Source organism: Bos grunniens, chromosome 8 (assembly GCF_055505025.1).
Source record: "Bos grunniens cultivar Pamir isolate PY7600 chromosome 8, Bosgru_T2T1.0, whole genome shotgun sequence".
NCBI classification, from domain to species: domain Eukaryota; kingdom Metazoa; phylum Chordata; class Mammalia; order Artiodactyla; family Bovidae; genus Bos; species Bos grunniens.
The window spans coordinates 94021159-94093247 of record NC_141172.1 but is presented as its reverse complement, the minus strand read 5'-3'; the positions used below and the strand labels follow the sequence as shown (position 1 = coordinate 94093247).

Below are 72089 nucleotides of genomic sequence, written 5' to 3'. Positions count from 1 at the left end.
CTAATCTTTACTATTGTTTCTTTCATTTATTTCTGCTCAGATCTTTATGATTTCTTTCCTTTTACTAATTTTGAGGTTTTTTCGTTCTTCTTTTTCCAGGTGTTTTAGGTGTGCTGCTGGTAAGTCGCGTCAGTTGTATCCGACTCTGTGCGACCCCATAGACGGCAGCCCACCAGGCTCCCCTATCCCTGGGATTCTCCAGGCAAGAACACCGGGGTGGGTTGCCATTTCCTTCTCCAATGCATGAAAGTGAAAAGTGAAAGTGAAGTCGCTCAGTCATGTCTGACTCTTCACGACCCCATGGACTGTAGCCCACTAGGCTCCTCCATCCATGGGATTTTCCAGGCAAGAGTACTGGAGTGGGGTGCCATTAGATGTAAAGTTAGGCTATTTGATGTTTTTCTTGTTTCTTGAGGTAGGATTGTATTGCTATAAACTTCCCTCTTAGAACTGCTTTCACTGCATCCCATAGGTTTTAAGTTGTCGTGTTTTCATCGTCATTTGTTTCCAGAAATCTTTTTATTTCCCTTTTGATTTCTTCAGAAAGCTGTTGGTTATTTAGAAACATGCTGTTTAGTCTCCATGTGTTTCTGTTTCTTACAGTTTTTTTCTTGTAATGGGTATCTAGTCTCATAGCATTGTGGTTGGAGAAGATGCTTGGCATGATTTCAATTTTCTTAAATTTACTGAGGTTTTATTTGTGACCCAAGATGTGGTCTATCCTGGAAAATGTTTCATGTGCACTTGAGTGAAGGTGTATTCTGCATTTGGATGCAATGTCCTGAAGATATCAATGAGGCCCATCTGATCTAATGTATCATTTAAGACTTGTGTTTCCTTATTCATTTTCTGTTTTGATGAAATGTCCATTGGTGTGAGTGGGGTGTTAAAGTCTCCTACTATTATGGTGTTACTGTCAATTTCTCCTTATATATATGTTAGTGTTTGTGTTATGTATTGAGGTGCTCCTATGTTGGGTACATAGATATTTACAATTGTTATGTCTTCCTCTTGGATTGATCCCTTGATCATTATGTAGTGTCCTTCCTTATCTCTTGTAATCTTCTTTATTTTAAGGTCTAATTTATCTGATATGAGGATTGCTATTCCAGCTTTCTTTTGCTTCCCATTTGCATGGAATATATTTTTCCGTTGTCTCACTTTCAATCTGTATGTGTTTTGAGGTCTGATGTGGGTTTCATGTAGACAGCATATATCTGAGTCTTGCTTTTGTATCCATTCAGCCAGTCTGTGTCTTTTGGCTGGAGCACTTAATCCATTTACATTTAAAGTAAATATTGTTATATATGTTCCTATTGCCATTTCCTGAATCATCTGGGGTTGATTTTGTAGATCCTCTTTCTTCTGTTGTATTTCTTGACAATATGCTGCTGCTGCTGCTAAGTCACTTCAGTTGTGTCTGACTCTGTGTGACGCCATAGACAGCAGCCAACCAGGCTCCTCCGTCCATGGGATTTTCCAGACGAGAGTACTGGAGTGGGTTGCCATTGCCTTCTCCATCTTGACAATAAAAGTCCCTTTAAATTTGTTTTAAAACTGGTTTGGTGGTACTGAATTCTCTTAACTTTTGCTTGCCTGAAAAGCTTTTTATTTCTCCATCAATTTTGAATGGGATTCTTGTTAGGCACAGTAATCTTGGTTGTAGATTTTTCCCTTTCAGTACTTTAAATATATCCTGCCATTCCCTTCTGGCCTGAAGAGTCTCTGCTGAAAGGTCAGCTGTTAAGCATATGGGGTTTCCCTTGTATGTTACTTGTTGCTTTTCTCTTGCTGCTTTTAATATTCTTTCTTTGTGTTTAGTCTTTGTTAGTTTGATTAGTCGGAGAAGGCAATGGCAACCCACTCCAGTACTTCTGCCTGGAAAATCCCATGGATGGACGCACCTGGTAGCCTGTAGTCCATGGGGTCGCTAAGAGTCGGATATGACTGAGTGACTTTACTTTTAGTTTTCACTTTCATGCATTGGAGAGGGAAATGGCAACCCACTCCAGTGTTCTTGTCTGGTGAATCCCAGGGATGGCAGAGCCTGGTGGGCTGCCGTCTATGGGGTCACACAGAGTCGGACACGACTGAAGCGATTTAGCAGCAGCAGCAGAAGCAGTTTGATTAGTATGTGTCTTGACATGTTTCTCCTTGGGTTTATCCTGTATGGGATCCTTTTTTCCTCTTGGACTTGATTGACTATTTCCTTTTCCATGCTGGGGAAATTTTCAACTATCATCTCTTCAAAATTTTTCTCATACTCTTTCTTTTTCTCTTCTTCTTCTGGGACCCCTATTATTCGAATGTTGGTGCATTTGATATTGTCCCAGAACTCTCTGAGACTGTCCTCAACTCTTTTCATTCTTTTTACTTTATTCTGCTCTTTAGAAGTTATTTCCATCATTTTATCCTCCTGCTCACTGATTTGTTCTTCCGCTTCAGATATTCTGCTATTGATTCCTTCTAGAGTATTTTCAATTTCAGTAATAGTGTTGTTTGTCTATGTATGTTTATTCTTTAATTCTTCTGGGTCTTTGTTAATTGATTCTTCATTTTCTCCATTTTGTTTTCAAGGTTTTTTTTTTTTTTTTAAATCATCTTTACTATCGTTATTCTGAATTCTTTTTCTGGTAGTTTGCCTATTTTCTCTTCATTTATTTGGACTTCTGTGTTTCTAGTTTGTTCCTTCATTTGTGCAGTATTTCTCTGCCTTTAAGTATTTTTTTTTTTTGTTTTAAGTGATTGTGTTTGAGGATTCAAGAAAGTTGAATTCTTTCCTTGAAGCAGGTTGAATTCTTTCTTCCTTTTGGTTTCTGCCCTCTAAGTTTGGTCCAGTGGTTTGTGTAAACTTCTTATAGGGTGAGATTTGTGTTGAGTTTTTGTTTGTTTGTTTGCTTTTCTTCTGATGAGCAATGCTGAGTGAGGTGGTAATCCTGTCTGCTGATGATTGGGTTTGTATTTTTGTTTTGTTTGTTGTTTAGTTGAAGCATCCTGTCCAGGGTGCTATTGGTGGTTGGGTGATGCCAGGTGTTGTATTCAAGTGGTTTCCTTTGTGTGAGTTCTCACTATTCGATAACCCCCTAGGGTTAGTTCTCTGGTAGTCTAGGGTCTTGAAGTTAGTGCTCCCACTCTAAAGGCTCAGGGCTTGTTCTCTGGTCAGGAACAAAGATTCCACAAGTGGTTTGTGGCATTAAGTGAGATTAAACAAATATCCAAAAAATGAGAAACCAAAGATGAACCCCAGACAAATGGAAGTTACAAAATCAGACAAATAATAATTAAAGTAATGGAATATACACGTATATATGTATACCCATCAGCAAAGTCAAAATAGTCCAACAAAAATAAAGTACAGTAGATTGACCTGGCAAACAAAGGAAATAAAAAATTATAATTAGCAGTTAAGAACAAAACTAACTTAAGCACAAACTGGAAAACAAAACTAAAGCAAGATACCAAGGGGGGAATAAAGCAATGAAAACAAAACTAACAAATATGTTGAGAAGAAAGAAAAGAAAGAAAGAATATATATGCAAAGTTAAACAGAGGTAGATAAAGAAGACTTACATACATTAAAGATTAACTGCAAGAGGAAAAGAATAGTAGGAAAGGCAAACAAAGCAGCCCACCAGGCTCCTCCATCCATGGGTTTTCCAGGCAAGAGTACTGGAGTGGGGTGCCATTGCCTTCTCCGAAGAAAAAGTATAATAGGTTTAAAAACTTAAAGTTACAAAAAAGAGGGGGAAAAAAAAAACCCCAAATCGGAAGAATTTTAAAAGAAGGAAAACTCCACAGAACTGCAAAAGACCAACATAGAGGCAGAGGTTTATAACAACAATGGAAAGTGTGACTGAATATATACCCATAGGCAAAATCAAAACAGTCCAACAAAAATAAAGTATGATAGATTGACCTGGCGAAGAAAAGAAACCAAATATTATATCTACCAGAACAAAACTAATTAAAGCACAAGCTGGAAATCAAAACTAAAGCAAGGCGCCATTTGGGGAATAAAGCAATGAAAATAAAACTAACAAATATGTTGAGAGGAAAGGAGAGTAAGAAAAGAAAGAAAGGATAGCTATGCAAAGTTAAATAGAGGTAGAAAAAGAAGAATTATATATGTTAAAGATTAACTGCAAGGGGAAAAGAACAGTAGGAAAAGCGAACAAAGGAATAAATGTAGAAAAAAATAATAATAGGTTTAAAAATTAAAAATTAAAATTTAAAAAAGAGAAAATAAAAAAAAGAGGAAAACTCCACAGAACTGCAAATACCCAATGTAGAGGCAGAGGTTTGTGACAACAATAAAAAATGTGACAGAGGAAAAAAAAAAAGCTCAAAAGCTTAACTGGATTTATTAGTGCCTATAAAGTTGACAAGTACAACAGAGGGTAGAAAAAAGGGAAATAAAGGAAAAAAATCCAGAAGAATCTACTGAACAAGTCAAAAAATAAGAATAATAAGTGTTTTTCTTGAGGCACTGCTGTCAGAGTCCTTTCCCTCACTGGGAGTCACAGTCCACCTCACCTCACCTCCCTAGGATGCCCTCCAACACTGTGCTGATCTTCGGCTTTGCTGGGGGGGCTCTCAGATTCTAATCTGGTCCTACTCCTCTGTGTTCCTGCCTCCAGTGTCTGCAGCTATCAGAAATAGTGCATTTTCTTTCGTGATAGCTCTCAATGGCCTTTTATATATTCCATAGACACAGAATCTGCTTAGTTGATCATTTGGATTTAATCTGCAGCTTGTACAGCTGGTGGGAAGGTTTTGGGTCTTCTTCCTTAGCCACACTACCCTTGGGTTTCAATAGTGGTTTTATTTCCACCTCTACATGTGAGTCGTCCACTGGGGTTTGTTCCTGAGGCTGCCCTGGAGGACTTGGATTTACCCCTGTGAGGGCCAGGTGTGGAGGTGGTGCAGCTGCTTGGGTCGCAGGGGTTCTGGCAGCAGCAAGTACTCAGGGGAGTTGGCGGCTAGGGCAGCAGGAAATATAGTGCTCTAGAAGTGTATGGCAACCAGTATTGGCCAATATGCTCCAGTATTCTTGCCTGGAGAGCCCTCCTCTCTGACAGAGAAGCCTGACAGGCCACAGTCTACAGGGTCGTAAAGACTCAGACATGACCGAAGCAACCCTGCGTGCATAGACACAAGACTATTTTTGCCTGTGGCAGCTCTGTCCCAGTGAGAGTTGAGCATGAAGGTGGAGCAACTGCTTGGCTTGCAGGGACCCTGGAGGTGCCAAAAGTACAGGGACACAGACTGCCTATGCCACAGGAGTTATGGCCCTATCAGAATCTTTTTTCAAGCTTCTTGTAGTTGGCAATCAGAAGGCCTCTTTAGCCAGTCTTTCTCCGAACCCTACTTTTTTAAAAAAAAAATTTTAATTGGGAGATAATTGCTTTCCAATTCTGTATTGATTTTTACCATGCGTGCATGCATCCTAAGTCTCTTCAGTCGTGTCTGACTCTTTGTGACCCCATGAACTGTAAGGCACCAGGCTCTTCTGTCCATGGGATTTCCCAGGCGAGAATACTGGAGTGGGTTGCCATGCCCTCCTCCACGGGATCTTCCCTACCCAGGGATCAAACCCAAGTTCTCTTAAGTCTCCTGCTTTGGCAGGCAGATTCTTTACCACTGTGTCACTTGGGAAGCCTCAGCCATAGTTTACATGTTTCCTTTCCCTCTTAAGCCTCCCTCCCACCACCGCCCCCACCCCATCCAACCCCTCTAGGTTGTCACAGAGCACTGGGTAGGACTCCCTGTGTTATACAACAGCTTCCCAGTAGCTATCTGTTTTACATATGGTAATGTAATGTGTATGTTTCAATGCTACTCTCTCAATTCATTCACCCTCTCATTCCTCTTACTGTGTCTACAACTCTCTTCTCTTTGTTTCTGTCTCTATTCCTGCCCTGCAAATAGGTTCATCATACCATTTTTCTAGATTTCATATATATGTGTTAATATACAATATTTGTTTTCCTCTTTCCGATTTAACTTCACTGTGTATAACAAGCTCTAGTTTAATCCACTTCACTAGAATTGACTCAAATGTATTCTTTTTTATGGCCGAGTAGTTTTCTATTGTATATATGTATTCTGCAACTTTTTTATCCATTCATATGTTAATGGACATCTATATTCTTTCCATGTCCTGGCTATTGTAAATAGTGATGCAATGAACCCTGGTGTACATTTGTCTTTTTGAATTATCGTTTTCTCAGGATATATGCCCAGCAGCTATGATTGCTGGGTCATATGGTAGTTTTGGGACTTCCCTGGTGGCTCAGACGGTAAAGTGTCTGGCTACAATGCAGGAGATCCGGGTTTGATCCCTGGGTCGGGAAGATCTTCTGGAGAAGGAAATGGCAACCACTCCAGTACTCTTGCCTGGAAAATCCCATGGATGGAGGAGCATGGTAAGCTACAGTCCATGGAGTCGCAAAGAGTCAGACATGACTGAGCGACTTCACTTTCTTTCTTTTCTATGGTAGTTTTATTCCTAGTTTTTTAAGGACTCTCCATATTGTTCTCCACATTGGCTGTATCAATTTACATTCCCACCAACAGTGCAAGAAGGTTCCTTTTTCTCCACATTCTCTCCAGCATTTATTGTTTGTATATTTTTTGATGATGGCCATTCTGACCGGTGTGAGGTGATAACCTCATTGTAGTTTTGATTTGCATTTCTCTAATAATGAGTGATGTTGAGCATTTTTTTTTTTCATGCATTTATTGGCCATCGGTTTGTCTTCTTTGGAAAAGTGTCTGTTTAGGTTTTTTGTCCACTTTTTGATTGGGTTATTTTTTATTCTGATACTGAACTGCATGTGCTGCTTGTATATTTTGGAGATTAATCCTTTGTCAGTTGCTTTATTTGCAATTATTTTCTCCTGTTTTGAGGATTGCCTTTTCATCTTGTTTATAGTTTCCTTTGCTGTGCAAAAGCTTTTAAGTTTAATTAGGCCCCATTTGTTTATTTTTGTTTTTATTTCCATCACTCTAGGAGGCGGGTCAAAGAGGATCTTGCTGAAATTTATGTCAAAGAGTGTTCTGTGTTTTCCTCTAAGAGTTTTATAGTTTCTGGCGTTGCATTAGGTCTTTAATCCCTTTTGAAGTTTTTCATATGTATGGTATTAGGAAGTGTTTTATTTTCATTCTTTTATACATAGCTGTTCTGTTTTCCTAGCACCACTTATTGAAGAGGTTATCTTTCCTCCATTGTATATTCTTGCCTCCGTTGTCAAAGATAAGGTACCCATAGGTACATGGGTTAATCTCTGGGCTTTCTATCTTGTTTTGTTGATCTGTATTTCTGTTTTGTTCCAGTACCATACTGTTTTGATTAGTCTTACAATTTTATGAGGTTACAGATGTTTTCAGAACATGATATAATTAGACTTGTGATCATGACATTTCTAACTCTGAAATTCTATGATTCTACATATGACTTTCTTTTGTTCTGCTTATATTAGAATTCTTGCCTCAAAATACATAAGCTTGTTTTGTTCATAAACTCAAATATGTCAGTGTCTTATCATTTTCTCCATAACCAGGGTTTACTCACTATTTTTCTCATAGGGCCTCCTTGTTCTCAGGCTATAGATGATAGGAATGACTATGGGGTGACTACCTCATGAAAGAGGAGAGTGAAAAAGTTGGCTTAAAGCTCAACATTCAGAAAACGAAGATCATGGCATCTGGTCCCACCACTTCATGGGAAACAGATGCAGAAACAGTGGAAACAGTGTCAGACTTTATTTTTCTGGGCTCCAAAATCACTGCAGATGGTGATTGCAGCCATGAAATTAAAAGACACTTACTCCTTGGAAGGAAAGTTATGACCAACCTAGATACCATGTTCAAAAGCAGAGACATTACTTTGCCAACAAAGATTCATCTAGTCAAGGCTATGGTTTTTCCTGTGGTCATGTATGGATGTGAGAGTTGGACTGTGAAGAAGGCTGAGTGCCGAAGAATTGATGCTTTTGAACTGTGGTATTGGAGAAGACTCTTGAGAGTCCCTTGGACTGCAAGGAGATCCAACCAGTCCATTCTGAAGGAGGTCAGCCCTGGGATTTCTTTGGAAGGAATGATGCTAAAGCTGAAACTCCAGTACTTTGGCCACCTCATGCGAAGAGTTGACTCATTGGAAAAGACTCTGATGCTGGGAGGGATTGGGGGCAGGAGGAGAAGGGGACGACAGAGGATGAGATGACTGGATGGCATCACTGACTCGATGGACGTGAGTCTCAGTGAACTCCGGAGTTGGTGATGGACAGGGAGGCCTGGAGTGCTGCAGTTCATGGGGTTGCAAAGAGGCGGACATGACTGAGCAACTGATCTGATCTGACCTCATGGAACAGGGTAATCAGTTTGTTCAAAATCATTCTTTGGACTTTAGCTTCATGTCCACGAAGAGGATTGTTTCATAAAACACAATCACCACTTCTCAGTACAGCATGTATGATGAAAATATAGGCAAAAAATGAGCTGTAATGGAGTAAATGAAAATATTACATTGCCCAATATTATTATACTCATTAAAAATATTTATGCAGACAGCTTTATTAAAGGCACTATTTCACAAAAAATTATTAATTATATTTTTTCCACAAAAGAACACTCATAATGTGAGTACATTTTGTGCCAATCCATTGAGAAAGTTTAATCCCCAGATAGCTACCATCTAAACACTAAGTGTCTTATTTACAATGATGAATTAGCTCAGAAATTTGTTTATGGCCATGTAGAAATCTCATGCCATCACTGCTAGGAATACACACTCTGTGGACTGCATTACATATAGAGATAGGCATTTTTAAAGTTATGAATGAGATAGGTTTTTTTAATAATAGGAAGGAGGGCAAGAGAGATGTGTGCCAGATATCCAGGAAGGACAGGTTACCAAAAAAGAAGTCCATGGTATTCATGGCATGTGGAGGAAGGATTCTTAGAGGGTGAAGATAGCTAAGGTACTGTTTTCAGGGTTTATCAGGCACATCACTAAAGACATGACAAAAATGAATTTTTGTCAGTTCCTTGGTACTCAGAAAGGTCTTTCAGAATGAATTCAATTTCAGTTGTCCAGATGATTCTTTGCATTTTCTTCTTCTTTCTTGAAATGATCCAGAAAAAGAAACTGCACATAAGTTAAACGAGTTGTCCTATGTTACATAAAGTAAGAGGTAAAAACTATGTGAGCGCTATCTGGAGTATTGGTAATATCAGTGAGATCAGCTCATGGGATTTCTCTTCTAGAGCATAAAACAGCTGAGCAACATAGGTAACTTATTAAAAATACAGGCTGCTATATTCCATTTCCTGGGACTGTGATACACAAAATCTGAAGCAGGGAAGAATGATTTGTATTTTTTAAAAATATCTGTTATAAGATATGTTAAAAAATAGAAACTAAAATTTATCTGTCAAAAAATATAAAAGAATAATTTCATTTGCTTGAAACATTGTTCTGATGTTACTTATTCGGGTGCTTCACTTAAGTAATGTTGGACATAGGATTTTGAGGACCCCTTGTGACTTGGGGTGAAGAAAGGAAGAAATGGTTGAAGAGCTCTGTTCTTGGAGAGAAGCTTAATCATATGGTGACAGACCAGGACCTAATATGACATTCAGAAACCAATTCCTTGTAGTCAGGTCAATAAACTTTAGAAACAATGATGTTGGATACCCAATTTTAACTACTTCCCTGTTCAATTGCTGTTTCCCCCCATTATCTTCAGACTTTTAGTAAAAATTTGTTTTACCTATGTTAGTGGTTTGTGGTAAACAAACTGTTTTCACTATTTGGGTGATGCAGTTCAAGGAAAGGTGAGTTCTGCCTGCAAAAGTTAAAAAAAAAAAAAAAAACAAAAACAGCTCAGGGCACTTGGAATATATATGTATTCACCATTACCTCCTAATTATGTAAATTAGATAGATAGTGACTATATGTCAGTTAGTTTGGGTGTATCTCTTTGGGTAAATTCTTTGAAGATGCTTATATAATGCAATGGGATTGAGTTAGAAGTTAGGTTGTGGAGTTACAACAGAAAACTGAATAGCACGATGGCTTATAGGTTTAAATTACATGATTTCAAACTTTTGAATTTGTTGTGAATTTCAAAATGCCACTCATTCACATAGCACATGTAAATTCTGAGTTTCAGAGCCAGATGAAATAATTATTTTGTACAATAAAACCCTTTTCTCTTTACTCACTAATTGATTAACAAATTAGAATTAAATGATATATATAAAATTCTTACAACAATGCCTAGAAATTTGTCTTTTTATTATTATTTTTAATAACCAAGAGTTAATGTACCTAAACGAGATGTTTCTGCAATATTGTGAATAAGACAGTAGGATGAACAAAGGTGTGGATAAAAACATTAAAATATGTTTGGATTAAGGATTCCAGCCGTATATCATAAGATTGAGAATGAGATAAGATGAATTCTCAGTACTTCTGATTGGTTATTTGAAATACAGTAATGAATATAATTAAGTCTTTAGGGCATTATTCTTGAAGTTTTCAAGAATTTTAAACATTTTCCCCCTGAGCAATTTAAACTTATGGTTTAGAAAATTTCATGAATCCCTGGAAGCAAGAAATATTTAAATTGCCTTCCTGAGTCTGGAGAAGATTCTTTAGAGAAATTCCTGGGTCTTCACAATGGGGCAGTGTTTCTACTTGGTTTTGAAGAGCAGATAAAATCTTCCATATTCTCAAATATTAACTTCCCTCTTACTTTTGTACTAGAAGAATCAAAATATACTCCCTTTGTAAACAATCTTATTTGGCTCCAATGTATAGGAGCTTTTAAAACAATTTGGAATAATGCCTTTGCTATTAATGTTTTCCAGAGAAGTCCTGTGATATTATGGCTCCTCAGTGGTAATACCTTCAGAAATTTATCAACCTTGTGTAAAATTTTGTGCAATAAGCTACAAATAGAAGACCAGTGCAGAGCAATCTGCTATGTGTTGCAACCTAGGAAGCAAGTTGACCTTCCATTTAAGGTAATAACTGAGAAATACTAAAAACATATTTCCAAGGGGATATTGAACTGAGTCAAAGTAAGCCATGTGTTTTGGAGATAGAATATATTTTTATCATGAATTGTCTATAAAAAATAGGAATTTAAAAATTCTAAGATGATATTTTCATCAATATACTGAAGAGAAAAATGAAAAATAGAACCAAAACAGTAATTTGAAATCTGAAGTGATTTGAATATCCTAAAAAGCTGTATATTTAGGTCAAGAATCCATCATTTAATCAGAATATAGTTTCCTGGTCTTTGGTTTGGTGTAAGTGAGTACATGTCTACTGGTGTCGTTTCTTACTGGTCCAGTGAGGTTGCTTTGAATAGGCAGCAGATTTGCAGTCTTATCTAGATCATAATTTAGGCTAGTGTCACTAGAGTTCTGATTCTATAACAGTTTACCTCATGAGAACAATTCAGTTTTCTTTGGTTTGGTTTGCAAACATTTTTTACAGTGCTGATCATGAACAGACATTCCCTACCCTGCAGTCTCTCTATTTTGAAAATTTTTTCACTTGTTCTTGAATACATTTTCTGATTTGTGTGAGGATGAAATGGAACAATGAGTCCTTGGCTAACAAAATAATTTTGACTTTCATAGTTATTATATGTGCATGAGTATTTTTGGAATTGTTTTGAGAAATTTTAATTTTTTGTTGTTGTTGTTGTTGTTGCTGGTGATGTGTTCCCGTGAAAACTTTAGACCCAGAGATCAAACCCATGAGACCATAATATTTGTGACACACTCTCATTTAACATTTAACAGAATGAGTTGAAATAGCCTTTAAAAAAATCAACCTGTAAGTTCCGTGTTTTCAATGGTGCTGGCTTTTGCTACAGTGGTACACACTCTTCACCACCAAGTGAAGAAAGTTTGCTCTAACATGCATCAATATTATACCATGTATGATGAAAGTTATACATGATTAGTTGGGTAAGAAGAGAACATATGCCTGAACAGGTCTGATTGATAAAAATTTAGTGATACCTTTGTAGGTATGTGAAACTGGGGACAGAAACATGAAAGAATTTGAAAAAATGAACAATTGAAGATGAAGGAAACCAAAATAGTGTTTACCATATGCCAGATGCATTATGCGTTTAAACTCTCTCTCTAAAGAACACCACAATGACACTGTTAAAATCTCCATGGTAACATTCAACAGGGCAATATAATACTCAAAATTGAATATTCCAAAATATATTTACAATTCGTATTATTCTTTATCTGGGTTGCTGCTGCTGGTGCTGCTAAGTCGTTTCAGTTGTGTCCGACTCTGTGCGACCCCATAGATGGCAGCCACCTGGAAATAGTTGCTCTGAAAATTGTTCAGTCGCAAATCATCTTAACTTTGCATGATAAAATTTAGGGGATTGAAGAAATCAATAAATTATGTGTTAAAGAAAAAAAAAATCCCCATGTGTAGGTGAGAATATTGAGATAAAAGTTATTTGTTCAAAGTCACATATCTAGTAACTGGTCCTGTTAGCAGAAAGGATATGGATGAAGGATCCTAGTCCTGTGGTCACTGCTGGCCAGAGACAGGCTTAATCCATAGGGAAATCATGTATAGTGTGTGTTCATATGTTCTTCACAAAGATAGAGGCCTGTTATCCACCCAGTCCACATATAAGATCTTTTTCTTTTGAGCACTGTGCCAGATTAATAAGAAAGTCTGTGCTGAAGATCAACTTTAACTCTAAATATTGAAGCACACATCAGCCAGAAGGGAAGATGCTTATTCCATGTGCTGAGGTAAATGGGAGAAGGATGTTAGCCATCTCTTTCTGTAATCTCAGATTTACAAAATTTATTAATGGGTCTCAACTAGGCCAGTAAACCAGAATAAAGATATTTATTTAAAAAAAGAAGTAATTAGTTGGTAAGGAAAACGAGTTGAAGACATGAGTCCTGAATACAGGATAAAACTTTTGGCTATATATTCCAAACATTTACCTCAGACAAATCCTAACCAAACATCTCTCAATTTTAAAAAGGCAAGTTGGATTAGAAGTTCTCTAAGTCTATTCTGGCTTTGACATTTAGAAAGAAAGAGAGGAGTTAGTTGGGAAATATTTAATTGTCTTAGCATTGGAATCAGAAATCATTTTAGAGAAAGATAAAATGTAAAATGTCTTGGAGTACTGAAGACTCTGACAAAGATCTAAGATAAGGATGAAGAAATGAGTGGGACTCAATCTGGATGAGAAAAGGGAAAGACTTCATTGGTTTGCTTCTGAAAGTGGACAAAAGAGTGGTGAAGTGAGACAGAAAGGAGAGATTGGGCATGAAGGGCCAGAGCCAGAGCACTGAAAAGAAAAGAAAACTGAGTGCTGGGTGGGGAAAGCCCAACAGAGAAACCCTCAGTGGAAGTGATGGTATATACTGACCAAAGTGGATATTAGAGACCAGGCATGCCTAACTTTTGCCTTTCTGGAAATAATAAGTAAAGTGTTTTATTTTCACACATGGATTAGTGCCGGGGTCCAGCCTCGGCTGATCCAGGGAGTTCGAAGCGGGGACGGCGTCGGCGAGGATCAGGATACGATAGCTTCAATTAGATATTAATTAGAGATATAAAGAGTAATAGAATAAGGATAGCTCAGTAGGAAAATTCAGTGGAGAAAAGAGGCTGAGTAGCTTGGTTTACGCGGGGGACCAATAAAACTTCAAGACAAGAAGCTTGCACCACTTACGTAGGCCGCAGGCGTCCTTCCGTTCTCCCGAAGGAGAGGAGACACTGAGGCCTCCCCGGTCGGATCTTAGAAGCCCAGGCAAAATTAGTAAGCTTGGTGGGTTCCGCGCTCCAGATGGAGACTCAGCCAGAGTGAGAGAGAGACATGGGGAGACCAGTGTTTCGAGAAACTGATCCCAATTCTTTATTTTCCATGGTCTACTTTTATACACTGAGATGTTATGCAAAAGTCACGCGGGGTCAGCAGTCCTGACTTTTATCAAAGTCAGGTGCTTCATACAAATGTATACAGAGGTCTTAGGGGTGTTACATCATCTTCTGGCCAGGGGGGCCTGCTGACAATTTATGACCCTCTCCTTGTGACAACAGTCAACCAGGACACTTATTTCTCCAGGGGTGATTATTCTTAAAACAGACACCACCCAAATAAAGTTACATTCCTATAGGGTGAGGGTGTAGTGGGTTTTAGTTAAGGAAAGAATTTACTTAGCCTAAGGTATAACGTGATTAATATCAAAGGTTAATGCTTATTTCTTCTATATATTCATTAATGTGTGTAAGGGCAGGGGATGTGGAGACTTAGCAACAAACATTGGCTCAACAAATGAAAAACCCTTCACCAATACAATTTCTAATCAGCCCATTATACTTATACTAATAGTTTTCTAACTTTTCTAAGGAACCTGTTTTTAGAAGGTTTAAAGCATCTCGTGCCTCTCACGGTTGGGAGGCTGTGAGCAATCACATGTGGCCGGACAAGCCTGTCAGGCAGGCTAGAGAACCTTCAGAGGAGTTTGTAGGTTAAAACACTCTTATCACGCCCAGGAATTATTATTAACTGGAGCTCTAGGTTAACTCCTTCTCCGAAAGAGGTGGTGGGGGACAGCCCCCCGTAAAGTCAGAGATGTAGGTGAGAGCACAAAGTAGTAAAGTAGGCAGGCTCTGGTTATGGGGGTAGATGCTCAAGGAGTTCCAGGGGGACTCCTGAGGCTCAATCCCGCCTTTGTGTATGTCGAGCCTCCTTCCTCATGACCTTTGTCATGGGCGGAGTACCTCACTCTGGCCCCCAACAGATTAAGGGTTGAAATTTTAACAGGTTGTGAAAAATGTGATAAATTTTAAAAGTTTGACTCACTATGGGCCGGCACAGGAGCAGCATTCAGGCAATTGCTGTTCTGGAAAACAGGGTGTCCTTGAAATCATAAACATATTACTGTGATTCTCTGAAATATTAGAGAGACCATGAAATTGGGATTATGGAGTAAGAATTTCAAGCAAGTTAATCTAGATCTTTCATATCTGTACTAGATAGGAATTAACTTCTTTGTGTAGATTAGGAAAGCAAGTTTCAAAAAGTTCAAGTGATGATTTGCCTAATTTTATGTACTGGTAAGAATCATGGTTTGATTTAGAGCCCAAATTTCACTCTCTGAGGATAGCATTCTAATTTTCTACAGAGGATGACTGGAACCTCTTCTTTTAGTAAGTGTGGTCTTCATCCTCTTTCCTTTCAGATTCTACATCAAATAAGGTTTAAAAACTAATTCAACTACATTCTTTAATGTCACATGTAAGAAAGCAGATGTAAACTAATTGAGAAATCTTCAGGTTTTTATTTTGGCTTAGAGATATATGGTAAAATTGTATGCATTTTACATGTATCAGAAATTAACATATTTAAGGAAGCAATGTGTTATTAAAAATCTTTAGTGCAAGTTATCATTTTGCTGGACTGTGGGGAACAAGCTCTTGAAGCTCACAGTGTAAGGTGGGAAGGATAGAGACATGCACATCTGAGTATAATTCATTGTGATATACTTCAATAACATAGGTACAAAGAATGAAACTGATGACTGAGCAATGTTATTAAGAGAAATATTATGAAAGACAAGATTGCAGATGGGAAACAAAGATGCTCCAAGGAGGTAAAATATATATTAAAGACATAGAAATGTTAAATTCATGATGAGTATAGGAATGACAAGTCTGTTGCTATTTCAGAGCAGAAAGTGTGCATGGAAATAGAGTATTGGGAGATGAGGATAGAGACATAGATAAAAAAGAACACAAGGCCTATGTATGTGAAGGCTCATCTGAGCCTGCTCTTTAGAAAGTGATTTTTAAACATATATCTCAATATGTGGTTGCTTGTAAGATATGGTGTAAGAAATTTTATTTGAATAATAAAATGCTAAAACTTGGAAAGTGATTTTGTTTCTAAGAAAGGAAGGGGTTCAATATTATTTTCATATTCAAATTGCCTTCTTGAGAGAAATTGGGTGACATTATAGTTGGACATGACTGAAGCAACTTAGCACGCACACACTCATAGTCATTGGACTCCAGCCAATCTTCTCAGTCTTATCTCCTAATGTTCCTTGTGTCAGTGTGTCTGTCTATTCATAAGATAACTTTCAGCTTTATGAAGGGCAAGCGAACTCTCTCTCATTATAACTTTGTAAAAAATTGCTCCTCACTTGGAACATCTCCCGTGGTCCTTGACCTGATTAAATTCAGTGCTACTTTTGATTGATCATCTGCTCCCATCAAAGAGATAGGGTTCTTATTCTATTTGCCTATTGCCCTGGGGCATGCATATTATGGTATTGACTGTGCCCTATATTTGATTATGAACTGCCTGAAAGAAGGACTTGTGTTAACTCAGCTCTAGATTCTCAGTGTATTTAGTAAATGTGGCATGAATGAGTGAATAATTAATGTGATATTGCTAGTAGTATTGGAGGGCAATGCTCTTTTTAAAGTTCTCCTAACAAAAACCCCTTGAAAGTTGCTAGAATGTAAAATTTAAATATAGGCCACATATACTTTTATTCACTACTACTGATGGACTAGGAAGGTTAAAATGGGCAAGACAAACTCAACAGTCATTTCTAATTTTTTTCTTTCTGGGATTTACTCACTATCCCAAAGTTGAAATCACCATATTTGTGCTGTGCTTGCTGATATACTTGATCACCTTACTGGGTAATAGTCTTCTGATTTCTTTTAGTGTCCTGGATTCTCACCAACACACATACATGTACTTCTTCAGCAATCTGTCATGTCTGGACATCTGGTATACTTCTGTCCTGACTCCAATCCTGGCAAACTTTGTTTCAGGGAAAAACACCATCTCATTCTCAGGGAGTGCTGCCCAGATGTACTTTTCTTTGGCCATGGGCTCCACTGAGTGTGTGCTCTTGTCCGTGCTGGCATATGACTGATGTGTGGCCATCCGCAATCCTCTGAGATACCTCATCATCATGAACAAGAAGGTTTATGTACCGATTGAAGCTGGCTACTGGGTGACAGGCTCCTTCACTGCCCTGGTGGAAATGGTTTCTGTGTTGCAGCTGTCTTTGAGTGGAAGTAGATGTCATTTCATTTGTGAGATTCTGGCTGTCCTAAAATTGGCATGTGTAGACACTTCCAAGTTTCAGTTAATCATGTTGGTGATCAGTGTACTTCTTTCTTGTGCTGATTATGCTCATTTTTATTTCTTGCGTGTCCATTCTCTCCAGCATCCTAAGAATCAGCTCAGTGAATGGTCGAAGCAAAGCCTTTTCAACATGTGCAGCCCACCTGAGTATAGCGGATTTGTTCTATGGGACAGCTCTCTCCATGTATCTGAAGCCCTCAGCTGTAGATTCACAGGAAAAAGATAAATTTATGGCTCTACTCTATGTGGTTTTAACCCTCAAATTGAATCCAATCATCTACAGTCTAAGCAACAAAGAGATGAAAACAACTGTGAAAAAGATGCTGATTAAAAACCCCTTTTGTACTTTCTTAGTCCCCAGTGGCAAATAACATTGATAAGCACATGTGAAAACACATAAATTTAAGGCATGTTTAGTGGTCAAGGTATATCAGAACATTGGAATTGGGGAATACACTCATTTCAAATGTGACATGTGGTTTTCTAAATCTGTTTCTTGATCTATAACTGAAGTTGTTAGATAATATAAAAATATATAAGTATATCTCAAACTCTTACACAGATCTTAATTATGAGAAATTTTATTTCAGGGAGTTAGAATATAAAATTAACTAATGTCACTGTAGCCAATTATTAAGCATTCAGTATTATAAATATGTACTATATAAGCATAGTAACTAGTAGATTTTTGAGCTAATTTATGATTAACATTTTTCTGAATAGTGACATTTGATGATAGCAATCATATATTCTATAAATATGTGGTTGTGTTTTACATATTTGGGTATGCTTTTGTATCTAGATAGATGTGTGGGAATGTCCATGTACAAATATAAAAGGTCTTCATAAAAATAATCCTAAATAAAACCGGGGTGGAGATGTGTCATTAGGAACAAAAAAATCAGAGTTTAATGATATGTTGTTTGTCATAGAGTGCTGACTTTATATTATTAACTCAAAGAAACTACAGAGTACCTCAGTGAAACTATTAGCTCATTTCTGTTGTGCTTTTTTCAGATGCCTGGTTGTTTAAATCCAAGAATATAAATGAACTATTAACATTTAGAGAAGAAAGGCAAGACATGAACCCTATATTACAGAATTTACAATACCCCAGACTCATTAAGTTGACATAAAATATTGAAATGTATGAAGATATCTTATTCTATAAACCACAATATATGAGTAATTACAAAGTGTACAGTCAGCAGCTTTTGTAACATTTATATTCTGCCTGTGGACCAGTTGGTTAAATGTGAGGTTGATATGCACATCTAATTTACCCTTTATCATGGAGATGTCACAGAGCTAATGGAATTATAGTGATGGCTTTAACTCAAGCTGAAAATTACCACTTGCAGAAAGATAGAGAAGCTTTAGAGGGTAAATCTTAGAGCAAGTGAGAAAATCATACTAAAGGTTGAACTAGTCTGTCCAAAGAGTAAGAACCTCATCAAAACAGGTAGATAGATTGTGGTTATTGTATTAATGCCTTGGGACAATGTTCTATGGCCACTGGAAGAGTAGAAGAATGAAGTGGAGATAATTGTAGAGAAGAATGACTAGCACTCTATGTGCCAAGGTGGAAGGAGAGTATACATAAATAACAACTAACACAGTGTTTGGATTTAAAGCAACTATTAATTTCAGCCAATTGTGCTCACTCATTCTACCTTCATTCAGAGATTTAATCTACACTTCTGTGGAAATGACTATTATGCTTCTGGTTTACAAAATCAATACTTGTCAGCTTAATTATTGCTACCACAGGAATAGCAGTGTGGTATTACGGAAAATCATGGGCTTTAGAACCAAAGAACTCAGGATTGCATTTGTACTGCTCCATGTCTTAGCTGTGTGACCTTGGAAAAACCTAACTAGACATATCTATGGTTTGTTTATTTAGTTTGGAATATGGACAGAGTACTGCTTACTGACTACTGACATGACAATCATGAGATATAATTATGAGGCTGACATGACAGTCAAATGAGAAAATATTGAATAAATCTGAAAGCAGCAGTCAATTGATAATGATTTTTTATTGGTCCCTGGTGGCTCAGATGGTAAAGCGTCTGCCTACAATGCAGGAGACCCGGGTTCAATCCCTGGGTCGGGAAGATCTCCTGGAGAAGGAAATGGCAACCCACTCCAGTATTCTTGCCTGGAAAATCCCATGGACAAAGGAGTCTGGTAAGCTACAGTCCATGCTGTTGCAAAGAGTCAGACATGACTGAGCAACTTCACTTTCTTTCTTTCACTTTATTGTCAAAGGATGCTCTTTCATGTGTGCTATTTGAAGGAGAAAAAATGATGCTATTGCCTATGAGGATTCTGATAAATGTATCTATCAGATACATTTGACATTATCTATCAGATACATTGAGACATTAGAGAGGTGTTTTTGGGTGGTGACATCTAGTAATTATTTAGTGCCATTTTTTCCCCAAGCCAATCTTGATATTTTGATTCCTGAATAACACACTTTAAACAATAGGACGTGAACTGAGAACTTCCAGGTGTTCGAACTGGATTTGGAAAAGACAGAGGAACCAGAGATCAAATTGCCAACATCTGTTGAATCATAGAAAAAGCAAGAGAGTTCCAGAAAAATATCTACTTCTGCTTTATTGACTACACCAAAGCCTTTGACTCTGTAGGTCACAACAAACTGTGGAAAATTCTTAAAGAGATGGGAATATCAGACCACCTCACCTGCCTCCTGAGAAATCTGTATGCAGGTCAAGAAGCAACAGTTCGAACCGGACATGGAACAGCAGACTGGTTCCAAATAGGAAAAGGAGTACGTCAAGGCTGCATATTGTCACCCTGCTTATTTAACTTACATACAGAGTACATCATGTGAAATGCTGGGCTGGATGAAGCACAAGCTGGAATCAAGATTGCTGGGAGAAATATCAATAACCTCAGAGATGCAGATGACACCACCCTTATGGCAGAAAGCAAAGAGGAACTAAAGAGCCTCTTGATGAAAGTGAAAGAGGAGAGTTGAAAAGCTGACTTAAAATTCAACCTTCAAAAAGCGACGATCATGGCATCTGGTCCCATCACTTCATGGAAAATAGAGGGGGGAAACAATGGAAACAGTGAGAGACTTCATTTTTTGGTTCAGACATGGAATTAAAAGACAATTGCTCCTTGGAAGAAAAGCTATGACAAACCTAGACAGCATGTTAAAAAGCAGAGACATTACTCTGCCGACAAAGGTCCGTCTAGCCAAAGCTATGGTTTTTCCAGTAGTCACGTATGGATGAATTAGACTATAAAGAAAGCTGAGCACAGACAAATTGATGCTTTTGAACTGTGGTGTTGGAGAAGACTCTTGAGAGTCCCTTGGACTGCAAGGAGATCAAATCAGTCAATCCTAAAGGAAATCAGTCCTGAATATTCATTGAAGGACTGATGCTGAAGCTGAAGCTCTGATACTTTGGCCGCCTGATGCGAAAACTGACTCCTTGGAAAACACCCTGATGCTGGGAAGATTGTAGGCAGGAAGAGAAGGGAATGGCAGACGATGAGATGGTTGGATGGCATCACCAACTCGATGGACATAAGTTTGAGCAAACTCTGGGAGTTGGTGACGGACAGGGAAGCCTCGCATGCTGCATTCCATGGGGTTGCAAAGAGTTGGACATGACTGAGTGACTGAACTAAACTGAAAATAACACACTAACACTCTACTTCTTACAAGATGAAAATGATCACAAGTTCAATTTTACTTTCAGTATTTGTCCACATGCTTAATGGACAAAACTACAAACAAAATGTATGTGATAACATTTCTAAAAATAGGAAGAAGTTATAGGTTCTGAGAAGCACTGTCCTTAATTACTCCCATCTCTCAGAATACATGTATATGCAGATCCTTCTAATACATGGTTGAATTATGCTAGTGTATCTTTATTTCCTTATTTTTATTTTTCCTTCTGTTTTATTAAAAAGTATAGTTGATTTATAGTATTCTATTAGTTTCAGGAATACAAGATAGTGATTCAGTATTTTAATAGAGTATATTCAATTTATTTGTACAAAACAATGGATATATTTCCCTCTTCTGCATAATACATCTTGTTGCTCACTTATTTTATAAATAGTAGTTTGTGTCTCTTAGTCCTATAGCCCATCTTGTTCCTCCCATATATGTTTGGTGATCAGACACTGGTGACCTCTAGTTTGTTCTCTGTATCTGTATCTTACTGTTTTGTAGCATACACTCATTTATTTTATTTTTTAGATTCTTCATAATAGTGACAACAGAGTATTTTTTGTTTTCTGACTCATTTCATTAAGCTCTAGGTCCATCCATGTTGCTACAAATGGCAAAATTTTATTCTTTTTGTGACTAATAGTTTCTTCTCTCTCTCTCTCTATATATATATATTTATATATATATGCACACCACAACTCTCTATCCATTTATCTGTTGATGGACACTTAGGTTTCTTCCATATCTTGGCTATTATAAATAGTACTTTTCCACTGAGTAAATTTTGGAAGGAGTTTCAGAGTAAATAACACTCAAATTGTATTTAATTAGATGACTGTGATGCCACCATGGGGAATATATCATGATAGGAATGAAGTGACATATATTATTGTCATTAAATGTGAAAGAACATGATATATTTGGATAACTACACAGTGAATACAGCATAGTGTGTGCAGAGGGGGTGGGATAAACACAGCAATGGAAAAAAGGAGGAAAAATTTGTACTAGAAAAATTAGGTTGGGGCCAGATCCAGTCCCTGAGTAAAACAAAAATGAGTAATAAACAGAAAAAAACATGAACTCATATAGTTCTCTCAAAAAGGGGCGTGAAATATGTTTTACTTGTTAAGTATTTTTGGAAAACACAATTTCGCTTTTTTTTTTTGTTTCTAAAAGTTTACTCCCACTTCTAACAGTAGTTGTCCTTATTTTCATAAAAGATAAAATCGGATTATTACCTTGAAATTTCCTTCCAATTTTTAGATTCTGTGATTTTACATATATCCTTTAGTTTCTTTGTTCTGCTTGTATTGAAAACCTTGCCTCAAATATATGAGCTTATTTTGTGCATAAGCTCAAAGTTTCAAGTTCCTCATCCTTTCCTTCAGAAGCAGTCTAGTTGTCTATTTTCTCATGGCACTATGCACGTCTGTATTTTTCAGGCTATAGATGATAGGACTGAGCATGGATGTGACTACTGCATAGAACATGGCAATCAGTTTGTCCGAAGAAGTGTCTTTGGATTTGGTTTATATACATTAAGAGGATTGACACATAAAATATAGTCACCACTGTAATGTGGGCTGAACAGGTGGAAAAAGCCTTTTTTCTTCCTCCAGATGAATTGGTTCTTAATACAATAGAAAGGATGAAAATGTAGGAGATGAAAATCAATAGTAATGAAACAAACAAAAACAGTACACTGCCAAACATTAGAGTAATCTCATTCAAGGAAATATCTGTGCAAGCCAGCTTGAGAAAGGCCAATATTTCACAAACAAAATGATTGATGACGTTTTCCCCACAGAAGGGCAAGTGTACTGCAAGAATTGTTTGTGTCAATGAGTTGAGAAAGCCCCATCTTCATGAGAGAGCTGCCATTTGAATACAAAGTGCCTTGCTCATGATGATAGGGTATTTCAAAGGCATGCAGATGGCTATGTAACAGTCACGTGCCATCACTGCTAGGATCACACACTCTGTGGATGCCATGGTGAAGGAGACAGACATCAGAACAATACATCCAGTGAAGGAGATTTTTTTTTTCCTCTGATAGAAAGTGTGTCATTGTTGAGGGGATAAAGGAGGATGTGCACAAAATATCAAGAAAGGAAAGGTTACTGAGAATGAAGTACATAGGGATGTAAAAGTGGGAATCCAGGAGAGTGAGGATGATCAAAGTGCTGTTCACTAAGAGGATCACCAGGTACATCACCAAGAGTATCACAAAAAGGAATTTTTCAGCTCTTGGGTACTCAGAAAGTCCCTGAAGAAATGAACTCAATGCCTGTTGAATTGGTTCTTTCCATTTTACTTTTGCATACCTGGAGTATTACAGAAGAGATGTAATTGTTAAGGAGTCTATACAGTATTATCATATGAAGTAAGAGATCATTGGAGGAAGGGAAAGTAGCTGGTTGGTTTTAGTTGTGAAATTAGCTTTTTATATTCCTCTTCCTGCTTATAAGTTATGGAGTAGAAGACACACAATAGTTACATTGGTAGTTTATTAAAAATACAAACTCCTGTGTTTTATTTCCTGAGATTGTGATAGAGAGGTTCTGAGACAGGGAAGAACTATTTGCATTTTTAAAAGTTTGTTATTTCAGACTTAGTTGAACCACAGACATACTATGTTAATTGTTATTTTGGAAATACCATGCTTAATATCTTAAGAATATTGATTTATTTGGTTTTGTATCATGTCAGTCATTAACAGTAACATTGGTTTAGGGTTGTGTAATTTATTAATATGCTCACATGTATTACTTATTTAATCATCACTATAATTCTCTGAGGAAAATAAATTTCATAGAATATATTTTAAAATTATTTTAACACATTTATACACAATAAGTAATAAATTGCTATTCATATCTACCTTTTCTGATTTACATCCCTCCTTTTTTACCTGCCTGGTTATTGCCCTCCCAAAATTATGCCAGTTGTCTGAGGAGTGGAAATAAGGCCTCTTTTAAAATAGTGCTCGCCAGATGATTCTATTGTGCAACTGAGGAAGAAAACCACCCATCTAGTGGAGTGTTTAAAACTTTAATATACAGATGAGTCACATGGGAAATCTTTGTAAAAGATTCTCAATCAGTGGATCTCAAGTGATATCTGAGATCTGAATTTATGAACATGTTTCCAGATGGTGTTGATGCTGATTGTCTAGAAGCACATGAATAGCAAGGCCTTTTAGACCATCTCTCATTGATAACTTGGAGCATACCATCGGTGTTTCAATTCTATGGTGACTGTAATTGAAGAGCAAACAATGCAAAACTAAATATATTGGTGAGACTTCTGAGTAAGTGTATTGCGGTAAGTTTGGGTTTCTTTAGATTAAAAAAATACAAAGAACAAAATCACACACAAAAGAATTGCCTTTTAGTTCTGTCCACATGAAAGCTTTTCCTCTTCCATTTGTTGGATTTTCAGTTATGCTCAACATTTTCCAAAACAGAAATTAGAGACTGGCTCTAGATCTGAGTTGTGTGCCATAGAGTATGGAGAAAGTGATTTTTAATTTGAAAACATATAAAGAGTAAATATTAGTAGATGACCTTCTTCTTTGTAAAAAGTAAAAGAGCACAATTTTGAAAACACCTCTTCATCCTTGAGACAGTCTTCCTAGCTTAATAAATATCCCTAGAGGTAACATCTTGATCCAATGCATGCGTTTTACTTAGGTTTTTCAAACAGTAAGTGTACTTCTGATATAGGATTGACCATTTCTCTCAGTAATAGTCATTTGCCAACAGGGTATGCTGCTTTCTATGAAATGTCTAGTTTACAGTGATGAGACAATTCAATCAGCATAATAGAATGTTTATGTATCTATTTGCTGTGGAAAGGAGGACTCTCATTCAATTCAATCTGTTACCTACTTCATAAGCATGTATTTCCAAGGGAGTATGAAGGGTATGTTTGACAGGATATATTTTTATTTGGTGTAAATATTTGAGTTTGATTGACTGTAGGTGCACTTATCAACCTACTTTTTCTCTGGGAATAAATATATGATAGGGGCCTTGAAACTGCTGCACTCAATATGCCAGCAAATTTGGAAAATTCAGCAGTGGCCATAGGACTGGAAAAGGTCAGTTTTCATTCCAGTCCCAAAGAAGGGCAATACCAAAGAATGCTCAAACTGCCACACAATTGCACTCATCACCAAATGCTAGTAAAGTAATACTCAAAATTATCCAAGTCAGGCTTCAACAGTACGTGAACCGTGAACTTCTAGATATTCAAGCTGGGTTTAGAAATGGCAGAAGAACCAGAGATCAAATTGCCAACATCCGTTGGATCATCAAAAAAGCAAGAGAGTTCCAGAAAAAACATCTATTTCTGCTTTATTGACTATGCCAAAGCCTTTGACTGTGTGGATCACAACAAATTGTAGAAAATTCTGAAAGAGATCGGAATACCAGAACACCTGATCTGTCTCTTGAGAAATCTGTGTGTAGGTTAGGAGGCAACAGTTAGAACTGGACATGGAACAGCAGACTGGTTCCAAATAGGAAAAGAAGTACATCAAGGCTGTATATTGTCACCCTGCTTATTTAACTTATATCCAGAATAAATCATGAGAAATGCTAGACTGGATGAAGCACAAGCTGGAATCAAGATTGCTGGGAGAAATATCAATAACCTCAGATATGCAGATGATACCACCCTTATGGCAGAAACTGAAAAGGAACTAAAAAGCCTCTTGATGAAAGTGAAAGAGGAGAGTGAAAAAGTTGGCTTAAAGCTCAACATTTAGAAGACTAAGATCATGGCATCTGGTCCCATCACTTCATGGCAAATAGATGGGGAAACAACGGAAACAGTGAGACTTTATTTTGGGGGGCTCCAAAATCGCTGCAGATGGTGACTGCAGCCATGAAATTAAAAGACGCTTTCTCCTTGGAAGAAAAGTTATGATCAACCTAGACAACATATTAAAAAGCAGAGACATTACTTTGTCCACAAATGTCCGTCTAGTCAAGGCTATGGTTTTTCCAGTAGTCATATATGCATGTGAGAGTTGGTCTATAAAAAAAGCTGAGCACCAAAGAATTGATGCTTTTGAACTGTGGTGTTGGAGAAGACTCTTGAGAGTCCCTTGGACAGCAAGGGAATCCAACCAGTCCATTCTAAAGGAGATCAGTCCTGGTGTTCATTGGAAAGACTATGTTGAAGCTGAAACTCTAATACTTTGGCCACCTGATGGGAAGAGCTGACTCATTTGAAAAGACCCTGATGCTAGGAAAGATTGAGGGCAGGAGGAGAAGGGGACGACAGAAGATGAGATGGTTGGATGGCATCACTGACTCAATGGACATGGGTTTTGGTAGACTCCGGGAGTTGGTGATGGACAGGGAGGCCTGGCGTGCTGTGATTCATGGGGTCACAAAGAGTTGGACACGACTGAGCGACTGAACTGAACTGAGAGGCCTTGAAGGAGCTTTAGACATCTGCAGTTTGAATGTATTGCAGTTTCCTGAGGAAAGCTGTGAATCAGGCCAGATGTCCTCTCTTGTCTTTTCTAGGAACATCTGCTAAAAGCTGAATCCTATTTGGAAATTATGTATAGAAGATAATCATGTTGTGCATTTTCTATACAATAGCCCGTAGATAACTGCTGCTAAAAATGTCACCTACAAACTTTTTGAAGAGATACCACAAACCTGCTTTAAGGCTTTCAAATGGAGATGGAGGGGAAGGATAATGGATAAAGTAGAGGAAATCACTTTCATTACTCTTGCAATGCTAGTGTACCTTTTAAAAAGCAGTCCACAGATATTCTGTTAAATTGTATCGTTCTTGAAATGTCTTCGCCTTTTCACTTTATGGCTTTACAATGAATTCTCAGAATCTGGGAACAAGGGAATGAAGATTTTTAAAAGATTTTTGATAGTTTCTAATAAAATTGCTTTCCCTAATCTCTATATTGGCTAATTCCATTTTTTACTAGACATTGGCATTATTGGAAGTTATCTTTTGAAATAGTTTTTCATTCTTGTCCAATCCTAAGAGAATTGTTTGATACACACACACACACATATATATATATATATAATACTGATTTGCTAGGCCACAAAATGTTCTGACCTAAAAGTGGTATTTAAGTTATTTTAAAATGATTAAGTGAAAACAGAAGCAAAACATTGACAGTATTGCTTGCACAATTAAAATTTAAACCTCAATAACCTAGACAGAATAGAAGGACTGGGAAAAAGTATCAAAAACACTCATGGTTATCTTAGAGAACTCTTTCTGCTTTTCTGAGTTACCCAAACTTCTGAAAAAATATGCATAAAGGAAAAATATAATAAAAAAGAAAAACACCAAAGGAGGTAACCAATTATGTTAGGAAGATTAACTCAGAGCAAAAGTGTTAAAAAAATTTACATAGTACAGTGATTGTCTTAGGTGTCTACAGACTACATGTTGAGGCTGAGTTATACTGGTGTGCCTTGTCCAGTTATCCATGGGAACCTTCTATTTTGGTAGACCTAAAGCATTTATAATCCCCACTCTCTAAATCTTCCAGTTAAATAGATTTATTGTTTATTGGAGATAAACTGGCATAAAGAATTTGAGCTCTTGCCTTAATTGTATATTCTCAGAAGATATTGCAGGTCATTGGTGCCTAGAACAGTACTGCCAGTAGAAGATGTAATTCATATTTGTTGATGTTTCAAAGTGGCCTGGATCCTAGGTGTCTTTTCACCCAAATTTTGGCCTTTTAGAAGAAATAACCACTCTGTGGTTTAATGCTGTGGGACTTCATCCAGGCATCATTTTAGTGTTGTAACAGATATAAATGAAAGTCTGTGATTTTTTAATCTGATTATAATTTTCTAAAAGTCTCTAATTATCTTTTTTCTCTCTTGTTTCTTTCTTTTTCTTTTTTTCCAAGTTTTCTTGAAAGACCTCTAACTTTTAAGAATTTTTTTTCCCTTTGTTCATTGACTTGGCTACTTGAATATCTAACATTTAAAGCACTAAGATTTTTCTTTGAAAAACAGATAACATCTATATGTAATATCTTACCTGAGGAAATAATTCTTTTATTCTCTCCAGTTCTTCTAAAAATCAGTTAATACAGTTGATGTTTTGTAAACATAATTGGATTTTCCCAGATCTCAATTTATAGACTTATAGTCTTATAAACTTTAATCTTAACTAATATACCATAGGGAAAGATTTCTTATTTTATCTCACCAAGAGATGAGTAATTGACAGCATGTGAGGTCCTAGTCTGTTTATGCACTTCATATAATTTTTATCATTTAACTCTCAGAATAATCCAAATATTTTAATGAATTTTTTAATAATGAAATTATTTGGAGATTTCAAAGGTTAAGTATAATTTTCAGTATCTTATAGTTTGTAAATACCAGAACTATGATGTAAAACCTTACCTTTATGATTCTCAAGCCCTCATTTTACCACTGTGTCACAATGTTTACTTATTTATAAATTATTAAATAAAAATTACAATTTAATAGGATGTACTTAACTTTCATCAAGGACCCATATGGTAAACGAATACATAAAATATATATTTGCTTCTTTTGAAAACACTGAAGGCATTCATTTTCTTCCACTTAACAAAGACATTATTACAATAAAATATGCCCCCAAGTTTTTCAAGTTTCGTATAGAGAATTAAGGTCTATGTAGTGGAATTTGATTAATTATATAATGAGAACTCAAAAATGTTTAATATTTATTCTTTTACTTTGGCCTTCTGGGTCTCAGACTACTACTCATAATTACTTCTGACCTCTGTTATATATTTTTTGTTTCTAATCCTATTTTTACCATAAACATCTTTAGTTAATGTATCTTCAAACTCTTTTTGAGCATAGTTTATGGATGAATAATGCATAAATCACCAGGTCCTCCTTCTCCAGATACTTTTTACTTAAGATTTTAGTGAACTCCATTCTTCTCAGTACTCAAACATAGTAGCTGCTAGCCTCTTATTTATAAGGGTTTTTCATGGCAAACAACTTTCTTTCCCTCACTAGTCTTTTCCATGAAATATTTTGTGATTAAAAAAAAACTAAGTTTTACCCAAGTATTGGAGATAATAACTGTGTTTTATATTTCTTCCTTTACATACATATAAATGTATATACATATTTTAAAATCTCATGAGTAATGACCATCTCAACCCAGAAGTTTTTATATTTATTGATAGTATTTTTTGAAATAATTTAGGTAAAAACATCTCTCTTTTATCTTACCTTCTGACTGAGGTTTGTCATTCACACCATTCCATTCTATTAAGTAGTAGAAAAAATTCTCAAGATTTGAATTTCCTGTGCATTTAAAAAATAATACCCGTGTTCCCCATCCTAGTTAAAAAATAAAATAAAAAATAATACCAGAAGACATTCGATTTGAAAGACGATTGTTCTTTCCCAAAAAGAAATGTGAGAAAAACAGCCACAATCAGATAATTTGTCTGTACATGAATATTCTTAAGAGGCATGAGGGAAATCAAATATGTTAAAAAAAAAAATCAATGATGCAACTCTAGTTTCTATGATCTGTCTTAAGGTTGACACTCCAGAGACTCACCTTCTTTTGGAAGCTAACTTAGCACTTATTTTTATAAACTTCTTTAGTTCCTAAGGTTGTGAGTCAGAAACTTAAGATTCTCCAGAGATAGTGTCCCCCACTCCTGCTCAATCTGAAAACACAATTATTCTGACTTGGCAAAAACCTTATCCAGCCACACATTACTTGGAATATTCCTTGAACACATCTATTTAGTGGCCTCAGCATATATTGGGACTTAAGTCAGAATATGTCCAAAAGTTCTTTAAAAAGTTAAACTTTCCCCAAGAATTTATCTTTTTATTTCATAAATAATACTAGATAAATTCTAATAAAATCCTAAATAAGTCATTCTACCTCTTTAAACTCATTTTATCATTCATAATTGTTAATTCTCAACCACACACAAATAATTTTTCTTCATTCCAGTATGTATAAATTTTAATTAATATTTACCATTTTAAATTATTAATTATATGTGAATTTTTCAGTCTTTATAACATTTCTTTTTAATGTTTTAAGAATAATCTAACCTTTACTTTTAATATTGTTGGATATTCTAATTTGTTTTTAGTATTTTGTGAGTTTTATATAATGACTATTGGTATCTATGTATCAGGCAATCTAATTTGTTTTCCTTGTAATGGAAATAACTTAAGGTTACTCTCTAGAGATGGGATTGTGGAATGGAAAGATATAAAATTAGAGAATTCTTAGTAAATGTGCAAAATTATTTTTATGAAACATTTTATTACTCTGCTACTGCTGTATTTGGAGAGACCACTTTTTAATATATATTTTTCAGAACCAGAGAATGTATTTATTCTTTTCTATTTACGTATTATTTTGCTTTTGACTGCACTGGGTTTTTGTTGCTGCACAGGCTTTCAGTGGTTGGAGAGCAGAGGCTACTTTCTGGTTGTGGTGTGCAGGCTTCTCACTGTGGCTGCTTCTCTTGTTGGGGACATGGGCTCTAGGGCGTGCAGGCCTCAGGAGTTGTGGCCTGTGGGCTCAGTAGTTGCAGCTCCTTGGCTCGGTAGCTCAGTAGCACAGGCTCAGTAGCTGTGGCCCACAGGCTTATTTGCTCCTGGGCATGTGTGATCCCAGGACTAGGGATTGAACTGGTTTCTCCTGTATTGGCAGGCAGGTTGTTCACAGTGAGACACCGGGGAAGCCCTATTTGCTATTTGTATAAAACATTACTTTGCTTAACTTTTTATTCCTATGGTTTCTAGTTGATTTACCATTTCCTCTATACCACTATTTATATTTACCTTTTTATTATTCATTTGTACCCTTTGCTTAACTATCTGGGTATGTTGATAATTTTCCTCTTAATATGAACACTTAATAAATTACCACTTTCTCTTAAAATTTTCTGCAAATGCTTTTCCAGTTGGTGGTTTTCCTTCTTATTTTTGACATGCTATATAAATTTTCTTTAAGATTTTCATATTATCCCTAAAAATATGAGTGAAATTTTCTTCTATGGTTTTATTTGGCTTTGTTTTTCCCATATGACAACTATGTTGTTTTGTGTCTAATGTGTGAAAAAGACTGATATTTTTAAAATATTAACTAATTTTTCCAAAATACTTTATTAAAAACATGTCATGTTCTTTTCCCATTATTTATTTATCAAGTATTTTTTGAACACCTGTTAAGGGGCAGGCACTATGGTCAACATTGGGATGAATTTGGACAAAATTAATTGAAAAATACAATTTCAAGAACTTTAAAGATAAACGTGGGAAACATTATATTGTAGATCATAAAATTTCTATGTTATCTGTAATTTGCATCCTGTTAGGTTTAACAGTAAATCATAAGCATTTTTCACATATCATCAGATACTCAGGGCATAGGTTTATAATGCCTATTTAGTTTTCTATTAGGACTTCCCAGGTGGCATTGTGGAAAAAATCCACTTGGCAATGCAGGAGATGCAAGAGAAATGATTTTGAACCCAGGGTTGGGAAGTTCCCCTGAAGTAGGAAATGGCAACCTGCTCCAGTATTCCTGCCTGGAAAATTCCATGAACAGCGGAGACTGGTGGGCTACAGTCCATGGGGTCACAAAGAGTTGGACATGACTGAGTGACTGAGCACACACATATATTAAATACATGTTTCAAGATTTATTTAATCTATTTTCAAGTAATGGACATATACCTTGCTTTACTATTATGAGCAATGCTGCCGTAATAGTTCTAATATATTCGTTAGGGGGAATGCATGTATTTTATTTACTTTGGAATAATCTCAATAATGGTAAAGTTAATTAAACACATACTCTTATACATTCACAGTTTTATAAAGTCAGACTTTATTTTCTTGGGCTCCAAAATCACTGCAGATGGTGACTGCAGCCATAAAATTAAAGATGCTTGCTCCTTGGAGGAAAAGCTATGACAAACCGAGACAGCATATTAAAAAGCAGAGACATTACTTTGCCAACAAATGTCCATCTAGTCAAACCTATGGTTTTTCCAGTAGTCACATATGGATGTGAGAGTTGGACTATAGCGAAAGCTGAGCACTGATGAATTGATGCTTTTGAACTGTGGTGTTGGAGAAGACTCTTGAGAGTCTCTTGGACTGCAAGGAGATCAAACCAGTCAATCCTAAATGAAATCAGTTCCGAATATTCATTGGAAGGACTGATGCTGAAGCTGAAGTTCCAATACTTTGGCCACCTGATGGGAAGAACTGACTCATTGGAAAAGACCCTGATATTGGGAAAGATTGAAAGCAGGAAGAGAAGGGGATGACAGAAGATGATGTTTGGATGACATCACTGACTCAATGGATATGAGTTTGGGCAAGCTCCGAGAGATGGAGAAGAACAGGGAGGCCTGGTGTGCTTCAGTTCATGGGGTCGCAAAGAGTTAGACATGACTGAGCCACTGAACTGAACTGAACTGAACTGATGCAGTCACACCAGAGAAATAGTCAAATTCTAAATGATTCCATCTCAGAGCTGGAAATCATCTTAAAATTAATTTAGTTCTAACCCTTATGAGATTACAGAAACATACCTGTAGTATGGTTGTTCATTTTACTTCTGCCCCCAATCCAGTGGCAATTAGAGCACTTTATGTAGACGCTCAGGTTATTTCTGAATAATTATCATTATTGGAAAGTTCTTTATATTTAGCTGTATATTAACTCTCTGTATGCAGCCTCCATCTTTCCTTGTGGAAAAGCAAGAATAAGTATATGCTCCTTTTTCATGACAGCTTTTCAAGTACTTCCAGATTTCTGTTTCTGAGTCTTTCTTATACCAGGCTACAAGTTTTTACTTCCTTCAGCCATTCCCCATGTGTTTTGTCAAAATATTTAAGCACATGTGTTGGTGAAGAGAATATTTTAGGATTGTGAGATTCTCTGTGATAAAGAAGGATTTTGCCTCTGCATTATACTTGTGGCTTTACTGATTCCACAGGAGCAAAACATTTTCTGTCATTTAGGAAGCAGAAGAGTGAGATGGTTAGAACATTAGACTCCGGAGTTCAACAGCCCAGGTTTGTCAGACACTACATCTATGACCTCAGTGAGGCCACTTACACCTCTCTAAGCCTCAGTTTCCATGTCTGTAAAATTAGAAACTCAGATACCTGATATTGTTATTCTGAGAATTAATGAGGTAGTGCATATGAAAAATTTAAGGTAGGTATGGATACACACTAGTAGGATACATACATACTAGGTATTCAGTAAGGGTGCTTGCTATTCTAATTATACTGATGATTTAAAAATGCATCTTGCAATTATAAAAAGAGAATGGCTTTGGAGTTCAGTATTCTGACTCTGAGGAGGCCTTACAAATAGCTGAGAAAAGAAGAGAAGCGAAAGGCAAAGGAAAAAAGGAAAGATATTCCCTTCTGAAAGCAGAGTTCCAAAGAAGAGTAAGGAGAGATAAGAAAGCCTTCCTAAGTGAACAATGCAAAGAAATAGAGGAAAACAGTAGAATGGGAAAGACTAGAGATCTCTTCAAGGAAATTAGAGATACCAAGGGAATATTTCATGCAAATATGGGCACAATAAAGGACAGAAATGGTATGGACCTAAGAGAAGCAGAAGATATTAAGAGGCAGCAAGAATACAAAGAAGAACTGCATACAAAAAATATCTTGATGACATAGATAACTACAATGGTGTGATCACTTACCTATTTCCAGACATCTTGGAGTGTGAAGTCAAGTGGGCCTAAGTAAGAATCACTACAAAGCTGGTGGAGATGATGAAATTCCAGCTGAGCTATTTCAAATCCTAAAAGATAATGACGTAAAGGTGATGCAGTCTATATACCAGTAGTGGCTACAGTTCTGGAAAAGGCCAGTTTTCATTCCAACCCCAAGAAGGGCAATGCCAGTGAATGTTCAAACTACTGCACAATTGCACTTATTTCACAGGCAAGAAAAGTAATACAGAAAATTCTCCCAAGCTAGGCTTCAACAGTACATGAAATGAGAACTCCCAGATGTTCAAGCTGGATTTAGAAAAGGCAGAGAAACCAGAGATCAAATTGCCAGCATCCATTGGATCATAGAAAAAGCAAGAGAATTCCAGAAAAACATCTATTTCTGTTTCATTGACTACACTAAAGCCTTTGACTGTGGATCACAACAAACTGGAAAATTCTTAAAGAGATGGAAATGCCAGACCACCTTACCTGCCTCTTGTGAAACCTATATACAGGCCAAGAAGCAACAATTAGAACTGGTCATTAAACAGTGGACTGATTCCAAATTGGGAAAGGAGTATGTCAAGGCTGTATATTGTCACCCTGTTTATGTAATTTATATGCTGTGTACATCATGAGAAATGACAGGCTGGATAAACCACAAGCCAGAATCAAGATTGCTGAGAGAAATAGCAATAACCTCAGATACACAGATGATACCACTCTTATGGTAGAAAGCAAAGACGAACTAAAGAACCTCTTGATGAAAGTGAAAGAGGAGAGTGAAAAATCTGGTTTCAAACTCAACATTCAAAAAATGAAGATCATGGCATTGTTCCCATAATTTCATGGTGAATAGATGCACTTCATGGCAAATAGATGCACTTCATGGCAAACAGATGCACTTCATGGCAAATAGATGGGGAAACAATGAAAACAGTGACAGACTTTATTTATTTGGGCTCCAAGATCATTGCAGATGGTGACTGCCACCTTGAAATTAAAAGATGCTTGCTCCTTGGAAGAAAAGCTATGATAAACTGAGACAGCATATTAAAAGGCAGAGACATTACTTTGCCAACAAAGGTCCATCTAGTCAAACCTATGGTTTTTTCCAGTAGTCATGTATGGATGTGAGAGTTGGACTATAGCGAAAGCTGAGCACTGACAAATTGATGCTTTTGAACTGTGGTGTTGGAGAAGACTCTTGAGAGTCTCTTGGACTGCAAGGAGATCAAACCAGTCAATGCCAAATGAAATCAGTTCCGAATATTCATTGGAAGGACTGATGATGAAGTGAAACTCCAATAATTTGGCCACCTGATGCGAAGAACTGGCTCCTTAGAAAACACCCTGATGCTGGGAAAGATTGAAGGCAGAAGAAGCAGGGGATGACAGAGGATGAGATGGTTGGATGACATCACCAGCTCGATGGACATGAGTTTGAGCAAGCTCTGGGAATTGGTGATGGACAGGGAAGCCTGGCATTCTATAGTCCATAGGGTCACAAAGAGTTGGACAAAACTGTGCAACCGAACTGAATTGAGAGTATAGGTTAGTAAGGTAGATATGTACGTGACATTCAATCTAAATTGTTTGGCCACACATACTATTTCATAACCAGTAATATTTTCTGCCTCCCTTGATGAGCTAAAGATTCTTATATCCTAAAAAGTTCTCCTTCCTTAAAGTGCATCACACTGAAACCCATGACCTTAGGTTTATTCAGCAGTTTTCTGGTTAGTTAAAACACTTTGTTCATGGTGATTACTTTCTGTTACTTATTAAGTACAAGTGTATTAATTATTTTCCCCTGGAGGATGATGCAATACTGGGCTCAAGACAAATTAATGTATTATCCACTCTTACTCATGGTTTTTACCATAATCACCAAGGACTTGATTATCATTGTCTCCTTAATATATCACTGATATATCCAGTTAATGGCTTTGGAGAAATTACGAGGTTAAATCCAGTTAGGATATTTTAACTTTCTTGCTCTCTAACATCTTTGGATCAATTCTCCTGATTTAGATACAACTGGACTTCAGAATACCTCCCTTTTGACTCCTAGGCAATAGAGGAAATACCATGTCTCCATGGTCAAGACTATGGTTTGGAAACTAACTTTCGCAGTCAAAACCTCCATGATCTTAACATCTATGAATCTTAATCTCTTAATCTGTAAAATTAAGAGCAAAGAGATACACCTTTTAAGGTTACTGTGAAGATTTAGTAAGAAGTAATAAGGTGTGATATATAGTACAATACCTTGCATATTGGCTTTGCACTCAAATTCTCTAGATAATGCCTTGTCTCTATCTTTTCTGTTTGCTTCCTCCCCTCTTCTTTATGAAGTCAAGTTTCTTAAACGAATTCAAGTATGAACATCTCCCTCAAAAAACTGTTTTGCTTTCTGTATCTGGTAAATTTTAATTGCAGTGTTTAATTATGTTTCATTTCTAAGGAGGTTGATACTGAAAATATTTTACAGACTGGAACAGCTACCAATTAATCAGAATGAACACTAACCATAAAAAAAGAGTACAGCTATACTAGTGGGTATAAGCTCAAGTTTGCTTTTATGAGTTTTTAAATTTTTTTGTCATTCTTTTTTCTCTAATCTATAAGCAAGGCTTAAATTTGGCTGGCACATACTACTATGGGCACACTGATTATGGCAGGTGCTCATTCTGATTTTTTGGAATGAGAAGTTGTTTCACCTGCCATAGAAGTTGTTAAATATTTTGAATATTATTGCTACTCAGTCATTTATAAGTGTGTTTATCTTAGGTTGTAGAGTTTTTATTTAGTTAATTCCCCTTAGTTTCATTGAGAGAACATGCACTGTTTAATAATTTTTCACTGATTTTGCCGATTTTTTCTCTCAGGCTAAAAATGTATCCATTTTTATACCTGTTCCACATGTAATTTAGGATAATGTGTATCCCATTATAGTTTGTTAATTATTTTATTCAAATAGAAAGCTTCCCACATCCTGGTTGTAACTTCAGGTATTTCTACATTTCTGGAATCAGGTTTTTGTTCTGTAAAGTTAGGGAACTAATAGCTCCTTGAAAAGTTATCAAGAGGATTCAATAATATGATCTTGATAAATTATTTTGGAAAATATATATGCCTTTCTGATATTATTTCTTACATTCACTTATTTGTGCATTAATTTAGCAAATTAGTAGAAATAGCAGACTGTGTATCTGGTATGTAATTAATTAATAGGTGAGTGCTAGATACGCATTGAAAAAAAGAAAAGAGATATGTTTTTTGTTTGTTTCTCTCAAGGTCCTAAGTTTATTCTTTGTTACATGTATTTCAGGACTTGATTAACTACTCAATGTTTTCTTTTTGTATGATCATATGGTAATTATTAAATTTCACTTTTGAGTATAGAGATTTTTATAATCTACATTTTAGACACAAGGAAGGAACTTTAGAGGAAATACAAATGTCTTTCCTAGTACTTGTTATTTAGTTATGTATGGAAATGAAAAGTGTTAGTCCGACTCAATTGTGTCCGACTCTTTGTGGACTGTAGTCCACCAAGCTCCTCTGTCCATGGAATTCTCTAGGCAAGAATACTGGAATGGGTTGCCATTTCCTTCTCTAGGGGATCTTTCCAACCCAGGGACTGAACCCAGATCTCCCACATTGCAGGCAGACTCTTTACTGACTAAGTAACCGGGGAAGCCTGTGGAAATGAAAAAAACAAATAGATTTGGTCAGATGGAAATGACAACCTGACGAAATCTATTTCATTTTTGTTTTTTTAATCAGAGAATAATGGTTTTACAATGTTGTAGCGTTCTCTGCCATACATCATCGTGAAGTGGTATTCATTATATATGTGTATCCCCTCCCTCATAAGTCCCCCCGCCCAATTCCATGCATCTAGGTGGTCATAGCAGAGAAGGAAATGCACCCCACTCAAGTACTCTTGCCTGGAGAATCCCATGGATGGAGGAGCCTGGTAGGCTGCAGTCCATGGGGTTGCTAGGAGTTGGACACGACTGAGTGACTTCACCTTCACATTTCACGTTCATACATTGGAGAAGGAAATGGCAACCAGCTCCAGTGTTCTTGTCTGGAGAACCCCAGGAATGGGGGAGCTTGGTGGGCTGCCATCTATGGGGTCGCACAGAGTCAGACATGACTGAAGTGACTTAGCAGTAGCAGGTGGTCATAGAGCACCAAGCTGGGCTCCATGTGTTAGACAGCAGCTTCCTGCTAGTTATCTATTTATGTTCCAGCTGACTCACTATAATTCTCAAGCATAGAATTGGATATTTTGTCATTTTAAATATACCTCAAGACAAAGTAAAGACTTAGCATGGCTATTGATTTACCAGAAGTAAAATCTCAGTGACAGACTCAAAGCTCTGAGGAAATAGCACTGGTAGAAGTGCTATTTTCTTGAAGCCACTTTTCTTGGCTTATAAAAAAGAAGTAATAAAATCTGAAACCAATACTGGAAGCAGCTAAGAACTTGCCATTATATTGGTGAAGAACCATAAGCAGAGTGATGCTAACATGAGCAGAAAGCTAATAGGGAGGGTCAAGTCCCTTATCCTCATCAAACCTTTAATTCTCTCTTTAGCAACTCTTTTGGAAGAATTTAATAGATGGTAGCTAGCAAAGAAGAAATGTGGTTTTCAGTGTCTCAACTGAAACTCATAAAGAAAAGTGGATTTGAAGCTGAGAGATAATAATATAATATCATCAAAATTACTCTGTAAAAAAGTAAGAATGACAATTTTGTGCCTATTCAAAGTTTTATGACCTGCATTTATTAAAATGCACTGAGCATTAATAAAAATTCACTGATGTTTATTGGATGTTAGGGTGTTCTAGGCAATATTTAGTGCTAAACATGAATTAATTTATTTAGTCTTATGAAAAATAATAATTATGTGTTATCAAGAAAGGAAAATATTAAGGCCCTGCTTTTACAATTTAGAAGTAGTTATAGTCTTTTCCTTTTGATGTGTGTTCTATATTTCAGTTCTCATCGACTCTTCAACAGGCCAGAAGAATTTCCTCTCTTGACCTATCTGACTCAATTCCTTCAACAGAATTGGGGTTTCCATTGCTAACATTGGCACTACTCCAATGGTTGCACTCATCAGGCAATAGACATTGTCTCAACTGGAGCTCTCCTTATCCTCCAACACCAGATACTCTGTAGCTCTTCAATTTGCTGAATAGCTTGCCACTTCTTATCCTCTTATCGAAATTGCTGTTGGTTACCAGTTGTGTCTAGTTCTCCAGCCACTTAGAAACTGTGTGATCCAATGCAGAGATGAGATGTCTTCATTGTGATCTGATCTCTTTTCAAAGTCCAAAAGGAATTCCCTGCTACCATGTCACTTCTGTTTTTATCGGGGTAAAACTTAGGGTGGATTGCTAGGGGACTCTTTTACCTTAATCTCATTATGTTCCAAACCCAGGAAAGTTATGGTAGCTGATAATAAAACTTCTTCCTCTCCTTTATGATACACATCACATAAAAAATAAAAGGTAAATTATTATATTAAGGGAGACCATATGATACTATTTTTTTTACAATTACTATTGTTGTTGTTGTTGAGTTGCTAAGTCATGTTCAGTTCTTTGCAACTCTGTGGACTGCACCACACCAGACTTCCCTGTCCTTCACTGTATCCTTCAATTTGCCCAAATTTATGTCTATTGAGTCGACGGTGCCATCCAATGATCTCATTCTCTGTTGTCCCCTTCTCTTACTTCCTTCCTTCAATCTTTCCCAGCATCAAGGTCTTTTCCAAAGAGTCAGTTCTTCACATCAGTTGGCCAAAATATTGAAGCTTTAGCTTCAGCATCAGTGCTTCCAATGAATGTTCAGGGTTGATTTCCTTTCAAAATGACTGGTTTGATCTTGCAGTCCAAGGGACTCTCAAAAGTATTCTCCAGCACCACAATTCAAAACTAATACAATTATGTAAAGTTTAAAAATAAAATAAAATTAAAAAAAAACAAAACAAAAACAAAAGCATTAATTCTTGGTTGTGCAGCCTATATGATCCAACCCTCACATCTCTCATGACCACTGGAAAAATAATAGCTTTGACTATACAGACTGTTGCTGGCAAAGTGATATCTTTGCTTTTTAATGCATTGTTCAGTTTTGTCATAGGAGAAGGCAATGGCAACCCACTCCAGTACTCTTGCCTGGAAAATTCCATGGATGGAGGAGCCTGGTAGGCTGCAGTCCCTGGGGTCACCAAGAGTTGGACACGACTGAGCGACTTCACTTTCACTTTTCACTTTCATGCATTGGAGAAGGAAATGGCAACCCACTCCAGTGTTCTTGCCTGGAGAATCCCAGGGACAGAGGAGCCTAGTGGGCTGCCGTCTGTGGGGTTACACAGAGTCGGACATGACTGAAGCGACTTAGCAGCAGCAGTAGGCAGGTTTTTCATAGCTTTCCTTCCAAGGAGTCTTTTAATTTCATGGCTGCAGTCACTGACCACAGTGATTTTGGAGCCCAAGAAAATAAAATCCGTCACTGCTTCCACTTTTCCCCATCTATATGCCATGAAATGATGGGACCAGATGCTGTGATCTTAGTTTTCTGAATGTTGAGTTTTAAGCCAGCTTTTCCACTCTCTTTCACCCTCATCAAGAGGCTCTTTAGTTCCTCTTTGCTTTTTGCCATTAGAGTAATATCTTCTGCATATCTGAAGTTGTTGATATTTTTCTCAGCAATCTTGATTCCAGCTTGTGATTAATCCAGCCTGACATTTCACATGATGCACTCTGCATGTAAATTAAATAAACATGGTAACAAAATACAGCCTTGTCTTACAACTTTCCCAATTTTGAGCCAGTTCATTGTTCCATGTCCTGTTCTAACTGTTGCTTCTTGACCTGCATACAGGTTTCCCAGGAGTCAGGTAAGGTGGTCTGGTATTCCCATCTCTTCAAGAATTTTCCACAGTTTGTTGTGATCCACACAGTTAAAGGCTTTGGCATAGTCAGTGAAGCAGAAGTAGATGCTTTTATGGAATTCCCTTCCTTTCTCTATGATCCAACGTATGTTACCAATTTGATCTCTGGTTTTTCTGCCTTTTCTAAACCCAGCTTGTACATCTGGAAGTTCTCAGTTCACGTACTGTTGAAGCCTAGCTTGAAGGATTTTGAGCATGATTTTACTAGCGTGTGAAATGAGCACAATTGTCTGGTAGTCTGAAAATTCTTTTGGTAGTCTGAAAAGTGCCAAAGATTGGGATTGGAATGAAAACATCTTTTCCAGTCCTGTGGCCACTGCTATTTTACAAATTTGCAGGCATATTGGCTGCAACACTTTAACAGCATCATCTTTTAGGATTTGAAATAGCTTGGTTGGAATTGCATAACCTCCACAAGCTTTGTTCATAATAATGCTTCCTAAGGCCCACTTGACTTCAGGATGTCTGGTTCTAGGTGAGTGACCACACTATCATGGTTATCCCGGCCATTAAGAATTTTTTGCATATACTTCTGTGTATTCTTGCCAACTCTTCTTAATCTCTTCTTCTGTTAGGTCCTTACCATTTTTGTCCTTTATCGTGCCCATCCTTGCATGAAATGTTCCCTTGATATCTCCAGTTTTCTTGAAGAAATCTCTAATCTTTGCTATCCTATTGTTTCCTCTACTTCTTTTCATTTTTCATCGAAAAAGGCCTTCTTCTCTCCTTTCTATTTTCTGGAACTCTGCATTCAGTTGGATGTATCTTTCCTTTTATCCCTTTCTTTTTGCTTCTTTTCTTTCTTCAGTTATGTGTAAAGCCTCCTCAGACAACCACTTTGCCTTCTTGCATTTCTTTTTTTGGGATAGTGTTCATTGCCTCCTTTAGTTAGGAGCTTCCATCCATTGTTCTTCTGGCACTCTGTCTACCAGATCTAATCCCTTGAATCTATTTGTCACCTCCACTATATAATCATAAGGAATTTGATTTAAGTCATATCTGAATAGCCTTGTGGTTTTCCCTACTTTCTTCAATTTAAGAAATTGAATTCAATTTTGCAATAAGAAGCTCAAGATCAAACTTCGGTGTTATTCCAGATATCTCTTGACTTCCTACCTCTGCATTCCAATCCCCTATAATGAAAAGGATATCTTTTTTTGGTATTAGTTCTAGAAGGTCTTTGTGGGTCTTCATGGAACTGGTCAACTTCAGCTTCTTTGGCATCAGTGGTTCAGGCATAGTTTTGGATTACTATTTTGGTGAAATGTTTGTCTTGAAAACAAACCGAGATCATTCTGTCATTTTTTTGAGATTGCACCCAAGTACTGAATTTCAAACTTTCTTTTTGACTCTGAAGGCTATTCCATTTCTTCTAAGGGATTCTTGCACACAGTAAATATAATGGTCATCTGAATTAAATTTGCCCATTCCTGTCCATTTTAGGTCACTGATTCTTAAGATGCCAGTGTTCACTCTTACCATCTCCTGCTTGACTACCCCTAATTTAACTTGATTCACGGACCTAACATTGCAAGTTCCTATGGAATATTGTTCTTTATAGCATCAGAATTTACTTTCACCACTAGACACTTCCACAGCTGAGCATTGTTTCCGGTTTGCCCTGTTTCATTCTTTCTGAAGCTATTAGTAATTGCCCTCTGCTCTTTGCCAGTAGCATATTGGACACCTTCCGACCTGGGAGGCTCATCTTCCTGTGTCATCCTTTTGCCTTTTCATATTGTTCTTGTTCATGGGGTTCTCACAGCAAGAGTACTGGAGTGGTTTGTCATTCCCTTCTCCAGTGAACCATGTTTTGTTAGAACTCTCCACTTTTGCCTGTCCATCTTGGGTGGCCCTGCATGGCATGGCTCATAGCTTCATTGAGTTATATAAGCCCCTTTACCATGAGAAGGCTATGATCCATGAAGGGGAAAATGTTAATATAGGTAATTTATAAAATATTATATTGAATCAGATATTTTTTTGAAAAACCATTGTTAACTCAGATATGGAAGATACAAATTTCAGCATATATACATGATGTGGTTCATTTATTTTTTTAAAAAATATTTATTGAGCATCCATTATATGCCATGCTCTGTACTAGATCTTTTTGATATTATAGGATGATAAAAAGTTCCTGCTCATCATATAAGAGCTTTATATGTTGGTAGAGAGAAATTATAAATAAATGAACAATATAAAATAAATATATGATATATGTACTAATTCATAGTGATTTTGAATAATTGGCCATGTACTTATTTTAGGTTACAAAGTATCTTTTAGAACACTTTTTGTCTTTATTATTATTTTCTTTTTAATTAATTAATTTATTTTAATTGGAGGCTAATTACTTTACTGGAGAAGGCAATGGCACCCCACTCCAGTACTCTTGCCTGGTTGTGGTGGTTTTTGCCATACATTGGCATGAATCAGCCACGGATGTACATGTGTTCCCCCACCCCAAAGTCCCTCCCGCCTCCCTCCCCATCCCATCCCTCTGGGTTGTCCCAGTGCACCAGCTTTGTATGCCCTGTTTCATGCATTGAACTTGGACTGGTCATCCATTTCACATATGGTAATATACATGTGTCTTTATTATTTTCTAAATATTTAAGAGTGATTATGTTTTCCTGGGGCTTCCTAAGAGATTTTCAATATTTTGCATTTCCATAATAGTTTTCTGAAAAGCCACAAGCATGTTTAATTTCTGCAGTTAGAAATTAAAAAGTAACTAACTAATAGTAACAACAGTAACCAATACATATTTTGGCAACCAAGATATATCATGTATTTATATGTCATAAATATATATTTTATCGTATATTTTAAGCTTTTTATTTTATATTGGAGTATAGTTGATTAGCAATGTTATGTTATTGTCAGGTGTACAGCAAAGTAGTTCAGTCATACATTTACATGTATCTATTCATCTTCAAATTCTTTTCCCATTTAGTTTTTACATATTATTGAGCAGAGTTTCGTGTAGTATGTCAGAGGTATTTGTTGGTTAATGACTTTAAATACAGTACTACACACCACCCTTCAGTAACCATACATTTGTTCTGTAAGTCTGTGACTCTCCATTTTATAAAGGAATTCAGTTGTATCACTTTTATATTCCATATATAAGTGATATTATACAATATTTCACTTTTGCTGTCTGACTTATTTCACTCAGTATGACAATCTTTAGGTCTGTCCATGTTACTGCAAATGGCATTATTTCATTCTTTATAATGGCTGAGTAATATTCCATTGTATATATGTATCACATTTTCTTTTTCTATTCATCTGTAAATGGACAAACTCTTAGAGGAAAACATAGGCAGAACACTCTAATATAAATGACAGCAATATCTGTTCCGTCTCTCAGAGTAAAATGAGTGGGACCTAATTAAACTCAAAAGCTTTTGGTCAGCTAAGGAACCTGTAAAGCAAAACTAAAAGGCAACACACACAATGTGAGAAAATATTTGCAAATGATGTGACTGACAAGGTATTAGTCTCAAAATTTACAAACAGCTCATATGGTTTAATCATCAAACAATGCAATCAAAATAGGCAGAAGAACTAAATAAGCATTTCTCCAAAGAAGGCATACAGATGGCCAAGAGGAGCATGAAAAGATGTTCAACATTGCTAATTATTAGAGAAATGCAAATCAAGACTGTATTGAAATATCACATCATAGCAGTCAGAATGGTTATCATCAAGAAATCGACAAACAAGTGCTGGAGTGGATGTGGAGAGAAGGAAACCCTCCTACACTGTTGTTGTAAATTGTTGCAGCTACTATGGATAATAGTATGGAGGTTCCTTTAAAAAGTAAAAATAGAGCTGTTATATGATCCTGCCTCCTTATGGCAGAAAGCAAAGTACTAAAGAGCCTCTTGATGAAAGATGAGAGTGGAAAAGGCTGGTTTAAAACTCATTGTTCAAAAATGAAGATCATCACCTCATGGCAAATAGATGGGGAAACAATGGAAACAGTGAGAGACTTTATTTTGGGGAGCTCCAAAATCACTGTAAATGGTAACTGCAGCCATGAAATTAAAGGATGCTTGCTTCCTGGAAGAAAAGTTATGACCAACCTACTCAGTATATTAAAAAGCAGAGACATTACTTTGCCAGCAAAGGTCCATCTAGTCAAAGCTATGGTTTTTCCAGTAGTCATGTATGGATGTGAGAGTTGGACTATAAAGAAGGCCGAGTACTGAAGAATTGATGCTTTTGAACTGTGGTGTTGGAGAAGACTTTGAGAGTCCCTTGGATTGCAAGGAGATCAAACCAGTCAATCCTAAAGGAAATCAGTCCTGAATATTCATTGGAAGGACTGATGATGAAGCTGAAACTCCAGTACTTTGGCCTCCTGATGGGAAGAACTGACTCATTGGAAAAGACCCTGATGTTGGGAAAGATTGAAAGCAGGAGGAGAAGGGGATGACAGAGGATGAGATGGTTGGATGGCATCACTGACTCCATGGACATCAGTTTGAGCAAGCCCCAGGAGTTGGTGATGGCCAGGGAAGCCGGGTGTGCTGCAGTCCGTGGGGTTGTAAAGAGTCAGTGACTGAACTGAAACTGAATGATCCTGCCATCACATTCCTCATCATATATCTGGGAAAAAACATGGCCTGAAGCGACAGTTGCAGTTTACAATATCTTATAGTTTTGAATGACATTTTGTGAAGTTGTTTTCACATGGTAATCTTCTCTATTTGAATTTTGTGTCTGCAGCAGCTTTGAATTCTGAGTTTATACTCAGAATATATACTATAAATAAATCATAACTCATATTCCATCAGAGAAGTTTTTCCTACCCAGCATGTTCCTCACAGCAATTTTTACATCCTTGTTCCTCAGACTATAGATGAGAGGATTGAGCATGGGAGTCATCACTCCATAGAGGAGAGAGATGAGGGCCTCAATGATGTCTTGATTATCTGTACCAGCGGAGCTTTTAGATTTGGGCTTAGCATACATGAAGAAGATTGTTACAAAGAATACAATCACTACTGTGAGATGGGCTGAGCAGGTGGAGAAGGCCTTACGTTTTCCTTCAGTGGAAGGTATTCTTAGAATAGTGGCAACAATGAAAATGTAAGAGATGGAAATTACTAGCAATGGAATAACTAGAACAATCAGATTTGACCCTGCCATGCTGATCACATTAATTGAAATATCAGCACAGGCCAATTTTAGGATAGCCAGAATTTCACAAACAAAATGGTTAATTACATTGTCAGCACAAAATGGTAATTGCAATGCAAGAGATGTCTGCACCACTGAGTCAACAATACCTGCAACCCAGGATCCAGCTGCCATGGGCACGTAAGCACCTTTTCTCATGATGACAGGGTATCTCAGTGGGTAGCAGATGGCCACATAGCGGTCAAGTGCCATCATGCCCAGAAGTACACACTCTGTGGCTCCCATGGCAAAAGAGAGAAACATTTGCACCATGCATCCAGAGAAGGAAACCCTTTTCCTTACTGTAAGAAAACTGTCAAGAATTAATGGGACAGAGGAGCTTGTATAGCAAATGTCCAGGAAGGAAAGATTACAGAGGAAGAAATACATGGGGGTGTGCAAATGAGAATAACAGATGATTACAGAGATAAGGACTCCATTTCCCAGCAGGATCATCAGGTACATACACAGAACTAGCACAAAGAATACTGTCTGGAGCTCTGGGTGAGCAGAAAGCCCAGTCAGAACAAATTCTCTCAACACGGAATCATTGGTTCTTCCCATGTTGTGTATATCCTTTCTCCAGCAGCACTCTATGGATAATACAATAGATGTTTGTTAATTCAGTGTCTCCAAGAGCTCCTGTTTTAAGAATCATATTCTTTGTTATTAATGTGTTAGTTGCTCAGTTGTGTCCAACTCTTTGTGACCCCATTGCCTGTAGCTCACCAGGCTCCTCTATCCATGGGATTCTCCGGGCAAGAATACTGTAATGGGTTGCCATTCTCTTCTCCAGGGGATCTTCCTGACCCAGGAAATGAACCCGGGTCTCCTGCATTGCAGGCGGTTTCTTTACCAACCGAGCCACCAAGAAAGCCCTTTGTTATTTAGTTCTGTATTTGAAAGCAACAAGATAACTCTGAGACAATCTCTTACTCTAAACCTTGACCGCTAGAGCAGGAATCCTAAGATAATTTTCTCAGAGTTAAGAGGGAACACTTTTTGATTGTAGGATGCTTCGATCTCAAGCCAGTTTATTGCCCTTTCTAGTGGTTCTACTTCTTAACACATTGATTTAGTATCAGTGATCTGGATGCAGCAGGCAGATAAAGTTTATTTGCAAGTGATTCCTGTGCTGTGTTTTTTGAATTTGTAAATTTGAATTACATTTTAAAAATGTTTTAAAGGTAGTATATAAGGTGTAAAATTATTTTCAGCTTGTGTTAAAAAAAACTGTAGTATTTGAAAACATTAGATCCATTTCCATTATGGAGCTCAGGTATAACTGACTCATTAGGTTTGAAGCACATTCTCCATCTTACCAGAGTGTACCAGAATACCATCCTCTCTCTTTTCTTTGCTTGTCAATGGAGATGATTATTAGTTACCAATTGGTGGCTCAAAGGTAATGAATTCACCTACCAAGGCAGGAGCCTTGGGTTTGATCCCTAGGTTGGGTAGATTCCCTGGAGAAGGAAATGGCAACCTATTCCAGTATTCTTGCCTGGGAAATCCCATGGACAGAGAAGCCTGGTAGGCTACAGTCCATGGGATCACAAAGAATCAGATACAACTGAGTGATTAAACAACACTTAGTATATTTACATTAATAACAACATAAGATGTAAGGTTTAATCTTATTTTATGGAAGAAAGGGCCCATGAAAGCAAAAATGTCTAGAGTTCATCAAAGTCTTAATGCAGTCCTATGTGACTAAGTCTCTTTTAGAGCTCAGTATCCTTTGGTGGTAGTTAGTCATTGCATATTGCCCCATGAGGACAGTGGCCTCACTGAAGGGACATGTCTTTGTATCACTACAGTATCTAACTCCCTCAGTATAATGAGGAATTATGTGTTCAAGTAAATGTTTTTTCTTTTTTAAAATAGAAAATAAATGAATATATTTATGAAGCCATTTTTATTCTGAATAAAGAATTGTAATATTGTGTATTGTAGGCCTCACATAATTTATTTTTACCTATGTAAGAACTGTCACTTAGGGAATCAACTCTAGTAACAATGTTTTTATTCAAAATATGTTTAAATACTACTGATATGCAACTAGCATTTTTTTTCAAAAATAATATTTATAAGAAGGATAATATACAAAGCAAATAAAAGAGAGTTTCTCTGATATAAGTTACACTGGTTTGGAGGGAAGAGAAAAGCAATATCTCTTCAGGGTCTTATTCACTCATCCTCCTTCAATTTTATTTTTATAGAATTCCAAAGGACATAGTTTGAAAACCACCAATGCAATAAATAATAGATAATTTTAGTAACCTGCATTTTAAATAATTTTATTAGCAACAATAATTATAAAGTAATTATATATTAATTTATGCCAGATACATTTCTAAAAGTTTGTATTCATAACAATCCAAGGAAGGACTGTTATTTTATGGCATATGGATTGTTCTTCCTTAGATTTTTGTTAAACATCACCAGTAAATCATAATATCAGTAGATGAAAGAAAATAAAAAGCAAGAAAACCATAGAAAAAATGAAAAGACAACCTAGGGAATGGGAGAAAATATTTGCAAATGATGCAACAGATAAGTGCTTATTCTCCAAAGTGTAGAAACAGCTCATACAACTCAACAACAAAAAGCAAACAACACAACTGAAAAATGGTCAGAAGACCTTAATAAATATTTCTCCAAAGAAGACAGATATGGTCAGTAGGCATATGAAAGGATGCTCAACATCCTTAATTATTAGAGAGAAACACAAATCAAAACTATAAAGAAGTACCCACCTCACACTGGTCAAATGGTCTTCATTAAAAAGTCTACAAATAACAAATGCTGGAGAGGATGTGGAGAAAAGGGAGCCCTCTTAAAGTTGGTGGGAATGTAAGTTGGTGCAGCTACTATGGAAACTGTGTGAATGTTCCTCAGAAACTAAAAATAGAATTTCCATATGATCCAGCAATCCCATTCCTGGATGTATACCTGGACAATACTATAATGAAAAAAGACACATGATACATGCACCTGCATGTTCATGGCAGCACTATTCACAATAGCTAAAACATGGAAACAACCTAAATGTCCATCAACAGATGAGAGGGTAAAGAAGATATGATACATGTATACAATATAATACTACTCAGCCATATAAAGAACCAAAGAATGCTATTTGCAGCAGCATGGATGCAACTAGAGATTATTATACTAATCAAGGTGAGTCAGAACGAGAAAGACGAAACACCACATGGTATCACTTACACATGAAATCTAAAATATAGCACAAATGAACCTATCTATAAAACAGAAAGAGACTCACTGACAGTGGTTGCCAAGGGGGAGGAGGGCTGGGGAGGGAAGGTGTCAGAGTCTGGAATTAGCAGATGTAAACTATTGTATATAGGATGGAGAAACAACAGGGTCCTACTGTGTAGTACAAGGAACTATATTCAATATCCCACGATAAACTATAGTGAATAAGATTATAAAAAAGAACTTATCTGTGTGTATAATTGAGTTACTTTGCTGTGCAGCAGAGATTGGCACACATTTTAAGTCAACTATACTTCAATTTAAAAAAAATGAAACAAAAGAAAGTGAAAAGCAATTATTTCAAGAGAGGCACAAAATAAATTTGGTGAAGATCAATTCATAATTTTAATATAAACTAGTTGAAGTTCACAAATAGAATGTTATTTCCTAATCTTGAAAGGAAACTATAATAAAATCTACAGGAAATTACTATTCACTAATAATTAATGGAGACAGGTTATACACTCTGATTGAGATCTGAATTAAAATAAGGATGCCTAGTTTTACAGCTGCAAGGGCTTTACAGATATCATTAAAAATTATATAGCATAGCAAAACAGGAGTAATTAAAAAGTATAGTATGTTAAGAAATGGGATAAAAATATAAGGCTTCCATTTTCCCCCAAATTAGTCTACGCAGTCAATTAAATGCATTCTAATTTTAGCTGGATTTTTTTTGAGGTATATGAATACCTGTTCTAAAATGTAAACTGAGGAATAAAATTGTACAACTTGCACACAGTTTTATAAAAGAAAAGGAAAGGGAAAGTCCATATTTAAAACATGCCAAGAAAGCCACAGTAACAAAAATTTTATGATAATGGTGCAGGAACATTTAAATAGTCTGGTAAAAAAGAAAAGAGATCTCAAATATAGACACATGGTTTTACTGGAATGTGGCATATTGTGTTGTAATACTAAAACAGTGGGGAAGTGATAGCTCAGTTGGTCATGTTAAGAAAATGTTTTTATATATGAAAAAAATAAAAGTTGATCCTTGGATTATCATACATACAGTTGGAAATCAAATATATTAACAACTTACATGTGAAAAATTATTAAATTAATAAGAGTATAGAAAATCTTGAGAACTTTTGGTGGAGGAAAAGCTTTTAAAACTTAGAACCTTAAACTAATAGAAAATTGATCAAAGGATATCAATTAGTGATTCACAGAAGGGTTGATAAGTATATGGAAAGATTCTAAAACTTGGAAAATCTGAAAAATGATTACTAAATGTTCCATATCAGAAAAATCCTCATTGAAATATCCATAAAATATTCATTTTCTTTAAAAAAGTAGGTGTATCAAATGCTGGCAAGCATGTGGGCAGGTAGAACTCTGATGGGAGTGTACACTGATATACTGGAAAATGCTATGGATGTGTTAAAGTTGGATAGGACCCAGTCATTCCGGTCCTGGGAATATGTCTCAGGTAAGTTCTTGCCCATGACTGTAAGGGGATAAGCATGAGGATGTTCATCCTTGCATTGTTTCTGGCAAAAGCAGTTTGGCAGCATCCTTGATATTCATCATCTGAGGAATTAGTCTATCATATGTAAGCATGCATTATAGAACAGTTTGCATAAGTGAGGAGCAAATGAACTAGATGTCAATAGCAACATAAATAGATCCTTATAAAAGTGTTGAAAAAAATAAGCAAAGTTGTGATTAGTAGCATGGTAAAATTTATACATCAAATTTAAATACATATTTTACAAGGGTTCATTCATTTTTTAGGGAAGGAAATGATAGTAGAATCTGGTTTTAGGAGAATGTAGGTGCTTTTTAAAGACTGAGGAAAGTAATGTACATAGAAAAAGAAGAAATACAGAAGAGCATGATTAACTAAAACCTAAGTTTTAAAGCAAAACGAAAAAATCATAGAGAGCAACATAAGGTATACGCATATGAAGGAGCTCTGATCAACAGTATAGTTTAATAGAAGGAACTCTCATATATGTAAAAGTAAAGGAAAGTTGAGTTAAATATCAAAGAAAAGGAAAATTGCGTTTTGACACCATAAAAACAACACATAATGGATTGGAAGAAAACATAAGGCATTTAAAAAACAGTTTAAAGCTTAGTTAGACAAGATAATGCAAATAGTTTTTAATTTAGTTAAAAAAAATCAGTCATAGATTGGTTGGTCAGCATTGAAGAATGAAAGGATATTTCCAGGGTCAATGAAGGGCAGTGCTCATCCAGAAAATTTTAAATCAAGGATAACTTTGAAGGGACTTGGTGGTCCAGTGGTAAAGAATCTGCCTGCCAATGCAGGGGACTTCAAAGAAGGGGAGATCATGTAAGAGAGCTCTAGGGCAATATTTCATTGCATCAATTGAATTTGACCTTGATGAGCTGAGGGGGAATAGTCTTAGGTAATGGGTTGAGATAAAAATGCATCAGTGAGGCTTCTGGAAAAGAAAACAATGCATAGGGGTACAATAGTCAGAAAAATAAAGAAAAAGAGGAACAAAGTTTTGCCAGTTTGTAAAGTACATTAAATATAGTATTCATCAAATATAATTTATTCTCCAGGCAATTGGGAAGCTTTGGAATTTTGACCAAGGGAATATTAAGATGAAAAGATAGAAAAAGGTTAATATGGAGACATTATTCAGGGTCATGTACTTTTCTCACCAATATTGAACTGTGCTTTGTGGGTCTGTAAACATTGTTTTTGAGGGCAGTCATTGGCTCCTCCTCTAGCTTTTAGAGAACCTGACTCATTTGGACTTACACACAGAATAGAAGTAATAACTTTATAGAGCTATTGCCAACTGGGTGAAGAAGAACGTATTAATTTTGTCTTCAGTTATTCTCCATATTCCCTAGGATGTGTTGACCATTGTAAGCAATAGTAGCCAAATGTACATGAGCTTAAAAAAATCTGGTTGTATCTCTTATGAGCTCTGTGACATTATGCTCACATTTTTAAGCTTCTCTCAGCAGCTGTGTGCTCACCTGTATTATGGAGCAGCTTGGTCTAAATTTATCTATTATCACACATGCTAAGTTTATGGAATAGAGTAGGAACTTAAGAAACATTTGACCCTTCCTATGGTCATAATTGTTGTTCTTCAGTTGCTAAGTCCTGTCTGACTCTTTGTGACCCCATGAACTGCAGCATGAACTGCAGGCCTGCCTCTCCTTCACTATCTCCCTGAGTTTGCTCAAACTGATGTCCACTGAGTCAGTGATGCCAGCTAACCATCTCATCCTCTGTCATCCCCATCTCCTTCTGCGCTCAATCTTTCCCAGCATCAGGGTCTTTTGCAATGACTCTTCTCATAGGTGGCCAAAGTATTGGAGCTTTCGCTTTAGCATCAGTCCTTCCAATGAATATTCAGGGTTGACTTCCTTTAGAATTGACTGGTTTGATCTCCTTGCAGTCCGAGGGACTCTCAAGAGTCTTCTCCAGCACCACATTTTGAAAGCATCAATTCTTCTGCACTCAGCCTTCTTTATGGTCCAACTCAAATCCATACATGACTACTGAAAAAATCATAGTTTTGACGAGATGAACCTTTGTTGACAAAATGATGTCTCTGCTTTTTAATACACTGTCTAGTTTTGTCATAACTTTCCTTCCAAGGACCAAGTGTCTTTTAATTTCATGGCTACAGTCACCATCGGCAGTGATTCTGGAGCCCAAGAAAATGAAATCTACCACTGTTTCCACTTTCTCCCTATGTATTTGCCATGAAGTGATAGGACCAGATGCCATGATCTTCGTTTTTTGGATGTTGAGTTTTAAGCCAGCTTTTTCACTTTCCTTTTTCACCCTCATCAAGAAGGTCTTTAGTTACTCTTCACTTTCTGCCATTAGAGTGGTATTATTTGCATATCTGAGGTTGCTGATATTTTTCTCCCAGCATTCTTGATTCCAGCTTGAGCTTCATCCAGCCCTGCATTTTGCATAGTGTACTCTACATATAAGTTAAATAAACAGGGTGACTGTAAACAGCCTTGACGTACTCCTTTCCCAATTTTGATCCAGTCCTTTGTTGCATGTCCAGTTCTAACTGCTGCTTCTTGACCTGCATACAGGTTTCTCAGGAGGCAGGTAAGGTATTCCCATCTCTTTCAAAATTTTCTTCAGTTTTTTTGTGATCCACACAGTCAAAGGCTTTAGCATAGTCAATGAAGCAGAAGTGGGTTTTTTTTAAAAAATTCCCCTGTTTTTTCTATGATCCAACAAGTGTTGGCAATTTATCTCTGGTTCTTCTGTCTTTTCTAAATGCAACTTGTACATCTGGAACTTCTTGGTTCATGTACTGTTGAAGCCTAGTTTGAATGATTTTGAGCTTTACCTTGATAGCATGTGAAATGAGTGCAATTGTACAGTAGTTTGAACATTCTTTGGCAGTGTCCTTCTTTGAGATTGGAATGAAAACTGACCTTTTCCAGTCCTGCGGGCACTGCTGAGTTTTCCAAATTTGTTGGCGTAATGTATGCAGCACTTTAACAGCATCATCTTTTAGGATTTGAAATAGCTCATCTATAATTCCATCACCTACAGTAGCTTTGTTCGTGGTAATGCTTCATAAGGCCCACTGACTTCACATTCCAGGATGTCTAGCTCCAAGTGCATGACCACCTTGTTGTGGTTACTCAGTTCATTAAGATGTTTTTGTACAATTTTTCTGTGTATTCTTGCCACCTCTTCTTAATCTCTTTTGCTTCTATTAGGCCCTTGCCATTTCTGTCCTTTATTGTGCCCATCTTTCCATGAAATGTTCCCTCGGTATCTCTAATTTTCTTGAAGAGATATGTAGTCTTTCCCATTCTCATGTTTCCTGTATTTCTTTGCATTGTTCACTAAGAAGGCTTCAGTTCAGTTCAGTTCAGTCTCTCAGTCATGTCCGACTCTTTGAGACCCCATGAATCGCAGCACGCCAGGCCTCCCTGTTCATCACCAATTCCCGGAGTTCACTCAGACTCATGTCCATCGAGTCAGTGATGCCATCCAGCCATCTCATCTTCTGTCGTCCCCTTCTCCTCCTGCCCCCAATCCCTCCCAGTGTCAGAGTCTTTTCCAATGAGTCAACTCCTCACACGAGGTGTCCAAAGTACTAGAGTTTCAGCTTTAGCATCATTCCTTTCAAAGAAATCCCAGGGTTGATCTCCTTCAGAATGGACTGGTTGGATCTCTTTGCAGTCCAAGGAACTTTCAAGAGTCTTCTCCAACACCACAGTAATTCAAAGAAGATGTGACCTTAAATTATATTCTTAGGAAACTGAATTCCAAATTCTATATCTTTCACATGCTGTGGACAAGAGGGCTGCACTACTTTTCAGAATCTAGGTTTACTCATCTATAATCACAAGCTTATTCATAGATTCCATGAGTGAATCCAGAGATATGATATAATGAAAGCTCTTCGGAAGCTAAATGTAATATTCAACATTAATTCATTCAACATATGTGTAGCAATGGCTTTTTGTGCCACAGAATATAATAAGGATCAGTGGGGAGCAAATGAAGTCATTACAGCATCTATTTTTCTCAAGACTGAAGGAGAATTCTTCATACAAATATTTTAGTATATGTTAAACAACTTACTGTTTTCTTTCATATGACTTTACAATTTTGAACCTTACAAGGCATTTTCCTAAGCTCCTGACTTTTCATTTTAGAAACAGAGAAAGCAATTCTGAGTGAAGGTAAATTACTTACTCAGAGTGAAGGTAAATTACTTACTCTGTTCTTGCCTAATTAATTATGTGTAGGAAGCAAGTGTTGACTGGCTTTAAAGGTCACTCTCTTTCCAAACACTGTGTTATCTCAGATAGGGGAAGTGTGCTGTGTTAATTTTATTGGTTTTAATGGCAATTGGAGAGAGGCTAAATTAAGTAAAACTTGGAATCCAAACAGAATAACGGGCATATGAATAATATGACAACCACAGATTTATTTGATCCAATGAGCCAAATTCCTCCTATAAATTATATAGCACTTAGTACAAAGTAGGAATAAATGGAATACATGCTTTTTTCCCTGGAACATTTGTGTTATACAAAGTTAGTAGAGTAATCCAGGTCAGTAGTAATCAAAATGAGGGATAAAGGGCCTATGGTGGACTTTTGCTTCTACATAATTTACTCTCCGGTGTCAAAGTTAACTCTGGAGCTCAGGGGCATTTGATTAAGAGGTACTGATTTTGTTATCCTGTCCCAAGGAGCTTCCAGAAAGCGTTCATGGAAGAGGTGGTTTGTGTTTATTCATACTACAAGTTTAGATATAGGTATCATATTGTTTGTCATAATTTGAATCAGTACTTATTTTGAATATAATCATTTAGGTGATATGGTATCTCAGGTATTTTTAAAAGCTTTTAAAAACATATTTTTAAATATGGTGGTCATAGCAACAGCTAAAGATGCTGAAATGATTGCATTGCAGTTCCATTCATTTAGGACAGATTAATATTTTTGACAGGTTATAGGTCTAATACTAGCGTTCAGATTGCTTAGATCTTGAAGAAAATATCAGATAACACCTGTTTTTCAATAATGTCTCTAAGATCACTAATTAAAGGAATCTAATGTTCTCATTCTATTTGCTGTGGGAAGGGCAGGAGAGGCAGAAGTGTTTTTGAAGAGGAAGATGTAGCAACTGCTGCTGCTGCTGCTGCTGCTTAGTCGCTTCAGTCGTGTCCGACTCTGTGTGACCCCATAGACGGCTGCCCACCAGGCTTCCCCGTCCCTGGGATTCTCCAGGCAAGAGTAGTGGAGTGGGTTGCCATTTCCTTCTCCAATGCATGAAAGTAAATAGTGAAAGTGAAGTCACTCAGTCGTGTCTGACTTTTATCGACCCCGTGGACTGCAGCCTACCAGGCTCCTCCACCGTGGGATTTTCAAGGCAAGAGTACTGGAGTAGGTTGCCATTGCCTTCTCCGAGATGTAGCAAAGAACACGGTATTTTATTTTAGAATACCTAGGTTTGAAAATGATTTGGAATATTTTTTTCTCTTCTTTAAATGCAGTCAAATCATACCTCAGATCTTTGATGTGAAAATTACCCATCAATGGTCTAAAATATAGCATGGAACATTATGACAATAAATGATGAAAACTTGAAAGATGAGAAATTAGATGTATCCAGTTAAGCATATAAAATTGGTATCTTACCGAAATCTGAGAAACAGTATTTACAGCAGGTGAATATGGAACATTTTATCATTTATGTACCTCTGAGCCTGAGGAATGGTTTCTTTTCCTTGGTTTGAGATCAGTCTTCTTCCTTAATTGCAGATTGGTTTTGCAGACTCAAAAAATGCTTTCAGTTTTATGTATAATATTCAGGATAAAGAGAGGAGATATTGGTAAGCATTAGATAATAATCAGGGTGCTATAATTACTTTCTTCAAGTTTTGACTTATCAGTAGATTATTCCTCAGGTAAAACTGATAGATGAATCTATTAAAAATATTTTTCCTCTGAAGTCCAGAGTTTCTAGTTTAAGCTTAGGAAAAAATATGTAAAATAACTCAGAGATTCTTGGGGACTTTGTGGTTGTCTAACTGCTTTTCTACATTTTGAACTCCATAAACATCCTCTGAAAGACCAGCCATTAGCTTTCCAAGGCAATTTATAAGCTTTTTGTGGCAAGTCAGGGAGGGGTTCAATATTTGAAAGAAAATGAAATTAAGAATGTAAACATGGAGGATTAAAAACTTTCCCGAACTCCAGGGGGAACGGAGTTAGATCCAATTATATCATATAATTAGCATGTTCTTGTTGTAATGCAACTCAAATATGAAACATGTATCACTGTCTACATTACCACAACATTTGAAGATTTTAAGACCCAAACAGAAAAAAAGTCATTAAATAAGTATTAATGATTTGGTGGCAGAGGGGTGGTATCATTTGAAAACTTACATTGTTTTCATTTGCCTAGTGCTTTCAAATATCAAATGTGTTTCTTAGAATACTATAGTGAGTTAGTCGAATTATTCCTACTGCACAAATGTAGAGGCTCAGACTCTGAAAGTTGAAGTATTTTGCTCAAAGTTGTTCAGCCATTATATGAGAAGGTAAAAATGATCTCAAATTCAGCTTTTGTGACTTTAGTCCCTGCAGTCTCTCTGTAACATTGCCCCATCTAGCACTGATAAGAGCTTTGAAATGAACTTCTAGAATTTTGCATCCCCACTCTGCAATGGATGCAGGAAAGTTAGTAGAGAAGAATGTAAACAACTGAAACTGACAATTAAATGTCAATAAAAAGTTAAAACTGAACTTCCTCCCCCTCTAGATCCAAGTCAAAGCTGAAACATATGGAAGAATGTAACCTTTTATTAAAAACAATCTCTCTTTGATTTTAATAACAAAGATTGTACTCAGACTCAACCTTTGTCCCAGAAATGATTTTGCCTTTCTCAATCACTTCCTGGTAAAGCTGTTTAAGATAAGCCTACTTTTTCAAGTTGGTAATTTCTTTTTAATGTTCTAAATATTTTTTTTTCTAAATTTAGTTCACTTCAAATGCTATAAATTGTTTTCCTTGGGCATCTGACACTTAATACCAAAGAATAATAAATAACACAAAATCGAGTGTCAAGAGAAGAGCATTTCTCTATATATTTTTCATGTATTTAACTTTCTGATCCTAATTACAATTTTAAGAGATACATGCTTTTACTATCTTCATTTTAAAGATTTGGAAATTGAGGAAATAAATAGTATTCATTGCTTGAGATACACACACACACACACACACACACGCACGCACATATATATGAAACAAATTTTCCTAAAGGGACAAGATATATTTGATGGCAGAAAACTTTCTATTTAACTTTTCTGTATAACAACATGGTGGAAATTCAGAATATATACTTGTTAACCAGTGGACAATATACCGTATACATTTAGTTCTTAAAATACTGTGTATAGTTTGTATATTATGAACTTATATCTTGCTTTAATATTTACAGCAACTGAAGTAGTAATTTCTAGTAAAAGACCACCAAAGAATTAAGGGATGTTGGAAAGAAGAAGGACTTGAACTCCCTTTCTCCAACATCTTTTGCTGTGTATTCAATCTGAAAAACTCAAAATCTATATATTTTATGTGCTATTCTGCATTTTTATTGACAAGGAATTGACATATAACATTGTATAAGTTTGAGATGTGCAATGTGTTGATTTGATACACTTATTTATTAATAATGCAATAGAATACTACCATAACATTAGCTAACATTTTTATCACATCATATAATTATTTTTTGATGGTAAGAACTTTTAAGATCTAGTCTTTTATAAACTTTTATGTGTATAAGATAGTTTTGTTAACTATAATAAAAATGCTATACATTAGATTCCCAGAATGTATTCGTCTTATAACTGTAAGTTTATACACTTAGACCAGCATCTCCCCATTCCCTTACTCCATAGCCTCTGTTAACCACCATTCTACTTTCTGTTTCTGTAAACTCAGCACTTTTAGATTCCACATGTAAATGATATCAGATACTTACTTTGTCATTCTTTGTCTGACATCTCACTTACCATAATTCTCTCAGAGTCCTCCATCCGTGTTGTTTCAAAAGGCAGGATTTCCTTCTTTCTCATATCTGATTATTGTTTCATTGTTTGTATATACCATAATTTCTTTATCATTCACCACTTTGACAGACACCTAGATTGCTACCATACCTTGGCTATTGTGAATAATGCTATAATAAACAAGCAAGTGCAGGTATCTTTCTGATATCCTGCTTTCATTTTCTTTGGATGTATACCCAGGAGTGGGCTTTGTAGATCATATGGTAGTTTTATTTTTAATTTTTTGAGAGATTTTCATACTATTTTCCTGGTTGCTGAAGCAATTTATATTTCCACTGACAGTGCACAGGCCTTTCTTTTTCTCCAAATCCTTACCAACACTTGCTTGCTCTTGTCTTTCTGATAACAGCCATTCTGACTAATGTGAAGTGCTCTCTGATAATGGTTTTGATTTGCATTTCCTTGAAAATTAACAGTGTTGAGCATCTTTTCATGTACTTGTTGGTCAGTTGTATATCATCTTTGGACAATGTTCAATTCCTCTGCCCATTTTTTAATTGGACTGTTTACTTTTTGTTATTGAGTTGTATGATTTCTTTATATATTTTGGATATTAACCACTTTTCTGGTACATTGTTGTATATATATCATACATAGGTTGTATTGTATTCTGTTGTTCCTTTTGCTGTGCAGAAGCCTTTTAGTTTGATGTAGTCCCACTTGTTCATTTTTGCTTTTATTCTTTGTGCTCTTGGTGTCATATGCAAACCTGATTGCCAGAACCAATGTCAAGAAAATTTTTCCTTATGTTTTCTTCTAGGATTTTATAATTTCAGGTATTATATTTAAGTCTTTAATTTATTTTGAGTTAATTTTGTGTGGTGTTGGATAAGGTTACAATTTCCTTTTATTGCATATAGCTTTCCAGTTTTCTGACAGAGTTTATTGAAGAGACTATACTTTTCTAATGGAGTATTTTTGGCTCCCTTGTCAAATATATTTTGACTGTATACGTGGGGGTCATTTCTGGGCTCTTTCTTTTGTTCCATTGGTCTGTGTGTCTATTTTTATACCAGTACCATGCTCTTTTGATTACTAGAGTTTTGTAATATAGTTTGCCCCCAGGAATGCCTTCAGTTTTGTTCTTTTGTCTCAGGATTCCTGTATTTGGGATTTTTTATGACCCCATACAAATTTCAAGATTTTTTCTAATTCTGTGAAAAATGTCATTAGAATTTTGATAGACATTGCATCGAATGTATAGCTGACTTGGGTAGTATGGATATTTTAACAATATTAATTCTTGTCATATAAAAATTGAACTATTTTTGGATTTGTGTCTTCTTCAGATCTTTGATTTCCTCAAAGTCTTATAGTTTCACTTTCATGGCTAAATTAATTCTTAAGTATTTTATTATCTTTGATGACATTGTAAATGGGATTGTTTCATTTATGCTTTTTCAGATATTTTATTGTTAGTGTATAGAAATGCACTGAATTGTATTTTTTCAAAAAGCTTATGTTGAAAGTTTAGCCCCCATTTCCCTCCTCCCCCCAATGCCTAGTACTTTAGAATGTGTCTGCACTTAGAGAAATGGCCTTTAAAAAGGTGGTTAAATTAAAATGAGGCCATTAGTGTAGGTCCTTATACAATCTGAGTTGTGTCATTATAAGAAAAGAACATTTGGATGCACACAGATACACCAGTGATGCTCACCCACAGAGGAAAAGACATAATGAGAAGGTGAATATCTGTAAGTTAAGGAAAGGCATTAGGAGAAATCAAACCCACCAACATTTTAGACTTCAAACTTCCAGAACTGTGAGCAAATAAATTTGTTTTTTTTTTTAAGACATCCAATCTGTAATATTTTGTTATGGCAGCCTTATAAAACTAGTTTAACCTCTTTTTCAGCATTGTTAATAGAGGAAAATGATAGAATGAGAAAGGCTAGAGGTCTTTTCAAAAAAATTGAAGATACCAAGGGAACATTTCATGGAAAGATGGGCACAATAAAGGACAGAAATGGCAATGACCTAACAGAAGCAGAAGAGATTAAGGAGATATGGCAAGAATACACAGAATTGTACAAAAAAATCTTAATGACCTGGATAACCACAATGGTGTGGTCATTCACTTGGAGCCAGACATCCTGGAGTGTGAAGTCAAGTGGGCCTTAGGAAGCATTATGATGACCATAACTAGTGGAAGTGATGGAATTACCACTGAGCTATTTCAAATCCTAAAAGATAATGCTGTTAAAGAGCTGCACTTATTATGCCAACAAATTTGGAAAACTCAGCAATGGCCACAGGATCAGAAAAGGTCAATTTTCATTCCAATCCCAAAGGGCAATGCCAAAGAATGTTCAAACTACTGTACAATTGCACTCATTTCACATGCTATCAAGGCTGAAAATCATTCAAGTTAGGTTTCAGGAGTACATTAAATGATAACTTCCAGATGTACAAGTTGACTTTAGAAAAGGCAGAGGAACAAGAGATCAAATTGCCAACATCCTTTGGATCACAAAGAAAGCAAGAGAGTTTCAGAAAATTTCTATTTCTGCTTCATTGACAATGATAAAGCCTTTGACTATGTGGATCACAATAACCTGTGGAAAATTCTTTAAGAGATGGGAATACCAAACCACCTTACCTGCCTCCCAAGAAACCTGTGTGCAGGTCAAGAAGCAACAGTTATAATGGGACATGGAATAATAGACTGGCTCAAAATTGGGAAAGGAATATGTCAGGGCTGTATATTTTTATTCTGCTTATTTAACTTACATGCAGAATACATTGTGACAAATGCAGAGCTGGATGAATCACAAGCTGGAGTTAAGATTATTGGGATAAATGTCAACAACCTCAAATATGTAGAAGATGCCACTCTAATGGCAGAAAGTGAAAAGAAACTAAAGAGCCTCTTGATGAAGGTGAAGGAGGAGAGTGAAAAAGCTGGTTTAAAACTCAATATTCAATAGCCAAGATCATGGCATCTGATCCTATCACTTCATGGCAAATAGATGGGAAAAAAGTGGAAACAATGATAGATTTTATTTTCTTGGGCTCTAAAATCACTGCAGACAGTGACTGTAGCCACAAAATTAAAAGATGGTTGCTCCTCAGAAGAAAAATTATGACAAACCTAGACAGCATATTAAAAAGCAGAGACATCACTTTGCTGACAAAGGTCTGTATAGTCAAAACTATGTTTTTTTCCATTTGCTATGTGTGAATATAAGAGCTGGAACATAAAGAAAGCTGAGTGTCACAGAATTGATGCTTTCATAATGTGGTGCTGGAAAAGACTCTTGAGAGTCCCTTGGCCTACAAAGAGATCTAACTAGTCAATCCTGAAAGATATCAACCTTGTGTTCACTGGAAGGACTGATGCTGAAGCTGAAGCAAAGAGCCATCTTATGTGAAGAAGTGATTTATTGGAAAAGACCCTGATGCTAGGAAAGATTGAGGGTAAAGGGAGAAGGGAGTGACAGGAAGAGATGATTGGATGGCATCACTGACTCAACGGGCATAAGTTTGAGTAAACTCCAGGAGATAGTGAAGGATAGGGAAACCTGGAACACTACAGTCCATGGCATCTGGTCCCATTACTTCATAGCAAATAGATGGGGGAAGAATGGAAGCAGTGGCAAACTTGGTTTTCTTGGGCTCCAAAATCACTGCAGATGGTGATTGCAGCCATGAAATTAAAAGATGCTTACTCCTTGGAAGAAAAGCTATGACAAACTTAGCATATTAAGAAGCAGAGACATTACTTTACCAACAAAGTCCATGTAGTCAAAGCTATTGTTTTTCCAGTAGTCATGTATGGATGTGAGAGTTGGACCATAAAGAAGGCTGAGTGCCAAAGAATTGATGCTTTTGAATTGTGATGTTGAAGAAGACTCTGAGAGTCCCTTGGACTGCAAGGAGATCAAACGAGTCAATCCTAAAGGAAATCAGTCCTGAATATTCATTGGAAGGACTGATGCTGAGCCTGAAACTCCAATACTTTGGCCACCTGATGTGAAATCTGACTGATTTGAGAAGACCCTCATACTGGGAAAAATTAAAGGCAACAAGATAGGTTGGATGGCATCATTGACTCAAAGGACATGAGTTTGAGCAAGCTCTAGGAGATGGTGGAGGACAGGGAAGCCTGGTGTGCTGCAGTCCACAGTTTCGCAGAGTCAGACATGACTGAGTAACTGAACAACAAATAATCATAAGTATACATAAGTAATAGCTATCACAGTGATGAAATTAGGGCAGTTATTAATTCCAACTAGTCATATTCATTCATCTGCCTTCATTCAAAGATTAGGCTTTTACTGTCTTTGTAAGACCAGGGTATTTGTGATCTGTGGATGAGGAGATAAAAATTATCCAATTTTCAAAAGCCCTATTTCTATATGGACTCTTCCTAATCAAAGTTTGTATAGCTTTTAAAGTTTTCAGTTATCTGTCCTTGGGTCTATTATCTCCAAGTGGGTACATTTATGCAACTGAATTCACCAAGATCTGTAAGCATATGATTATGCTTTACGAGCTGTGGGTTTGATCCCTGGGTATGGGAAGATCCTCTGGAGAAGAAAATGGCAACCCGTTTCAGTTTCTTGCCTGGAGAATCCCATGGACAAAGGAACCTGGTGGGCTACAGTTCAGGAGGCTGCAAAGAGTCGGACATGACTTAAGTGACTAACACTTTCATTTTTTTTTTCTTTAGTTCGTGAAGATGTCTTAAGGCTTCTGAAAGTATTATCAGTATTAATAGCATGGTTTGGTCTGCCCAATTTGAATAAAATTTAGTAGTACACATTGTAGATAATCATTGCTTTCTCATTCTTTTATGAGAAAAAAATAATCAATGATTATTGATTATTTGGTTATTTTAATACATTTAATATTAAGATGGGATAGCATTACTTTTTCTTTTTAAATACAATGGAATGGAGGGATTGGAAGTCAATGTTAATGGTTTATCCTGTATAAGAAATAATCAATTCCTTTTAAAGTCAACACATACAATGCCTCTGTATTAAACAGATATTGGAACAGATTACAATAAATAAAAATATTTGTGAACAAAGTGAGAAGCAGTGTTTAGACATATTAGTAAAGAAGAAGACAGATTAGTAAAATCCAGGAGAGAAATCAGGACTAAAGCTATATATCTAAAAGTCCTTTGCACAGAGATGGAAATTGAGTCCTAAGTGTAGATGATATGAGTTTTAGGACAAATATGTATAAGATGATTGGTTTTCTATAATTGATCAGAGTTGTGGTGTAGGGAAAGAACAGTATACTTGGGATCTGGAGAAAAGAATTCAAATTTGGTTTTCATATAAATCCTGAGTGGTATTGCTGCTGCTGCTGCTGCTGCTAAGTCGCTTCAGTCATGTCCACCTCTGTGTGACCCCATAGACGGCAGCCCACCAGGCTCCCCTGTCCCTGGGATTCTCCAGGCAAGAACACTGGAGTGGGTTGCCGTTTCCTTTTCCAATGCATGAAAGTGAAAAGTGAAAGTGAAATCGCTCAGTTGTGCCCAACTCTCAGCGACCCCATGGACTGCAGCCTACCAGGTTCCTCCGTCCATGGGATTTTCCAGGCAAGAGTACTGGAGTGGGGTGCCGTTGCCTTCTCCGTGAGTGGTATTAGGTTATGTTTAAACATTAGAATCTAATTTTCTCTTCTATGAAATAGACATAGTTTATTTAATATACTTATAATAATGATTATTTTAAAGTTCTTTTTTGCACATCCAAAAGACCACCTGTCTGTCATCTAATATGTGAGATTTATTACTTTGATACAATCAGGGATTATTTGATACAGTAAGTTTCTGATCTTTATTCTGGCTAGATTCTGACTTCAGTCAGTCTAAATCTACTCGTGATTTCAACTGTATTGGGCAACGCCTATTACTGTATTGTAAGGCTAGACCTATTTACTCTGGCTACTTAGGGACATAAACATAAAATACCCCAAGATCTCTCTTCCTCTCTTTTGCTGTCTGTCTTTTCTTTTTGTCTCACATTATCTACCTCTCTTTCTCAGCTTTACGCCATTGCCACCCACACTGGAATATACAAAAAATATTTCTTTTGCAGGGAACAGATAGGTGGGGAGGAGTTACATTTCTGTTTCTAACCAAGAAGGAGTAAGGGGACCATATTTGCCCTTACTAAAGCACTAAAAATACCACCCCCCCCCGCCCCCGCTAAAACATGAAATACCATTTTTTCGGATGTTTGAACATCAAGCAAGTGATCTCTGGGAGATGAGAAATTAATGAAGTGAGCCCTATAATTTCCCCAGCTTACCTCCTTGAGTGAGTTTCCAGGTAATAAAATAAGGAGAGGGAACCCATCTGAAAAGGGTTTAGGGGATGGAGTTGAGAGGCCAGGGAAAACAAGGCAGCTGGTTTTCAAGTCAAAATCCAGAGAAGAGGAAGCAGCAGAAGAAAGGAACTCTGGAGATCTAAAGCGACAGCCCTGCACTTTCAAATGAGTACTTATCACTGCAAGTATATTAAGAAACTACCTGGGTCCTGGGAAAGGATCATCCAAGAAGATTGCAGGGAATGATTTTAAGAGGTCACATAAGGTTGAAAATAAAACCAACACATTATACACCTAAAAAAAGCCACTTTGTACAACCTAAATAGTTGTACTTTTTAGTTGTTCAGTCGTGTCTGACTCTTTGCGACCCCATGGACTGTAGCATGCCAGGCCTCCCTGTCCATCACCACCTCCCGGAGTTTACCTAAATACTTAATAAAGCTGAAAAAAGAAAGTAGATGTTTAATAAAAACACAAACATAGCACTGATATAATTACTGGATACAACATTTAAAAGTTATTCTGACTATATCTCATAAGTTAAAAAGGTAGAGAAAAACTCGAGCATGTCATTTGAGATACAAAAGATGATATTTAAAGATATAGCACATATCTTAAAAAGATAATTAATTATATCTAGGAATGAAGGCTATATCTAATACAAATATATCTACCATACTTTGGGCGGGATCAAAATAATTGGACACTGCTGAAGGAAAGAGAACTTGAAATCAGGGCAATAGTAACTCTTTATTTTTTAAAGTTCATTTATTTATTTTTAATTAATTTATTTATTTTAATTGGGAGCTAATTACTTTACAGTATTGTAGTGGTTTTTGCCATACACTGACATGAATCAGCCATGGGTGTACATGTGTTCCCCATCCTGAAACCCCCTCCCACCTCCCTCCCTGTCCTATCCCTCAGGGTCATCCCAGTGCACCAGCCCTGAGCACTGTCTTGTGCATCGAACCTGGACTGGCGATCTGTTTCATATATGGTAATATACATGTTTCAATGCCATTCTCTCAAATCATCCCACCCTCGCCTTCTCCCACAGAGTCCAAAAGTCTGTTCTCTACATCTGTGTCTCTTTTCCTGTCTCGCATATAGGGTTATCGTTACCAGCTTTCTAAATTCCATATATATGCATTAATATACTGTATTGGTGTTTTTCTTTCTGACTTACTTCACTCTGTATGCTGCTGCTGCTAAGTCACTTCAGTCATGTCCGACTCTGTGCGACCCCATAGACCGCAGCCCACCAGGCTTCCCCATCCCTGGGATTCTCCAGGCAAGGACACTGAAGTGGGTTGCCATTGCTTTCTCCAATGCATGAAAGTGAAAAGTGAAAGTGAAGTCGCACACTCATGTCTGACTCTCAGTGACCCCATAGACTGCAGCCTACCAGGCTCCTCCATCCATGGGATTTTCCAGGCAAGAGTACTGGAGTGGGGTGCCATTGCCTTCTCCTCACTCTGTATAATAGGCTCCAATTTCATCCACCTCATTCAAATGCATCCACTGATTCAAATGCATTCTTTTTAATAGCTGAGTAATATTCCTTTGTGTATATGTACCACAGCTTTCTTATCTATTCATCTGCTGATGGACATTTAGGTTGCTTCCATGTCCTGGCTATTGTAAACAGTGCTGCGATGAACACTGGGGTACATGTGTCTTTTTCAATTCTGGTTTCCTCGGTGTGTATACCCAGCAGTGAGATTGTTGGGTCATATGGCAGTTCTATTTCCAGTTTTTTAAGGAATCTCCACACTATTCTCCATGGAGGCTGTACTAGTTTGCATTCCCACCAACAGTGTAAGAGGGTTCCCTTTTTGCCACATCCTCTCCAGCATTTACTGTTTGTAGACTTTTTGATAGCAGCCATTCTGACTGGCATGAAATGGTACCTCACTGTGGTTTTAATTTGCATTTCTCTGATAATGAGTGATGTTGAGCATATTTTCATAAATGCAGGATAATTATTTTACAATATTGTGATGGTTTTTGCCGTACATCAACATGAATTGGCCACAGGTATACAATAGTAACTCTTTAAAATAAAGTGAATGAAACAAAGAGAAAATAAGACTGAAAAAGTGAACAGATTGGGTGAGAAGGCTTGAAGTAGTCTGATATACATGTAATTGGAGTACAAAAAAGAAAATGCATTGACAAAAATGTATTTAAAGAAATAGTGGATGGTAATTTTCTAAATTTGATGAAAAAATAAATACACAGTCACAAGAATATCAATAATCAGAAGAATGAGAAACAGGAAGAAAACCACACCAAGGTTAAGATTTTTGCCAGCACCATTCTTGACATTAGCCTTGGTTCCTCTTTAGTGGAAAAGTATTACACTTAGAAATCAAAATCTGGCAATAGATGTACCATTACTATTAACGTATCACTGATCCCAAGCCCTCTCAGTGGGCATATTTGGGGAATAAATGTGCTTTTTTTATGTACATGTGTACATGTAAATACATGCATATTTGCAAACATTTACATCCATTGTTGATTTCTAAATATATACCTATATCAATCTATCTCTCTCTTTCTATATGTATTTTACCCTCTATATGTATATATTGAAGGCAGTGAGCTCACATTGTCTCTAATTCTAATCCAATACCATAGAGCTTATTCTACTTTTTCCTCTTTTTGTATGTTTTATGCCTCCACTAGTAGAAACCTGGCTCTCGCTATACCTTATATGTTTACTTGTTATTTCATCCCCTGTATGTAATTTTGCTCCCATTTCTTTTGATTCACATTACCTTCTGTCACTTCACTGTCCCTATGCTAGTATCTTTCCATTTCTTCTTACAAAGTGGTAGTACTTTATTTGATCACAAGTAGAATTTTAATTTCAATATGTCCTTATAGTCAATAAATTTTAATATATGAAACTATAAAAAGCAAAATGTATATGGTGATATTTCTAAAAATGCAGTTTGGAAAGAAGTTATAGCTCACAAGAAATTAATTGTGGAACCACATTTGTTAATTACTCCCACCTCTCAGAATAATAATGTACATGCAAATCTTCTAATATATGAAACTGTAAGTCACTCAGTCATGTCCCATTCTGTATGCCCATGGACTGTGGCCCACCAGGCTCCTCTGTCTGGAATTTTTCAGGCCAGAATACTGAAGTAGGTAGCCATTCCATTCTCTAGGGAATCTTCCCAACCCAGGGATCAAACCTAGGCCTCTTGCATTGCAGGCAGATTCTTTACCATCTGAGCCACCAGGGAAGCCCCAAATGTGTGTATGTGTGTGTGTGTGTACCACATCTTCTTTATCCCTTCATCTGCTGGTGGACACAAAAGTTGCCTTCATATCTTGGCAATTGTAAATAGTGTTTTACTTTAGGTAAATTTTGGAAGGATTTTCAGAAGATATAACAAAGTGTCTTTAATTAGGTGACTACAATGTCACCTTAGGAGAGCTATCATAATGGGGGTAAAGTGGCATACAATGTTGTCCTTAGGGATGAAAGAACATGATATATTTGGTTAACTATACAGTGAATGCAGCATAGTGCATGCAGAGCAGATGGGAGAAAAACAGTGAGGGAAAGAAAAAGGAAAATATGTACCAGAAGAGCTTTGTTGGGACCAGATAAAGTCTCTGGGTAAAACAGAAACCAAAAATAAACAAAAAAAACATGAAATCAAATAGTTTTCTCAAAAAGGGGAGTGAAAAATATACGTTTTATGTGTTAAGTAAACATGTGCTCTGGATTTTTTTTTTGAGAAGCTTTATTTCAATTTTGTTTCTAAAAGTTTACTCCCACTTCTAACACTAGTTGTCCCTACATTTTTATGTTATTTTCATAAATGATAAAGTTAGATTATTACTGTAAAATTTCTTTTTGACACTTAAATTCTGTAATTTTACATATGTCCTTTATTTCCATTCTTACATTTATATTGAAAAACTTATCTCCACTATATGAGCTTATTTGGTGAAAAAGCTCAAAGATATAATTTCCTCATTCTTTCTTCCAGAACTGTTTAGCTGTCAGTTTTTTCATAGCATCATGCACCTCTGTATTTCTCAGGCTATAGATGATAGGATTGAGCATCGGTGTGACTACTCCATAGCACAGAGCAATCAGTTTGTCAGAAGCAGTATCTTTGGATTTTGGCTTTATATACATAAAGAGGATTGACCCATAAAACATAGTCACCACTGTAATGTGGGCTGAGCAGGTGGAAAAAGCCTTTTTTCTTCCTCCAGCTGAATTGATTCTTAGTACAGTAGAAAGAATGAAAATGTAGGAGATAGAAATCAACAGTAATGGAACAAACAAAAATATTACATTGCCTAACATTAGAGTAATCTCATTCAAGGAAATATCTGTGCAAGCTAGCTTGAGAAAGGCCAATATTTCACAAACAAAATGATTGATGACATTTTTCCCACAGAAGGGCAACCGTACTGCAAGAAGTGTTTGTGTCAATGAGTTGAGAAAGCCCAATCCCCATGAGAGAACTGCCATCTGAATACAAAGTGCCTTGCTCATGATGATAGGGTATCTCAAAGGGATGCAGATGGCTACATAGCGGTCATATGCCATCACTGCTAGAAGTACACACTCTGTGGATGCCATGGTGAAGGAGACAGACATCTGAACAACACATCTAGTGAAGGAGATGTTTTTTTTCTCTGATAGAAAGTGTATCATTGTTGAGGGGATAAAGGAGGATGTGTACAAAATGTCAAGAAAGGAAAGGTTACTGAGAAAGAAGTACATAGGGGTGTGAAGGCGGGAATCCAGGAGAGTGAGGATGATCAAAGTGCTGTTCCCCAGGAGGATCACCATGTACATCACCAAGAACATCATGAATAGGAGTTTTTCGGCTCTTGGATGCTCAGAAAGTCCCTGTAAAGTGAACTCAATGTCTGTCCAATTGGTTCTTTCCATTTTATTTTGTGCCTGGAGTAATTCAGAAGAGACGTGGGTTTAAGGAGTCTATACAGTATTATCATATGAAGTAAGAGATCATTGCAGGAAGGCCAATAAGCGTGTCAGTACTAGTTGCAGTGTGTTTATAGTTGTGAGTTTAGCTTTTAAAATTCCTCTTCAAAAGCTCATAAGTCGGGGGATAAAAGAGACACAATAATTACATTGGTAATTTATTAAAAATACAAACTCCTGAATCCTATTTCCTGAGATTATGATATACAAGTTATGAGTCAGGGAAGAACTATTTGCATCTTAATAAACATTTGTTATTTCAAACTCAGTTGACTCACATACATACTCTGAATATTGTTATTTTGGAGATAGCATGTTTAATCTCTTAAAAATGCTGATTTATTTGATTTTATACCTGTCAGTCATTAAGAGTAACTTAGTCTAGTATTTTACAGTTTATTAATATGCTCACACATATTACTTATTTTATCATTACTGTAATTCCCTGAGGGAAATAAAGTTCATAGAGTATCTATGTTTTAAAAGTATTTTGAAACACAGTAAGTGAACAAACTACTATTCAAATCTTCACTTTTGACTTTACATTCCCCTTTTTTTAACTGCATGTTTGTTGCCCTCCCTAAATTATGCAAGTTGACTAAGAAGTGAGAATAAGGTATCTTTTGAAATAGAGCTCTCCAGATGATTCTATTGTGAAACTGAGGAAGACAATCAGCCATCTAGTGGAATGTAAAACCAACCATCTAGTGGAATATTTACAGATTTAATATATGGATAAGTCACATGGGAAATCTTTGTAAAAAATTCTCCATCAGTGGATCTGAAGTGAGATCTATGATATGAATTTATTAACATGTTTCCAGGTGATGTAAATGCTGGTTGTATAGAAGCACATGAATAGCAAGGCCTTTTAGACCACCTCTCTCTGATATCATTGGAATATGCCACTGGTGTTTCAATTCTATGTAGGATTGTAATTGAATAGCAGACAATGCAAAACTAAACATTTTGGTGGGACTTTGAGGTGAGACTTCTCTGTAAATATATTGCAATTAGTTTTGGGTTCTTTAGATTTTAAAGAGATACAAACAACAAAATTATACTCAGGGGAGTTTGCCTTTTATTTCTGTCCATGTGAAAGTTATTCCTCTTATATTTGTTGAATTTTCAGTTAGGCTCAATATTTTCCAAAACAAGAATTAGAGATTGGCTCAAGATCTGAGTTGTGCACCATAGAGTATGGATATAATAACTTTAATTTGAAAAAATTTAACTAGTAGATATTGGTAGATGACCTTTTCTTTAAAATAAAGAAGTGAAAGACTATTATTTTCAAAACACCTCTCCAACCTCAAGACAATCTACCTAGCTTAAAAAATATCACTAGAGGAAAAAAATGATCAAATACAGAGGATCAGATTGTTAGATAGCATCATCAACTCAATGGATATGAACTTGAGCACACTCCAGGATATCTGTAAAGAGCAATATTGCATAGGAACCTGGAATATTAGGTCCCTGAATCAAGGCAAATTGGAAGTGGTCAAACAGGAGATGACAAGTGAACATCGACATTCTAGGAATCAGTGAACTAAGATGGACTGGAATGGGTGAATTTAACTCAGATGACCATTGTATCTACTACTGTGGGTCAGAATCCCTTAGAAGAAATGGAGTAGCCAGCATAGTCAACAAAAGAGTCCAAAATGCAGTATTTGGATGCAATCTCAAAAACGACAGAATGATCTCTGTTCATTTCCAAGGCAAACCATTCAATATCACAGAAATCCAAGTCTATGCCCTGACAAGTAATGCTGAAGAAGCTGAAGTTGAACAGTTATTTGAAGACCTACAAGACCTTCTAGAACTAACACCCAAAAAAGATGTCCTTTTCACTATAGGGGACTGGAATGGAAAAGTAGGAAGTCAAGAAACACCTGGAATAACAGGCAAATTTGGCCTTGGAATACAGAATGAAGCAGGGCAAAAGCTAATAGAGTTCTGCCAAGAGAACGCACTGGTCATAGCAAACACCCTCTTCCAACAACACAAGAGAAGAGTCTACACATGGACATCACTAGATGGTTGATACTGAAATTAGATTGATTATATTCTTTGCAGCCAAAGATGGAG

The 72089-nt window shown here is 36.6% G+C and overlaps 1 protein-coding gene and 3 pseudogenes across 2 annotated transcripts; 1 reads left to right on the top strand and 3 right to left on the bottom strand.

Moving 5' to 3' along the window:
* Window positions 1-15009: 15009 nt before the first annotated feature.
* On the top strand, window positions 15010-18386 carry LOC147367711 (olfactory receptor 13F1-like; annotated as a pseudogene). Its single transcript, XR_015168820.1, has 2 exons — window positions 15010-15014; window positions 16569-18386. The product of XR_015168820.1 is annotated as an olfactory receptor 13F1-like (transcript).
* Window positions 18387-22277: 3891 nt separating this feature from the next.
* Window positions 22278-23231, bottom strand: LOC147367710 (olfactory receptor 13C3-like; annotated as a pseudogene).
* A 19909-nt stretch (window positions 23232-43140) lies between these two features.
* On the bottom strand, window positions 43141-52390 carry LOC147367709 (olfactory receptor 13C8). Its single transcript, XM_086414523.1, has one exon. The coding sequence runs from the start codon at window positions 46410-46412 to the stop codon at window positions 45450-45452; it is 963 nt and encodes a 320-aa protein (XP_086270649.1). The 5' UTR covers window positions 46413-52390; the 3' UTR covers window positions 43141-45449.
* Window positions 52391-68988: 16598 nt separating this feature from the next.
* LOC147367708 (olfactory receptor 13D1-like) lies at window positions 68989-69959 on the bottom strand (annotated as a pseudogene).
* Window positions 69960-72089: the final 2130 nt, after the last annotated feature.

Excerpts from the sequence above, each read along its gene's own strand:
- LOC147367709 (XM_086414523.1), bottom strand. The coding sequence starts at position 46,412 with ATGGGAAGAACCAATGATTCCGTGTTGAGAGAATTTGTTCTGACTGGG.